Below are 70,550 nucleotides of genomic sequence, written 5' to 3' on the forward strand. Positions count from 1 at the left end.
ATCAAGAGAGATAAATCGAAAATATAATAGAATTATGTAGTTTGCGAATTAATAGAAAATCATTTTTAATCATGACGTACCCTTTCATAAACCTGAAAATTTTTCTCATAGCTAGGCTAGATCGGACGCAAAACTAACCAAACTCCGTTCAAAAAGCTTTTGGGTCGGATTAGGTCATGTCTATCTCTACGTAGATATATTAGTTGTACATATATTCACTGTAAGTTCATATGAAATTACTCCATTGCTTTTTACCACTCAATCTCGATAAGTTAACCCAAGTCAAGAAAACTAAATGAAAAATTTATTTTAAGAGAATGCTATTTACAATTGTTCTATTATATATTCCGTACCATCTTAATTAGTTTCATACCTTCATTCACGCCAGTGTAGATTTTATGACTTCATTCCATATATACAATTAAAAATAAATGACATGTTTTTAAAATCAAAATGACTAACCATTATATATCTTCAAACTCCATTATTCTTTAAAAACACTCCATTATATTAGTCCATACAAATTACAATCAAAATTAATAAATAATTAGATACAAAGTATGAAACTAAACTAACATCACATCTTCAAACATATATGCATCATATTGTGGACCATACCACAGCTACGTGAGATGTCTAAATGATCACTGTATTCCTACTCCTAAGCTAATTATTTTACTTAACACGTTTACACACTTCTTCTCATTTAAATTTCTACCTTTTTATTATTATTATTATCTCTCACTATTTATTATTTAATTAATTAACAAGAAAAATAAATGAGATTTCTTAAATTTCAATCCATAATTTCAACATAATTAAAAAAAAGCAGAGCATTTACTTGCGTAAAAACCACTTGATTGCATCACCCCCCTCTCTCTCTCTCTCTCTCTCTCTTACCCTTAACTTGAATTCTAAGTATGATTAATTTAAAATTTTTAAGAAAATATTAATTAGAAAGAATAATAATAATAAAGTAATAATATTTACTTTCTATTAATAGTGATTGATGATAAATATAGAAGTACTATATATGAGTTTGATCTCTTGCTAACTCACTACCGTACGAGCAGCAGCTAGCTTATCACTATCTCTATAACTTCCTCTTTCATCAAACATTTTTACTCTTAAAAAACCCAAACATTTCTATTAATTATTATTCACATAAATTTATATATTAAACACCCAAAAAGAAAAAAGAAAAAAAACACACACACAAAGTATGGGGCGCCATTCTTGTTGTGCTAAACAAAAGTTGAAGAAAGGGTTATGGTCTCCTGAAGAAGATGAGAAGCTTTACAATCACATTACTCGTTTCGGCGTCGGTTGCTGGAGTTCTGTCCCTAAGCTTGCTGGTACAAAAATATATCCTAAATCTGCGACAAATATTATCTGTCTATAATTTTTTTCTATCATCTCTATTCATCCCTTCTTTTTTTTTTTTTTTTTTTTTTTTTTGGGTGGGATTATAACATATGTATTTTTTTTATTTCAGGTTTACAAAGGTGTGGAAAGAGTTGTAGGTTGAGATGGATTAATTATTTGAGACCAGATCTTAAGAGAGGAATGTTTTCGCAAGAGGAAGAAGATCTTATTCTTAACCTTCATCAAATTCTAGGAAATAGGTATGTTTCTTTTTGTATAATTTTCCTTATTTTATCATGAAATTTTATCTACAAATTTCTTTTCTTTCTTTAAAAGGTATAGTAGGCATATTACTCCTTTAGTCCGTACTGAATTGTCGTGTTAACAGTGTAATCTGAACTACTCCGAAGAAAGATGGTACATTTTCCCACCTAAATAATTAAATTACATACATACATACTCCTTCCGTACAAGTTCAATTGTCACATTACTCTAGTCTAATTACATACACTATCAAAATGACAACTAATTGTGAACGAAGAAAGAGTGTGCAATAATTTTAAAAGTTGCAATAGATTATTGAGTATGAAATTATTGGACATCATGATTATTTTCATAACAAAATAAATGGGTATTCATTGATTCTAGTCATTAAGTAGTAAAAGAAACTCAAACTTATTTCATCAAACTAAATTGTGAAATTATTTGTTGATGAAATTATGAAATTGTTATACAGGTGGGCTCAAATAGCATCACAATTGCCTGGAAGAACAGACAATGAGATCAAAAACTTTTGGAACTCATGTCTAAAGAAGAAGCTAATGAAGCAAGGGATCGACCCACAAACACACGAGCCTCTTTCAACTCAAATGCAATCGAGTAACAACATGAGCACCAGCAGCAATGGCTTCAGAAACACAGCTGAAAACCAGAAAATCGCGCGAGCTGTCAAGATGGAACAATCCTACCCATTCTGCAACACTGCAGAAGTAACAAACACAAGTGCAACAGTTATCAGTAGTTCATTCTCCTCATCATTAAACTCCCAATTCAGTCTATTACAACCTGCAGCTTTTCTTGGTTCGTCGTCTCAGAGTTATCTGAGTCTGCTTAGGCCGATGATTGAGTCCCAGTTACAGTCACAGTCGCAGCAGCAGTATATGTTGCAGCAGAGCTGCTTCAATGAAAATCTGGAGACGGAGAATTTGGGGTCAGAATCTGTTGTATTCAATGAAGGAAAAGAGTGTTCGAGTAGCAGTTCAAATAATAACAATAATATCATGACTAATTCTGATAACAGTGCAAGATTTTCATGGGAAAACAGTACTAATGATCAGCAGAACAAGTTTGATCAGTCAGAAATTTTCCAGTTTCCTGTTAATTTTGGTGGGTTGATAAAAATGGAAGCAGTTAGTCATGATCAAACAAGTCCATGGGAGGAAGATCCACTCAAGTCGCTTTCGATGCCCGAAGATTTAGTGACAACAGCTGCAGGAAACCTTGATTATTTCTTACAGCAGATTTCATGAAAGTGAACTAATTAACTTACTGCTGCTACTAATGATCATTTCGTTTGTCATATCATGTCATTCTGTTACACTTGATCAGCCTTGCTTTCCGGTTATGCGCTTGGGCTGCCCATTTCAGTTCGACGGGGACTATATGGGCACACGCAAATGCGGTATGTTAGATCCCATGTCGACCTTAATGGGTCTTAACCTCTTATTTTTATTCGATCAATTGGTTTTGGGATGGAACCTCGCGCTACCTATAGCAGCATAGGTAAATAGAGCTTCAGTTGGTGTGCAACAAGTATACCACTTGTAGAATATACAGTACTCATAGAAAAATTAGGGATGGAAAAAAAAAAAGATTGTGATGATTTTTTATTTTTGTGTGGTTAATCATTTTGTTATTCTTTCTTTATTTCTTTGTCAGTTTGATGGGTCATTTTTAATTTTTTTGGATTTTGACATTTTTAATTAGTGGTAGTCTCAAGGTATTATTGTGATTGATTGATTAATTTCTGCATTCTTTTCAGTGGGAAATATGGTGAATATAACAGTGTTTTTTTATGATTTTTTTTTTTCTAATGTAAAAACTGATATTTTGAGTGAAAATAATTTTGTGGCCCATGTAAATATAATTCTTTGCCTCCCAAAAAAATGTGTAACAACTTAACAAGTCTTAAATTGAGTGTAACAACTTAACAAGCCATTTTGTGGTCCATATATGTCTCTGTCTCCCATTAATTAACTGTTGAGGAATTGGTGATTTTCAAATATCTAGTACTCATGTACTTTCACTTATTTTCTTTTTTAAGGATTAAAATATTTAACAACTTATTAAATATATATAGAATTTTCTTAAAAAAAAAAAAAAAGCTCTATCTTCTCGTCTATCATTGATTTTTATTCATTTCTAATAATCTTTAAGGTCGGTAATTGATGTTTTTGATATTAATTGACATAATTTTGTTTCTCACTTATATTATTAGTAATCACAACTTGTTTAAATAAAAAAAAGGCATATAAACACGATTAAGTGCTTAATAAGTGAGACACTTTTTCTTTTAAGACTCGTAATGGTAATAATGATTTATAAATAAGGTAATGCAAAAGTCAAATGATCTGACAACCTCAAAAAGATAATGAGTAATCAAAACCTTCTAAAAATCACCTTCGCCTAATCCCGGTGTAGGCGGAGTGGGGAATATAGAGGGGTTGTGTCATAGGGTTGATAAATAAAATCAACCCTAAAAGTGAAATTGAATTGATGGTGTAATTCTGTATATACAGTTAATGAAAAAAGGGATAGAAACTTTTTTTAAGAACTTTAATCCGTTGCTTGAAATTGGGTATACAAAAGTGAATATAGAGTGGTATATGTGCCTAGCTAAATTAAAGTTTGATTTTTTGTCCGCTGACCTGTTCTTAAGAATGTTATACAGTTTTTGATCTGGCTTAGCTTTTACTTTTGGTGTGCTTAATAAATTAATCCTTAATTAATTGCTGCCCTTTTTTTAATGATATTATTTAAATTGCTCTTAAAAAGTTGAACATATCGACGGAGTCGTTTGGCACCTCGATGTCGGTGTAAGTTTTTCATTTGAAATTGTACGTATGATATTATTTGGGAGTTTTTAATTTTGTGATTATTGAAATATTTTACGAAGTATGAACAATTAATCACCCGAAAATCTGAAATAGCCCTTCATTTATTCATGATACATACAATATAGTGAGTGCATAGGCCACGTAAAATAGTCAAGCTTAGACACGATTTCATAATAAAAACAATAATTAATAGTCCACGTAAAATGTCCACTTGACTTATATGTTCATTGTTTATTGTCATTATTTACAAAGTCGAAAAATTAGCCTGATTATGTGTAGATTATTCAATGCTCCCTCTCACATTGGCACATATATATTGGCTCACAAATACATCTTTTTCTAACAATCTACGCGGAAGGTTAGCAAAAAATTTAAAAAACTAGAAGTTTATAAGATTATATTCTAAAGTGTCATCTTTTTTGAATTGGTATCTTATCATCCAGAGTATTAATTTCAGCCGAAAAATCTTGTTTTTGAATGAAAGAAGTAATACTTATACAAAGTGTATCTACTATTCATCTACTACGAAGTATATAAATAAGAGTTTTATTTTTTTTCTAATGTTCAACACTTCAACCATAGCAATCCAAATCGCTAATCTTTTTAACTTGAGCATTTCTATTTTATCTATATATTTATTAGCTATAACCTTCAATTAAATAACTAATTGCCTACGAGTACTATTTAAAGAGTGTTAATAAAAACCTGCTCATATTACATTTATTTTTTAATAAATCAAATATTCATGAATTCATTGCAATGAGAATATATCCCGTACTTCAGCACGAGTGCATTCTAGTTCTAATAACTTCAAAGTCGTACTCATTGGCACCCCACTCGAAAAGTAATTAAGAATACATTCTTCTTTACAAGGATTAAGTGTAAATTATAATGCCAGCTTGGGTTGTGTACCCACTAGCTTGCTTCATTGGAGCAACGACCAATAATTGCTAGACTTTACAATGAAACTTGTATATGTAGCTTCATTTACACCACAAGAATAAGCCGAAAACAATATCATTAATTCTCATAATAATTGACTCATAATACTTCCTACACAATTAATTAGACAAGTATAAGAGAGTGAGGGATAGCTCAAGTGGTTCGAGCTTTCCTCCCGCAATCCTGGGATCGATTCTCACCCCCGCCATTATGGCTCTCTAAACACTAAAAAAAAAAAATTAGACAAGTATAAATTAGGAAGATTAAAAGGGCCAAAAAATTTATTGCGCACGCATTGACGGACACACAATAATAATGAATATTCATATTGTTTAACTAAAATTGTTAAATTGATGATTGATAATGATATCAAACCGGCATTTTTAAAGAAAGTTTTCTACAAAACCAATAAATTGCATAAATGATTTAACGAAAATAACTTATTCATATGTATTTCGAACTGTATTTAGACTTGACAATATCTAATCCAATGATCCAATCCATTCAATTTACATTCGGATAAAATTCACTCGTGTAAAGACCGTCAAATCAATGGTTTGAGGTGAGATACGCACATGGAGGACCAAAGAGATGCGTCCCAATCTCATAGTACTACAAATTATTACAAAGGTCCATTTTATGGAGCTCCTTGCAATCATGAACAACTAGACGACCTTAATTCTTTGGTCCCTTGGTATTTATTCAGAAAACAACAGCACGAGTGTGTGGTTCAAGTCTTGAAGATGCCAACTTCTTATTCAAGTCTTCAAAAAACTGCTTATGAACACAATTATTAATCCCCTTTATTAGTCCTTGTATTGGGTGTCAAATTGTCCTACGCACAAACATATAGTCAAGACTGCGTTATCTCTATATTTCTAGTTGATTCGACGTGGATACTCCATATACAGAATACTCCCTCCGTTTCCAAAATTTCTTCACGTAGCATCTTTAGGGAAGTAGGGGAATGCCCAAATTGAAAATTGTGAAGATATTTAGAAACGAAAGAAGTACGAGTATCATATATTCGTACCCATAGCAATAATTTCAATACTCCATATTCATAATTTCTATTGGATTATCCTAATTAAAACAAATAAATAAGGACAGATTTTATTTTTTCTTTAAAAAAAATTGTCATTCTATGTGACAGTATGACACAGCCTCCATAAGGAAAACACAGCAGAGGTCACTTTTCAGTTATCCCCACACAAAGGCACTGTAAGTTTCCTTACAGAGCTTAACCACATGATTCTGCCAATGAAGTTGAAATGGAGCAGTAAGTTTCAACTTCAGGTTACTGCCATAAAAATGCCTTGAAATAATAATAAAGCCAAACAGTTCATCAAGTCATATTCACCATTCACCAAAACTAAATACATGGGTCTACCATCAAATTTGCTGATGGCTACATTCCAAGTAGCACCTAGCTTAGACTACCCCTCTCTCCCACCAACCTAGTACCGCCTTTTCGACTAGTTGCTGGACCATTTTTCTAGCAAATATACATAGAGCATCATTATGTTACTTAAGGAAAAAAAAAGAAGATGCTATGAATTTGGCCTGGCTTTGAAAAAGATCCCAAGAAAAAATGTAGTACAAAATTCAAAGATGACTACTCAAGCAAATATTTTTTTTCCACTAAATGATTGATTGCCTTCTATTGCCTCGTCTTATAACCCTGTTAGTTAGGCAGCAACAGCTTTTCTGTACCAACAAACGTTTCAAAAGTTTGGTTAGCATTGGAGTTATGGCGGAATGCCAAAGACGAGTCGGACCTAACTGATGCAGTGAGTTACCTTGGGTGAAAGAGGCAGAGCTTACCATATCCATCGTACGAGATTTATAAAGATATCACGCCATTTGAATGTTTACTATATTCTGCTTCAGAATTCATTTACAACTTAATTACAGATCTCTTGCAGCTTATATGTCATTGTAACATGCTCTGGCCTGTCGGTCTGTTAAAATTACAATCATAAAATTGCGCAGTCTATTAAAGTGAAAATGAAAGCCTCTCAACTAGTTTCTCAACCAGTTTAGATAAGCAAGGGAGTAACATTCAATTATCTGGGGAAAACAATATAAAATCTTAAGCACGAGTACGACTAGCCATGCATTAGCTGCAAAATTACCATCCGAAGCTGACATGGAAAAAGGAATAATTACCATCTTACTCTGCACAATAGGAATGAAATGGATGAGATTAATGTTACACTATAACCCAGCAGCAGTTAAGATATTACTGTCTAGCTAACAGTTGTCACCACTTCCTAGAGTAGCTTCCAGCCAAAGGCACCCTCAAGTCCTCAACAACCACCCCTAAATTAACAAGTTGGATGTTTAATGCACATCTGAAGTGCAAACCAAAGTATAACTAACAAGAAAGCATCCCGCATCAGCATTCCAAATAGAATGAAAAATTGAAGGGGACATAAATCGATTTCATCTTCAGAATGCAACTCTGATATGGTTTTAATAACGGAAGATAGCCAAAAACAACACTGTCACGGATTTCTTTAAAACAAAGGGGATGCAAGTCCCCTGCCTTTCCCTTTCAAAAAATAAAGAATTGATGCGTCTCACCAAGAAACTTCTCCTCACACTGCTTTTATCGCAAACCATAAACATCAAGCAGTAATAGTCCATTAATTGGGATTAGCAGAAAGTTCCTTGTGCCAAGAAATAGTTAAATTGTAATCAATAAAAACTAAAGCACAATGCAAACTCTAAAAGCCTGGTTTTAATTAAAAAGTGTAATTAAAAATTAAGGTTTGTAAACGTCAGCCTCATGCAAACTCATTTCTTGCTCATTTGGGTAAAAGGACACATCATCTATCATCTATAAAAATTAATTAGAAGATACGTATCTTTTCAAAAATATCATCATTTAGATCCAATGCCAAATCCTCTGAATTATCCCTATTGGTGAAGGTTGCTTCTATTCATACCCAACAAAGCTGTACAAGATTCATAAGCAAATTTTAACTTTGGAATAAAAAAGTTAAATAAATTGTCTTATTAAACTGTCAGTCATTTTTTATCTACAGTTAAATACTAGTTGAATAGTCCTACTCCTTACAATTGAGCTGTATTTCAAGAATAGACAAGCCATTCTCCTTATTATGAACATAATTGGCCATAGATTCAAAACTGGCTTAGATATTCATGTATTTAAGGTGGCAAGCTGAAAATGAAATGCAGCCTCCTTCATTTAACACCAAATCTTAGATCTAAGGATATAAAAAGCACGATAAAGAGTAGGAACCAAAGCAAACCTCATACACTTTGAGCACAACGGCCTTGGAAGATCGCGGTATCATCATTCAATGTTGGATCCAAGCCTGCATGAAAAGACAAGTGATAGTGTTTGTTGCAGGGTACATACTGATGTAAGACAGGGAAATGAGGACATTACAAACCTAGTACTTCAAAAACTGTACAGAACAATTATGACCACTGACGGTGCTTTCGCACAGGGAAGCAATTATATGATGGGCTGAAATTTTATTATTAGATATAGAAACAAGGAAATAAATCATGCAATAAATAGAACAGTGAAACACACACAATCAATCAGTCATAAGCAGCAGATATTCACTCTAAGGTGATACAAGTAACCAAAAAACTAAGGATAGCCTTACATATGGTCTTTAGGCTCTTTACCTAACAATTCAGCATCAATTGAACTCACTGGTTTGTCTGCATGCATATATATTACTGTCAGTATCATGTAGCGCAGATAAGAAGCAACTTTGCAATCAGATTTTCCCAAATTGTGTAAGGCTTTTGCAATGAGATCTATAATTCAAAAGTGAAAGAAAACAATGAACAAGACAAAGATAACATAAAAACAAAATAAAAAATGAATCAAGCTCAGAGCAATTCCAATACTCCGTGATTGGTCACATATAACAACCAATCTAGCTGAAAACAGGGGTCCAGAATCGATTGCAACATTGCCAATCTCTCAATAATGAACAAAGAATGCACAAGGACATGAACGGTGGGGAAAACTTGGCAGATGAATTCATAGCTGGTTCCTTCAACTTTGTGTAGACAGCCTCCCAAGAGTCTAGCAAGAGAATATTTTATGTCAGTCAGACAATGGAAATAGCAAGTGCCAAAATGCTTGACGATGCTTTGCAAAGTTCCTGCTCAAAAAATATTGAAAAAGCCTTCTTCCCTATCTTCCAAGTTCCTATTTCAATTGGGTTGGACAGCAATGTCAAATATTTGTCCGTTAAACAGGATAATAGGTAGCCAGGAACAGAAACACACACCGCGAGGTGATCAAATAACAACTCACAAGATTAATATAACACGCTGCACACACCAAAGAATGCAAGTATCACGAACTTGAATTTACACAAAGGCTCCATTTGGTTTACAGAAAACATGTTCAATGAAAGATGATTTTCCATAATATATAGTTTATCAAGGGAATACAATATTACAAGCTAATTTTCCTTTGACAGGTTCCTTGCAAAAGTTGTACAATAAAGACAATTGAAAGTTGAATGGAGAGGATGGATGAGAGGAGAGAGCAAGGGAGGTTAAGGCATAGGAAGCAAAATGCAGCTTCCTTTCTTAATAAAGGAAGATGTTTTCCATCCTAGGGACCAGGGAGAACTATTCCCAACCCTTAACAAACCAAATAAAGAAAACGAGAAAACCATTCCCCGAAATAATGTTTTACACCCAAACAAACACTCTACAAGACAATGCCAATTCAGTACCAAGGAGAGAACCTTGAGCAGCAAATTCGGAAATGAAATCTAAGACTCCAATATACGACTAATGCAAGTGTATATAATGAAAAGAAAGGATATCTAGAAATCTAAGAAACGTAGACATCACTGATCAGCTCTAGGAAACTGTTAATAGATATTTGAGAACTAATTCTGGATTGAAAATTTAAATAACTCGTGTTAAAAGTAAATATAGTATTATTAACAACGAAAAAACTCATTTACATCTCTGAAGTCAAAGGCAAAACTGCATTAAGCTTCAACCCTTTGAGCACAAAACTGCAAACTCACTACAAGTTGCCATACAAGATTAAGCAAGCAGAATTTATACTACATTAATTTACCCTCTTGTTTCTGACAAATACAATGTACAAGTCAGGGCTTCAATCCAGCAATGACAAGCACGCAGGAGTCAATCATTAGCCCTTCACAATGATCATACCACCGCAAATGAATGGTGGTGAGGATGACTCCCATCTTGATACAACATGAGATGATGTACAGCTCGGGAAAACAAATCTCTTAACTCAGCATTTTGAGCCATCCCAGAGCGAACTGCAGTCTCAAGCGTTTTCAAAGCTCTAGCCTCAGCAAGTTCCTTGCTATTCCCAACATGCATGGACAAGTAGCAGAGCAGAACAAGTCCATGCTTCCTAGAGCGATCACTAACAGCCGACAATTTCATCAATAGAGGAACTCCATTGAACTCAATTATTGTTTTTGAGTGCGCAACACAGTTGTGGTTATCAGGGCAAGCAAATTTTGCCAACGCAATGGCAGCTTCAGTAGCCACATCAACATCCTTATTCCCAAGCTGACTAACCAATGAACTAACAATCCCTGTTTCCTTAGCAGAAAATATCCTCGCCAAACACCCAATTGCTCTAATAGCAGCAATTTTAATATCAGGGATACTCTCCTCCTTAATCACTCTAAGAAGCTGCTCCAAAACCGCTTTAGCAGGTGGAGAACTCGGCTTCCAAGACACTTTCCTAAGGTCGGCATTATCCTCAGCCACTTTCGCAACCTCCATAATGGTCATCAAACAATGGTATTGCAACTCCCCTTTCTCGGTTTCAATAATTTTCGACAAACAAAACAACCCTTTAGGCTCAGCAACCTTCTGACTATTCAAGACACTACCTTCACACAACCTCCACAATGCCAAAGCACACACAACCTTAAGCTTAAGCTTAACCTCAGGCGACTCATTCTCTTTCTCCTTCCTATTATAACTACTCCCCCCAACCCTTGAATCAAACGACGAACACGAATGCACCTTACCATAACTATAACTATTACTACCATTACCATGACTATGAACTCTATTATTATAATTTGGATAATTCTTAGCAGCTAATTCCTTTTGAACAATAGAATGAATACTATTCTTACCTCCTCCGCTATGATACCTCTTGTATTCCTCCATATCCACGTCCATGATCAAGCAAGAAATCAACTGCTTCAGCAAATTCTCCTTCCCAAACTCCTCCCTCGCAATCGAATCGATTTCCGCCACTCTTGCAACCAATTCCGCCACTGCTATCTGCACATTCATACACGATTCCGCAAACACTTGCACCATGATCGGGATCCCGCCTTCAGCAGCAACAATCCTAGTCCTCTCTACCTCATCTACCAACATATACAACGCCGTTGCAGCCGCAATCTGACCATCTGGAGAACCTCCTCCATCCTTCAATAGTCTCAACAATGGAGAAACTGCTCCTTCCTCCACAATCAACTTCCTGTACCTCTGATTATCCCCTGCTAACGAAGCCAAATGATTCGCCGATTCAATCCGATCCTTTACCTGGCGATTAACCTGCAACGACGCAATATAAGACCAAACCCAAGCAATAATCGGATCATTGCTCCCAATAGGAGGAATCGCAAGATTCGCACCACCTTCATCATCACTGTAAATCGATAGCAACCAGCTAAAATCCGCAATAGAAGATTGTAGAAGATTCGAAACCTTCTTGAAATCAGCAGCAGATGAAGTAATAGTCAAGAAAACATGGCGAAGAAGGCCAGTATGCTTGCATTTGCGAACTAGGGTTAACGCTCTTTCGAGATTCTTGGTGACATCAGCGGCGATGCGACGGATAGGGCGGTCGTAAATAGAGGAAGAAGACGACGGAGAGGAGACTAATCGGACGGCAGCACGGAGTTTGTGGGAGAGTTCGTCGGCTTGATGGGAGAGTTCGACGCAGTCGGAGCGAAGAGAAGACTCGGCTTCGCCGGCGGATTTGATGAGGCGGTCGGTGAGAAGGATGGGAAGAGCGAGTTGATCTTGGAGAGTTTTCTCGCGGTCGAGAGTGGAGAGAGTGGAATTTGCAGTGGAAGCCGCCATTATTGTTGGGGGGTTTCAGAGGGAGGAGAGAGAAAGATGATGGCGTAGATTATTTTTTATTTTTGGAAGGAATGTTTTTGTGTTTTGTGTATTAATATTTGGAAATAATCAAATAATGTTTGTTGAGTCTTGATAGTCCACATGACTACATGAGTACTGATTTTTCCATTTTATTTTGCTCTCATGTATCTATGTTTTATACTACAAATATAATAATAATAATAATAATTTCTTAAAAAAATTTAAATAACACTTCCTCCATTCATTTTTTACTTTGCTTGTTCTTTTATCATACTTATCAATGCACGCAAAAGTTTAACAATCAATAACTTTAATACTACCTCCGATTTTTTTAGTTGCAACTTTAGAATATTTTATATCTTATAAATAATACCCCAAAATTGCAACCAAAAAAAAAAAATCAATGTTAGTTTTAATTAAAATAACACTTTCTCCGTTCTTTTTTACATTGTTGGTTTCTTTTATTACGCTTGTCAATGCAAAACATTAACGATCAATAACTTTAATTCTCCACAAGTGAAATTATATATAAAAATGATATATTATAATAGTACTTATTGAGATAAATTTTAAAAAGATTTCACATGAATATATTTTTTCTTAAATATTAGTCACAAAAGACGGTTAAAGGAAGGGTGTGAATAATGTAAAAGTTATAATTGATCAAGTAAAAAAGAACAAAAAAAAGTAATAATTATGATTAAAAAATAAATAAAAACTATAAAATTTTTAAGGGACAATATATAAATTCTAAAGATTATAAGTAGATGCTTAGAAAGAGAAATTAGGTTAAATAAAACATTGATCATACTAATTGTTGCTTATACATGTCGTAATACTATAGAAGGATAAATTAGGTTGAATAAAACATTAACCATATACGGAGTGTAATTCATTTTCTTATAATTACAAACTCCACGCATGGCATCAAAGCTGAAATTTTATAGTAATCCATTCTAAGATGAAAGGTTATATGGTTTATAGTTACCATTTTAAGATGAAAGGAGTATATATTACGAAGTATCTTAATTACTGGATTTCCTTATTGATATTATAGTAATCCATACAAATATACAATAATCACTTCACCAAACAGTAAGAAGTTTGTTCTAGTATAATATATTACTGTCACATATATAGTCCTAATATCTTGCATTAATTTCATAATTATTGGGAAAACGTTAAGATAAGCTAGATTCTTTCATTATGTTATAATCACTTCCAATTTGAGGTCTATTCTATAACAATTTACAATTATAGCTAGAAGTTGAACTACCCTAAAAAAATAAATGGCTTTATAATTTTTGTGGTCAATAACGTTGGATTGATCACATATGACATACATTATATATTCACAAAAGTTCATAATATATAAACCTATAATAATGAACAACATTTGGCTTTGGACGTAACATCATTAAATGACAAAAAATTGATAAAATATGTATGTTTTTATCATCTAGGGCTATTTCTCGGCAATTTCGGAGTCTCCAAATAGAATATGTCTAAATCATTTTGATTACATGCAAAATCATTTTCATAGGTAAAAATTTTTTATGCATGGGAGTAAAGGGGGGAAAAAATCTAATGCCCGATTTGAAAATAATCTACTCCTTTCATCTTAAAATGATGATAACTTCTCATGTCTACTTTAGTACAGACCACTTCATATAAGCTAATGTTATTTACTACATTTTCAAAGATAAATCACTATCTCAATTTTAAAAGATTACATATTACTCTGCTCTATACGTCTTCTCGTTCACATGTTATCCATATAATTTAAACAATTTTTTATGATATCTCACATCAAATTTCAATAAAAATAGAGAAATAAATGTAAATCCGCGATTTAATAAGTAATTCGATAATTCTATGATCTGGAGAATGATCATTTATTTTCGGACATTCTAAAACAAAAACATGCATGGTTGAGAAGGAGGGTTATTATTAAATTATTATAAAGTGTTCTACAATACATTTTTACGTATCCCACTTAACATAAAATAATTTACTTTTAAAATTTATCAAGTTAAAATTTGAAGTCTCTCTTATTAGTAGTATTGTGTAGAACGGACTCACGTGAGTCCGGTCATACAAACAATAAAAAAAATAAAATTCTTAATAGTCAGAATTTAGATAATAATGGTCCGATATTAACTTATAAATATCAGATATTAGATTAAAAGTGTCAAGAATTAGATAAGTAGATAACAATGGTTGGATATGAGATTATAATTATCCTAGATTATATTATAAGTGTCAGATATTAGGTTTTAATTGTGAGAAATTAGATTATAATAGTCAGAAATTAGATTATAAATATCAGATACTAGATTGTAATTGTCAGAAATAAGATTATAATTATCAGATTTTAGATTAAAAGTGTCAGAAATCAGATTATTATAGTCAGGTATTAGACAAAATTGATCAGAATATTTGAAAGAGGGGAACTCAAAGATCGAACTCCACCAACTTCCCTTGATTATCTGATCCTTGTTTCTCTCACCTCTCTCTTACGGAGTATATGATTATCTGAGCTCTACAACAATGGCGATCAAGAGAGTCCACCAACAATCGCTGCTCAGCATAAGTACGTTCTCTATCATTCATTGTTCTTCATCAATGTAATCCTAAATTAATGAATTTGAGTAATTGAAATCCTAAATTAAAACTGGGTCCATCAATTTATGACAATGACGTCATTGCCGTCGTTGTCAAATATTTTAGCACCACCGGGGGAATATTGAGGTGGTGGTTTAAGGGGAAGAGGGACGGTGATGGGAGTGGGTAGGTCGAAAATGGCGGTATCATCGCCGGCGTGGAGGAAGGGTGGCTGATTTTGGGTTTTGCGTAGCCGCAGGTGTTGCGGTTTGTAATAAGGGGGCGTTATAAACTGGACTCATGTGAAACAGACTCACACAAAACCTTCTGTTAATCTTAATAATTAAAAAATAAATAAATTTCTTAATGAAGTACTTCAATAATGTCCAAAATTGTACTATCCTTTGTAATTTTAACTAAAAACCAAAAAAATGGGGATCCCGATCGATCAATCATGATTGAGCTGGCTAATCAATCCTACAAAAAAAGAGTTTGGCATATATTATTTACAGAAGAAGAAGAACATGCATATCCATTTATACACATAATTCTAAAATAATTTGGTCCTACGTTAGTTGCAATTATATTGGATTGCATCTAATTTTGTTGCACACTTACACTTGCAGTGTTGCACCTACCTATACGTGGACTGAGGAGGCACTTCTAAGTAGCAAACTTGGCCAACAAAATATATTTGTTTTATATTTTGTTCATTCTAAAGGTGTAACAATTCTAAACAATCACGGTATTGTATTGAATATATTACAATATAATGGTAGAGGACAATAGATTATTATATATATACAGAATTAGGGTGTGATTAATAAACTTTAATTTTAACATAAGAATAATATTTTTGTTGTAAGCTTATTTTATTCAATGTTATATTAAAAGTTTGTTGTATAAATCTTATTTGAACTCAACCAAAACTTATTTTTTTGTACTTGTATTGATTTAATAGAATTAATAATCTGAACATTTACTGAACTGAGCTGAACTGAACTGAAGTGATTGGAGCTAAACTGAACATAACTAAATGGAACTGAACTGAACTGAACTGAAATGAATATTTTATGAGAGGGGGAAATTAATTAGGAGTTGAACTGAACTAAACTGAACTGATTGGAGCTGAACTGAAATTAAGTAAATATGAACAGACTCTTACTCTAAACTTATCAAACTTATTAAAACTTAATTTTTTATTTGTAAATCAATGATCTTATTAGCTCTAGTTAGAACTAATTAACTTGTGAACTTTTATTTGACATTTTGGCACTCGATGTCTCGATCCGATCAAGTGGAAATTTAACAAATCAACCTCAGCTCGATGGAATGGACTAGGCCATGATGTATTCTTTAACTTCGAACAAACAATATTCAGAAAAAAGATTAATTTAATCGGTTAAATTCAATTTCATTCGTCAATGATAATCCTAATTAATTTTAACCAACAAAATAATTTCAATTCAGCAAAATACAGACGACGAAAATATGGCAGAACGAACACAAATGAATTGAAGAACCACAGGTATGACCGAGTTCATAGACTTTTCAGCATGGAAAAAAGTTTGTAAGAAGCCATCTAGTCAATCAAAAGATGAATGGGAACACGAAAAGCAAAAAAAAGAGAAAAGAAAAAGGGTTAGTTGTTGCTTAGAAATTACTACGTATAATACAATTCAAACATAGATCGTCAATAACAAAAGCAACAAATTGCATTATTAATACAGCTAATTCAATTAGACGTACCTTAGACCTTAGTTTTATGAGAAAATGACAGCTTTAATTTAACGAAGAAAAAGGATGATGACTGTCTTTAAAGTATTGCAAAATTATGATGAATTTGCGTGGACTTGACTTTGTTAAACCATAAATGTAACCTTTGACATCATATATATCACGTGCCTTGACTTTTCTTAGTGTTAATTTTACACCTCACAAAAATTAGGTGGAACTACGTCTAGGATGGGAGCAACAGGCCAACAGTTAGTGAAGATTGAAGAAATAAATATAAGCATATAATATAAAGTAATATATGGAGTACTTAAAATAATTGTAAGCTTGTAGCAAGACTAGCCACTAGCAACTTAGCAAGGTACTATAGTGTCATTAGTCAAGCTATTTCGCATAACTTATACAGTAACTTTATAAGCCTATAAGAGTATAAGGTACTCCGTAGTTTGGACAATAGAAGTAATTATAGCTTTTATAGGTACATCATACATTACACACCAAAAAAAAAAAAAAAAAAAAAAAAAAAAAAAAAAAAAAAAGATAAAAATAAATAAATATTCGAATCATTTGGAGGTCCGAATTAAAATTACAAGTTTGATCGGGCTTGGACTCAAATTTTTCAGATTCAGATCCGAGTTTAGGGTCCGTATACTAAATGAATCGAATTCATATTTAGCTGCATCCAATCCAAATCCGACGCATTATCATTCACATGAAGATTGAAGACATCAATTGAACAAACGTAGGTGTAAATCACAAGAACGAAATTACGAAACCAAAGCAAGTGGGGAACACCCTAAACATTGACTCCTTCAAATCCAGACTAGGTACTCTAATGAGTCTAATCTATATTCTATATCAAGAAAATTAAAAACTTGTACAAAGCATTACGTCCAACAGTAAACTTATTGATAAAATTTAAGTACTCCGTACAACAGTAAGAAGGCATCGTACATTTTTCATACAACACTTGGGTAGTTGGGTGACATGGTTCATGACTTCATGCACTCATTTTTGTTAAACTGGAAAATCGATTAAGAAAAAATTCAAAAGAAAGGGACAACAAATTAAATTGTGGCCTCAAAACTCAAATGTTAAAGGAAGAAATGAAGAATATTCAACTTTATGAACAAGTACTGCATTTATTTTCAACAGCATGCAATCACTTCTATTCACTAGATACCCATTTATGGGACTCACAAGAAGTCAACACCCATTTTTTCCACCAAAGTCAACTCATACAATACCAATTCAAGTTCTAGATCAGGATAATACATTCCTATCTTCTACGGAGTAGTTTATATTAATAGCTTAGCCGAGGATGAGTATTTGCTCTCATTTTGATAATTGTTTTTCATTAATCATCAAATGAAGAGTAAAACTAACAAATGTTAAGCTTGGCCACCTAAACCAGTAATAGAGCATATAAAGCAAATCTTATAAACGAAATTCAATCTCATATTTTAATTGTCACCTCAAAATTACTACTAACTAATTAATGTAAACAATGTTCAAACGTTTTATTTATCATTTGCGTATTGCCCACATAGAACTAACCACATATTTATCAGTTCGTTCAGCAGAAAAATATTTTAGAAAGCCATGCTTCCTTGTCCAAGCATTAGCTACATAGTCTACATTTATGCTTTATTACTGTAAACTGCTTTTCAGTTTACATGTATGTTTGTGAATACATTAACCACAATATTTTATATCAAGCTCCTGTAAAGAAACAAAATGAAAAGACATGAACTAAAAGAGACCCGAGGGACAACTCACTACACAAGAAAGAAATCATGAGCAAAGTACAAACAGCAACAGACACACAGCATAAAGTTTAACACGTATTCGTAGTAGTAGTAGTAGTAGTGTAAGCTGGAAAAAAATGGTGCGTTGGTATGTTTTTCATAGGATACAAATCGTGCATCAGATACACCATCAAACAGCTATAGCAAATCTTATTACCCCAAGAAATGCACTACAGTCACCACAGATAGGATAGCTTATGAGTTCAGAAATACATCGGAGCAAGCCCATTTAGTCAGCAAAAAACCAGTAACTTGGATAGTGTGAAATAAATAAGTGTGTACGAGTATTACATAAAGCTCCTACAACAATTTGAAGTATCTAGCTACCCTCTACATCACCGGATGACCCCAAAACTTTCTAATTGGAGAACATAGATGGAATAGATATCAGTATACATCAATCATTTTGTGTTTAAACTAGGGTATATGATACACACCGAAGGTGCTTTCCATCATATTGGCATCTACCCAATGGAAAAACGAGTTCGGGCCTCTCATATTGTCTGTAAATTGTATGTCCTCTCTCCAAGATAATCAAACTTCATCCAGTGCTTCAAACAACCGATGAAAGTTGATCCAAATTTGAGGGGGAGTTGACTTGTGAGGTACGATGATTTAGGCAAAAAAATCTTGCTCGTATTTTACTTGCTCCTCTACCATCTTCTGCCAACAGGAATAGTATTTGATCCAGAAATCTGTGACCTGTTACCGAAACCTCCACGACCCCTTGAGCGAAAATTGCCACCTAAAACATGATTTATCAACAGGCATACATTAGCTACATAATGCTTTGCTAGCTTATTTATCTTCAAAGGTGGATGGACAGCCATATCCTTTACAGTAATGATTCTTTGGATTACTTAGGCTTATCATTACTAGTAATGTAAGGGTAACTAGCTAAATTTAGTAAGTAGCTTAATATGCTCTGCTATACATTTATTCCATATGTACTTCATATTAACTTTCCTTCCAGCCACATCCGTTAAAAAGTCACAAATTAGAACATGCAACCGAGGTAGTTTTAGCATTTTTCAAGCACATACATTTTGAACAAAAGCACTTAACATTATTATAGATTTATAGAAGCAAATTAATAATAAACAAAACCACATAGATAAATAATCGAAAACGAATAATAGCATAAAATACATAAACATCATTATAAAAGCACACATAACATTTTAAAAACACATTATTAAAAGCACACTATAACATGACATAAGTAAAATACATTGTTGTTTTACCCAGTTTGCATGTAGATCTACATACAACCCAGGTGTAGCTTCTACCAATTGTCAAAATGTGAATATAAACTCTTCCACCACACTTCCTTTCTTTCCTTAATTCCATTGTGATACCAAACTCAGGGAAGTTAGTTATTTACTAGGTTCCCTTTCTTTTCTGCCCACTTCCTACCTAATAAGCTAAAGCTTTAAGAATACTTTTTGTATCCAGTTTCAAATTACTGTTATCATTTTTCGCATACTTGAAAGGAGAGGCATATAGTTTAGTGAAGGCCACCTCAAAATATTAGATGAAGATAGAAAGAAATGAAATTACCCCCAAAATTGGAGCCACCTGAGTGGGCCATTGCAGACAAAGCTGGAGGGACAGCCTGCCCTGCTTCTCTCAAGATCTTCATGAGTTCCCTGGTAAACTTGGCATTTGACTGAGTGAAAAATGTGTAGGCCATTCCCTTGGCCCCAGCACGACCAGTTCTCCCTATCCTGTGAATGTAATCTTCAAGACTTGTTGGAAAATCATAATTTATCACACATTTTATGTCCTTCACATCTACAAGCAAGGCAAAGAAAGAGCAAATGTCAGATTAAAATATTATGAGAAGGCTAGAAAAATGCCCCTTATCCCTGCACCTACATGATCTCATGGATCAAATTTAATGACAACACATTCATCATGAAAATGTGCCCACCTTTACCTAACAGGGATAAGGAGCAGCAGCATCAATGATTCAACACTCTCCTCAACTGAATAAGCTTGTCAAATAGTACCCGGCTGCCATGACAACCAGCTCCGTAACCGTGGATGGGCGGCAATGTCTACAACTAAGCTACTTAGACACTTGGTGAAAGGACCAAAGCCAACTCAGACATATCTATAGAATAACAACTCCCTAATGTTGGCCTCCTATATAACTCGATTCCAGATTTAAATACATACTAAAAATATTGGTCTGAATCCAAGACGCATCTGATAATTAACCAAGGACCAACATCACCAACCAAGGGATTCTATTGAGACTGAGATCTGACAGCGCCTGCCTTTGGAAGCAAAAAAAAACTGCACTGCATGTCAAAAGGCAGAAGAGCAACCAAGAATCAAATAACAAGCCCTTGCAAGTAGCAGCATTGCAATCTTACCTCCCACCCAAACCACACATATTTGACAGGAACTGGATAGCAGCCGGCTAACAAGCCTTAATTTTCAAAACGATAGCTAGAACCTAGAAGAAGGAAACAATCAAGACTCCTAGCACTCAATCATCCTACCAAGACCACGTGCAGCAACATCAGTAGCAGTCATCACAGGACTTCTGCCACTTTTAAACTCTGACAGGACCCAATCCCTTTCAGACTGGTCTTTATCACCATGGATGGCCAAAGCAGGCCACCCATCCATTCTCAACTGTCTAGTGACCTGGTCACATCCTTTTTTTGTTTCCACAAATATAAGGATTTTGCTCCCATCCATAATTTCCTTGAGCAGTGCAATTAACCTGAAATTAAATGTTGGGAGTCAGGGGGGAAAAGGCAGAAAAACCCACAAAATATTAAGTTGATAGGGTTATTTGCAAAAAACTATTGAACCTGTTGTACTTCTCTAAATCAGTCATGACTTCAATAACTTGTCGGATAGAATGATTAGCCTTCAGATCTTGAGATCCAATGACAACCTGACCACAGTATGAACAAAATGATACACAAAAACATACATCCAGAAATTTACACGATCAGAGATAATTTTATACTATTTTACAAAATGGGATGTAATTTAAAAACAGACCTTGTAAGCATTACGTAGGAATTGCCTTGCCAGGGTTTCTACCTCCCGCGGCCATGTAGCACTCCAATATAAAGTCTGTCTATCAGGCCGGATCTACATGTTGCAAAAGCATATAATATTAAGCACCTTACAGCTTGAAACAATAATTATTGCAAGTACTAAAACTCTTCCGTAAACTCTTAAAGACCAAGCAACTTCAAGGAACACCCAGCAATTGCAGCATAAACAACTGCATTACAGCTTAAATAACTAAGAAAATCTGGTAATACTAGATTATAAAAATACTAAGCATGGATTTTGCAATAAAACTGTAACAGAGAGCTCACACAGTAACGAAATATTAGAACTTCCACAGAGAGTTATTAAAGTTCTTCGCTTTGAGGCAAACTAAACAGCAGCCTAATCTACTTGTCACATAATAACTAATAAGTGTAACATGCTAATGGACAGCATGCTCGTGATCAGAAGAAACAATTCAACCAAAATCAAAGACAATGACTTTAAGTATGACGATGAAAATGATCTGAAGGAACTAGATTGGTACCAGTCAATATCAAGTGTTGCAACAAAATCGGGGCAGAGAAGCTGGTGAATCCCATTACCTCCACCCCAAAAAGATGGGGATTTGCTTCTAAAAGATGGGGATTTGCTTCTCATGGTGTACCTACTACCTAGCTGCTGGTACATCCCATTACCTCTTCACCCCCCACCCTAAAAAAAAAAAAAAAAAAAAAAAAAAAGGTGGCAGGGTTTGCTTCTCATGGTGCACCTAGTTGGGTATTTGGGGGAGGGTCTTGGTGAGCTAAACTGAAATAGGCCAGGGCAGGCCAAGCCTGGCCAGTGACGTACCTTTCCATGCTAAGGGGTGAGCTTCTTAAGAAAACATCAGGGTTTGGGGTGATAATGGTGTGATCCTAGTAAGTACAATACTACAATATATGTCTCTAAATTCAGCCACTAAATGAAAAAAAAATATATTGCATCTTTCTGTGAGACACGAAGTGTCAAGTGTGCCTATACTCATGTCAAAGTGTCTGAGTATCAGACGCCAGTAAGTGATGTGAAAGGAAGTAACCAGATATATAGGCAGTAGCACTGTACAAAAAGCAAAAGAATGCATAACAGAAAGTCTAATTCAGAGAGCTTTTACTTAACAGATTTTGCCATTTAAAAAGGTTTTTCTTTACAAAATTACACAGCAGAGCTACTCAAAAAACAGTGTGATGATATTAAAAGATACTCCCCTAGTAATACAATGTTGGACAGCCGCACTCACAGGAGGCCAGTAATGGCAGACTAAAAAAGTTTATAAACTAACATACCTGGGAGACAATATTCCTGATCTGAGGTTCAAACCCCATATCTAACATACGATCAGCCTCATCCAACACCAAATATGTAACTCTTTTCAAGTTGGTGTGTTGAGCTTCCAACATATCTATCAATCGACCAGGTGTAGCAATCACGATCTCAACACCTGACAAAGATGCAATCATAAGCATCAACCTTTTGAATCACACTGTTTACTGGGGATTCAAAATGTGACAACAAAAATTCTATCAGAAGAGAAGTCTACCTCTTTTAAGATCTCGGATTTGTGGTCCTTTGGGAGCCCCTCCATAAATGCAAGTACTCCTAACATTAGCACGAGACCCAAATTTCAGAGCTTCCTCTTGTATTTGCACAGCCAATTCTCGAGTGGGAGCTAATACTAGAACAATTGGACCATCACCATATTCTGGAGAATCCTAAACAAATCAGTAAATCTAAAGCAAGCACAGATAACCTATCTTAGAGCCTGTATAGACTATATATACTGACCCAGTTTCGGCTGAGCAGTAACGTGAACAAGGGCAGGCAGCAAATAAGCCAAAGTCTTCCCAGATCCAGTCTCAGCAATGCCAATCAAGTCTCTACCTTTCAAAGCCATAGGCCATCCTTGAGACTGAATTGGTGTAGGCTCGGTAAAACCCAATTTCGCAATGACATCAAGACAATAACCTACACAGCAAATTAAACACATTTGTGAATTACCCAACAATGACCACAACACAAACAAGAATTAAATATTGTTCACAATTTAGACAGAATTTTTACCAGGGAATCCAGCTTCAGGAAACCACCGAATTGGCCTAGGAACATCGGCCCCTTCCACAGTAATATCACGCTTAGCTCGATACACCATCACCTCTTGCTCAGACATAGCTCTCACTGATGGACTCTCAATATAGAAATCCTTCTTAAATGGAACCATATTTCTAAAGTCTTGTTTAGGAAGTGAAAGGAAATCCAAATCAGTACCTCGGCCTCTTCCCCCTCCTCGCCCACCACCAAACCCTCCTCCTCTACCCCCACTACTAAACCCTCTCCCGCCACCTCGATTCCCATCGAAACTCCTCCCTCCTCCACCTCCTCCTCTACCGCCGCCTCTTCGTGAATCAAACCCTCTATCACCACCATTAGAATGATGATAATCACTTCTCCTACCCCCTAAATCACTACTCCTACTCCCCCCACCAACACTACCTCTACCTCTAGGAGCTGGCCCTCTACTATCACGACCAACATCGAAGTTCCGACTAGCCGGAGGCTCAAAAGGGGGATACCCATTTAAACCCCCGGATCCCGGCAAATGGGGTGCACTAGAACCACCATAAGGTGGTGCGTATGGAGCTGGGCCGCTTGACCCAGAACCCACATACGGTGGTGGTGCATAGGGTGGTTGAGCCCCGCCCACCGGGCCACCAACATGGGCCGGTGGAGGCCCAATAAAATCACTGCATTCAATTTCAATTGATAAACAAAAAGGCATATTTCACAAAAATTCACAAATTCACAAAATCAAACACTAAATTACAATACAAACTACAGAGATCTTGATATAATTGAACTCAACTAGGAGAGAGATTGAGAGTTACCTGCGGCGTTCGCGGTAAGATGATGGGTCGGTGTAGCGGTTATCGTAGTGATTGTTGTAACTCATGTTTCTGGGTATAGAAATTGAATTAGGGTTTATGGAGATTGAAGATGAGAAAGAAAGAGGGAAATAGAATGCAGAAATTGATTTGGTGTTGGGTTTTCCGGGAATCAAATGCAATTTTGCTTAGAAAAGGGGGGTTTAACTCTATACTACTGTAGAACAAAGGAGAAAGTAGGAAGACGAAATAGATGCAGAAAATACAAAAAGAGAAGAGGTCGCAGATATTTTGCGAATTGCGGTTTAGTGTGCGTATCTTATGCAATATGGAAAAGGCCCAAAGGCCAATAGGTCGGTTAAGTTGGTCAGATAAAGGGCATGTTGACACCACCTTTTGATTTACGAAATCACGGTTGATATTTTTAATACAGAGTAACACTTTGTTGACTACTTGATTGTAACGTATCCGTTAGCTAACACTTTCTAGTTACTACCATAGTTACTCCGTTGAATAGGGCCTAAATTATTAACTCTATCGAATTTTAGGTGAAAGGTATAGCTTTGATATGCAATCTTTAGGTGGAAACTATGTCAACTTCCAGGTGGGGATTATAGACTTTTAATCTTAGACACTCGGCACAGGGTCGTAAAGTTGATATTATAAGCATTGAGTCGTTGATTTTTCAATAATGTTGCATTTTAATTACTTATGGAGTTATGGAGGATTATCTTATTTGATATTATTTGAATAAAATTTGCTTTACATAATGTCGTGCTCTTCATCGTAGGTCACTCACTTAATATAATATCTTTTTGTGGATGATATAAATTTTAATCCTAAATAAAAACAAAAGTTTTTGGGTTATATTGTAATTTTTTTTTAATTTTTTAAATTTTTTTTTGTAAACTTGTGATAATATTACTTTGTTATACATTACATTTAAAGAGACCATGTGTTTGGTTGAATTAAGTTATGTAAGAGGTCATACACCTTTGAATTTTAAATTGTTACATGTTTGAACAATATGATTGGGTTCACAGTTTGGAGTAGCCGCTTAAAAGTTGTTAATGTAAAAGTATTAAATATGGATTATGATTTATGAACAACATAAAAGTAATTAATACCTCCTCTGTTTTTTTTTTTTTTTTAAGTTGACACCTTTCTATTATCACACTTGCTAACGCATGTATTTTTTTAGATAACACATGTTTTTTGTAGCCAAAGGGGTTAGCAAACTTCAAACAAAACAAGGTAAAATTAAATTTCATATATACAATATACCTCATAAAAATCATGATCATAAGATCCATAACAAGTAAAATATCACTCATAATTCTAATGACTAGTGAATGTTATTCATACATGTGATGCCAAAAACTTTTTAGCCGAACTTAACCGGTAAACACGTACATTCCTTGTGACTCCCTTTGTATTTTTGTCGAGTTACTTTGGTTTGTTTGTCATTTGAGGCTACGAAGGGAGATGATATGTGATGTACCTTTCCTCGATAATCCACGCTCGTCTTTCCAATATAAATAAGGGAGACTTTACAGTAATTCGGGGCGCTTTTTTGGATTAATGCTCCTTTATTTGATCCTTTTATCAATCGTCTGTAAAAAGATTAATTTATTATCAACACGCCATGAGAAAGTTTATCAATGGTTAAATTTATAGTAATAAGGAAAGACATATACAAGGAGATTGGTGCTTCAATGATTAAAATACCTTGCAAGGTTTTGATGCTTCGTGCCCATAAAAAGAGAAGTCATGTTGAGAACTGGAATAAGATCCAAAATCGCCTTTGTTGTTTCACTTGACTCAATAAGTATGGTATCCACATTTACCTGAAATGTTATGACGGCATTGCAATGTGAAATTCTTGTATTTATATTTATATGTATTTTTCAAGTAAGTAAAATATTACACTTGATTACAAGCATTATACATATCACTTTATATGCCAAGCTAAATAGAACACTCAATAATTAAACATTCAAAAAGTCATTATTTTCTCTTGCAACCCTATTTTTTTTTAATTAAAACCCAAACATAACATTAATTGTATGAATAACGCAAGTTAAACCACTTTTAAGAATTTTAAAATGAATCGTTTAAAAGATCTTTGCAGAATCTCTATTGCCTAAGATTGATCTTTTTTTAATTTTTTCGATACAGTTCCTCCACCACCTTGAACCTCCTTACGATGATCATTTAGTTTACTCCCACCACCAAATATTGCTACATATGAAGTAATTATATACGAAGTAATTATATTGATTTACAATTCAAAATGAAATCACATGTTTTTCGCTTACTTATCCTCAATTCTCACAATTAATTAATATTATTATAATTTTTCAACACAAGAATTATTCACAATTTTTGGTGGCTACATAATTAATAAATTAATTTTGTAAAATGTACCTTGTTGTCAAGACAAAGGCGAATGTATTTGTTCAATAAATTCTTCCTCTTGTTGTGCTCTTCAATTGCAAAAATCTTGCTTTGCTCGGGACTCAATTGACCAATCCACAACCTTCCAACTGAAAACGGCATCGTATTAACAACTAGTTAGCAACACGCAATTCAGCTGTTTATTTGTCGCAAATTGACATATTCTCACATCTTCTTCGATCAGACGATCACTCAACATGATATATCATTATCCCTCTTTATTTTTTTACCGTTTCTTTTCCTCCTTAATCTAAAATGACAACAAATTTTTTTGAAAAAAAAACTTTCTTAAATTATCTTGACAAATTATAAAGCAAAAAATCTAGAGTTAATTCTACAGTCCTACACTCGTTAGTGCAGAATTAAAAAGACATGTAACATAGCTTAGCTATGTAATACGTACCTTTTTTAACGAAAAGAACTCGAAATTAAAGTCGCCACATCTAATACTTACGCAAACTTATCATATCTAAAAGACTTAACTTAGTATGATCCAAACTGTTTAAACACTCTTCTTCACTAACTCAAAGAAAAGGATCTAATCATCATCAAAAAAAAAAAAAAAAAAAAAAAAAAAAAAAAAAAAATAAAGATCATCGGGTGCACTAAAATGATGACCTATTTATACATTATATACTTCATAAAAGTATTAAAGAGGTATTTGGGAGAAGATGATAAGATATGACACGACAAAATATGCTAAAATCAATGCAGTTTTGCTTAGGCACGCAAGTCCGGCACGATGACACATGGGTCTGGGCTGTGCACGGACCAACTTTTTGAAAACTTCGGCCCAACACGAAACTAGTGGGCCGAGCCTAGCTAACCCCAAAGCACGTGGGTCTGACACGAGGCACGACCTGGCATGGTGCAGAGCCATCTTCAGAGGTGAGTATCACATCCCCTAATTTTATTGTTAGAACCTATGTTATGCATGGAATGCTTAATATGCTACTAGCCTAAACCAAGAGGTCGTGCAAGTAAATCACTCGTACTCATACATATAACATACTACCTCCATTATATATTATTTGCAACGATTTGACATAAAACAGAGAGGAAAAATATCTAATCGTTGCAAATAATATGTAACGGAGGTAATACAAAAAAACTAGCTGAGAGTATAAAAATTACCGGGGGTTGAAATGGACGAAATTGGATGAGACACATGGATGAGATTAACACGAGCTCCGGGCACAACAGCATGAGCAAGAACCCATTTAAGTACATGTACATCATCTTTACCAACTGCAACATAAACATCTTCATTCTTATTATCATTTACTTTGCTTCCACAATTTACTCCTTTATATTCATCATTTTCCTCTTCAATCTCTACAATCTCAGCCACAACCTTACTCTCCTTGTTACATGAAGGCTGAAATTCTAGTATTTCAACTTCATCATCATAATATGCTTCTTTTTCCATTATATATATTTATGTAGTTCTTTTTTGTTCCTAGTAGGTATATTTCCACTAGAAATAATATGTAATATGACTTATATAAAAGAAAAAAAAAATCTTGTCTAGTTACTTGGTGGAGATGTAAATAATTTATTAAATAAAGATGCAATAATTTATGATGAAGAAGGGAGAGGACGTGGTAGAGGAAAGAAAGTTGGGGAAAGTTTAATGTGTTAGAGGCCACATATTGTTCCTAGGATGTAGACATGCATATATAAGTCATGCGTTAGACATCAATTAGGAGAGAAATTCTCAAAAAAAGGCATGTGTTTCAACTTCTATTTGAGTATAGTTTGTCCCATTGTATTAAAATAAGGTAGGTTCTAATGTTCTATCTACTAGTTTGGAACATGTCTCATTTTTTAGTTCATCAATAACTTCATGATATAATTCATGTTTATTAGGATTACAATTATGAAATATATGTATTAGTGTATTACTCCCTTTATTAGTCAAAATTTAATTTTACACGGTTATTATATAGCTACAGAAATCAAGAAATATGAGAAATGGGAACTATACATACATGTCCCTATTTTTGTTTCAAAGAGTAGATAAATAGTGTAAGAGATTTATTTAATATAATTGGATTTCACAAAGTGGAGTACTTATAGATGATGGGAATTATCGGATTATATATGTCACTACCTACTGATCTTATTACTTACTCTGTATATGAGACCTGACATAGCGGTTTGTAAGGAGTAGATTATCGATTATTAATCATGATTTTGTCATTCTTTTCTAACCATTTGGTTACACTCACATCTTATTCCAAGCCCATTTTTTTCTTGCCTATTTGAGTATTTGGCACAATCAAGAAAGAAAATTCAAGTTTCTTCAAGGGGTAAATTTGTAATATTACAATTTTACCCTAAAATCGCTAGCAAATAACATACAAAGCTTTTTAATTACTTTAAGAGAGGTGGGGTGAATTTGAACATATGGAAAAATGGAATGACTTAAAGACTATAGTAGAGGATAGAAAGGAGCTTGTATATCGTCCACATACTGTGGTAGATAACAAGTATATTGTCAGAATTTAATCTTTATGTGATTATCATTTCGATATATTGGTCCTTCAATAGTGGAGGGGGTGGTGGGGTGGATAATGACTTCCATTTGCTACTATGAGGGCCAAGGTTTTTGTTCCAAGCTAACCGGATACATTGTGTCCAAGTACATATATATCATGACATATCTGTAGGTTTTATGTTGTGGCATTTTGAGTCGTATCTTAGGGTATGATCTAATTTGATTGTCTGATTTGAATAAACTTTTATATTATTATCTTTATCTTTAAATGTTATTCTCTTAACAAAGAATCGAATGTCAAACCTTTATAATTTGAGGTAAGAAAACGAGTCAAGTCTTATTTGACAGTTTTCCTCTTCTAAAAGCTTTTAAAGATTGTGTTATTTTAAATTAAGAAATTGTACTCTAGTAAATATTTTAGGAGAAAACGCGGCACATCAATACATAATCCCACAAGACTCACAAAGTCTTTGCACATCGATCCAACACAGCATGAAAGCAATAAACATACCCTTCCAATTTCAAACAATTAGGTTGGGATTTATTACTAAGATTTCCCTACTTTCACGTCGAAGCAAGTTTGTAGAAAATGCTCGATAATTGTCCGGTTGTTCCCATTTGATTTTTGTTTTCAAATCTAATACCTTTGACAATGAAGTGTTTTTTTTTTTTTCTTAGCACTATTTAAAATGGATATTCATTTGACAATTTTACTACGTGTATAATGATTGTTGACTACTTTAGAGTGAATGAAGTAAAATTATGTAATGAGACCTATTTTATTGTAGGATATCATTAGACAAGTTACTACGGAGTAATTAACTACGAGTACTATCACAGTATCACATTTATGCAACTATCTTATTTACATATTTTCAATGCAATATTTCCATTTATAAAAATATTTATCGACTTTCAATGTAAATATTCCTATGCTCAATGTTAATTTGATGTTTGTTTTTCACCATCTTATTTTGCTTATTGATTGTGAAAAACCACCAAAAGTAACCTTCTTTTGAAAACAGAGAGAGTAATATGTTTTATAATTTTTATAAATATGCATAATTAATGTAGTAATTACCATAAAGTTTAACATTGACAAACGTAAAAAGATACTATAATAAAAATGAGTACAAATTTGGGGGTGTTATTAAATATTTATAAAGTGGTGTAGATTGTCGGGCCCTGTATCCTTGGATGCAAAACTCTTTGGGTGTAAGGCTATTCTTGAACCCATTAAAAGAAAAGTGGACTAACATTGCAAATTGGCCCAATAATCTTTCAATAAATTTTCATCTCGTCTAACGGAATAATACTGCCATATGCCCCAAATGCAATCCATTAGCTGAAATGAGTAAAGTACATTTTAATGGTCCGCTTTGTTTTGTCGAAGAAGAAAAATATTTTCAATGAAAATTGATCATGAAAAACGTTATTATAAACTATTTCCTTTTATTTGTTTCCTTAAAATGAAATCAACAACACGTCTTGTGGGTGGCTAACCATACCGTGTGATCGCTTATAAAAGATAAAAATAATCCTATAACACTAATCGAGTAACCTCTGTTATACTGACCAAATAGCTTCTGTAATACTCACAACGCAACTCCTATAACACTAACAAAGTAACTCCTATGATTATTGGTCGGACGGTGTGGCCAACCATATATAAGAATGTGTGTAAAACTAATACAATAGTCTAATAGAGAACCATTTGTACAAACACTAAAAAGGAAATGCTGAAATAGGGTTAGAATGGTGGGAAAATTTAACTTCCCTTCAAAAGAACTTATTCTCATCCTTAGGAGAGCTATTTTTCACTATTAAGGAAATCATCTTTCACCCCATAAAATACTAAATGCGAGAATATAGATGAATAATTTTCTCGTTAACTATTTTACACCTAACCAAACACTGTAATCCTAACTAATAGAAATTTATTTTATTTTATATTATATTTTTTTGGTGTTGCTATCTTAGTATCTCCTCTTAACTTCTTAAGCGGCTAATAATAATAATAATAATAATAATAATAATAATATAGTTTAGTTCAGCTCAACGCCTTAGGGCCTGTTTACTTTAGTTTAATTTCAGTTAAGTTCAGCTCTTAATTTCCTTCTCTCATAAAATATGTATTTCAGCTTTATTCAGTTTAGTTCAGCTTAGTTCATAAACGACCCTTAGCCAACTTTTGTTAGTCCAAATCAACTCCAAAAACAGGGCCTTACACTTTTAAAATCTCATATTTGCATATACTTGTATTAATATGATTGAATATAAACATGCAAAGTAATGAACTAATTCTAGAACGAGCAATGACCCATCACTAGTCAGTAGTCACAACTTTAAAATTGGTCCACCACCAATATTAGTACTATATAGTCTATATACAGATATTATTGCTATGATCCAAATATCCAAGCTTATGATTAATTATTTAATTATGCTATGTCTATCATTAATTTTTATCAAGTGACTGTTAATAGAAATATCTGACCGAGAGCAACGACCTTGTATGCCCAAATTAAAGCAAAAAAGCATTTCCAAGAAGAGGATGTGACATTTATACAATAACATCACTACTTATCTCATGTAGTCAACAGTTGATCAGTGGTCCAAAAACATAAAAAGATGAGATTATAGAGAAACAATTTTTTTTTATTTTTTTATTTTTTTTTATGAGGATCTCATAACTAATCTCAGGATCACTAAGAAAGTCCAATTTCATATTTTCATATGTATCAATGTATGCGGTCATGTAGGATCGTGTTAGATAGGATGATTGGATAAACGCAACAAAGCTTTGCATTTTTGCAAGATCCAATTTACATCAAAGAGGAGATAATCAACTAAGGTATTTATTTCATTTGCTTACTAATACAATTATTATACAAGATAGACAGATAGTGGGAGTGTAAAATTGCTAATTCCACTTTCAGAAGCTAGTAATGTGCACACGTAGAATCTCACTCTTTCTAATGTCTATTTGTTAATTTTTTCAGGATTCTATATAATCCAATCTTTTAATCAAGATTATGTGTGGTATAACCTCAAAAGTTAGAAGAAAAAATGGCCAAAATTGTACTCTTAGCTCTACTAAGAACACTGCTGATTTTGATATTTTTTGTGTGGATTATTCTTTGGTTCCTCAAACCCACCAAAAGTTGGACCAAGAATTGGAAAAAGGTTGAAGATGGTATGCAGACAACAATTTTCAAGTATAATGGTATGAAAATTTAGTACTATATTATATTTATCGGAAATATACTTCTTGGTTCATGTAGTCGACCCCATCTTTTTGAGGTTAATGCTTCGGTATTACTGTTTGTTACTGTTGCTAAGCACAATGTATCTGAATTTGATGCAGGTGTTGATTTTGTGGTATATACATTTCCCATTATATTACTAGCTATGATTGGATTGGTATACATGTGTATGCAACCAATGAGATCAATTAAAAGGTAATTATATACTAAAATTATGCTTTAATGGATATTACGGGGTGAAATATTGTTAACTAAAAGACTTGGGTTTTGAATGCAGAGGAGTAAGAAGATATATAACAGCTTTGTATAATCCAATCATAGTAAAAACTCCTATTGGTATGTTAACTGGCATTGATGTTATTGCCATGACTTTTGTTTTAACTCTTTTAGTTTGGACATTCTATGCTAGAATTTCCAATGACTTCAAGAAGTTAGTACCAGCAAAACACATGAAACTGAACATGTGAGTGTTCTTGGCAATGTAATTTAATAATGATTATGAACTAGGTAGTAGGACTGATATTCGACGATTTATGGTTGGAATAACTGACTGAATTGAAAATTGGTGTTTTCAGTTGGCAGCTAAAGTTCTTGAGGATTTCGACTAGGTTTGGTCTGTTGGCGGAAATTTGTCTTGGATTTCTCCTTTTCCCTATCCTTAGAGGGCTGTCGATATTTAGGTTGCTTGGTGTACAATTTGAAGCTTCTGTAAGGTATCATATTTGGCTAGGGATGACGTTGACATTCTTTGCTATCCTGCATGGAGCAGGCACTCTTTTCATCTGGGGCATTAATCATCAGATACAAAATCAGGTTTATATATGAATCAGTTCAGTTTAGTATGGTAAAACTGTTTGTGAAAGTACATGAATTTTTAGCTAACAGAAACCTGAGAGTTTGATTCTGTATTTATCATTACAAGAAAAGTGTGTTCTTGTGTTTTTGTGCTCTGAACTTGATTTATATTGATTAAACTGATTTTTACTTCTTAAAACTGAATTTTGATGATTTACGAGTGTCTTGCATATGCAGTCACCAACATTCATCAAATCTGATTTTACTGATTTTAAATTGGTTCATGTAAGTTAAGTAGAATAAGGACTAACATAAAAAGGTCATGTTTATAACATAATTTCTGTCAACAATGTAACTTCAGATATGGAGTTGGCAGAAAGAAGGCCGAATATACTTGGCAGGGGGAATCGCTCTCATTACCTTGCTGATTATTTGGATCTCATCACTTCCCTTAGTAAGGAGGAGGAAGTTTGATGTATTCTTCTATATGCACCATCTGTATGTAGTCTTTCTTTTGTTGTTCTTGTTTCATGCTGGTGACAAGCATTTCTTCATGGTATTCGCGGGAGTTTTCCTCTTTGCAATGGACAAGTTGCTTCGAGTTATCCAATCAAGTCCAGAATCTCGTATTGTTTCTGTAAGAATCTTCCCTAGCAAGATCATAGAGCTAACATTTCCGAAAGACCCAAGTAAGCACCAAAGAAACACTCCTATTGCATCAAAAAATGGAGAGATGGCAGTAAAATGATTCATATTATGTACAATGTGTTTGTTTTCCTATATTGTGCAGGACTGAACTACACACCAACCAGTATAATATTTGTAAAGATACCGATGATTTCCAAATTTCACTGGCACCCATTTAGCATTACTTCAAGCTGTACTGTCAACGATCAGACAATGTCAGTTATGATCAAATCTGAAGGGTGTTGGACAAATTCTTTGTACGACATTTTGTGTCAGGAAGTCGAGTCAAAGAGCCAAACAAAATGTGTGTCTGTTGCAATAGAAGGCCCTTATGGACCGCCTTCATTTGATTTTGTCAGGTTTGTATGCTGTACTGCATTCTTAGTCTCCTATAACCAACTAGAAAATATGATTTGTTTTGTTAAGATAACTTCAGTAAACTCTCTGAATTTCTCCTGCAGATATGACAATCTGCTGTTAATCGCGGGTGGAATTGGGATAACACCCATGTTAAGCATACTGCAGGAATTAGCCTATGCAAAGGGTGATCTCAGAAACAGATGCCCCTCACAAATACAACTTATATATGTTACTAAGAACTCCCAAGACATTTCACTTTTGAATCCAATTTCTCATGTTGTCTTAAATCAAACCTCTGAATTCTGTCATCTGAAGCTAAAAGTTTTTGTAACCCAAGAAAATAAGTCTAATTCGAGCCTTAAAGACTTTCTGAGTTCAGTCTCTGCAGCGCGGACTATTTTCTTTGACATGAAGAACTCGAATCATTCATTTGGAAGAGTACTTATCAATCCTCTTTGGATGGGTGCTATCACTGGCTTTTCCTCTGCTATATTTCTTCTGTCCCTTTGTTTCTTCAACCAGTTTCTGTTTTCACCTAAAATGAAATCGTCCAAGCCAAAAAGTCCATCATCAGTAGTAGATCTTTTTCTCTTGTGCTCTTTCCTGATAGCTGTAGCATGTAGTGCTGTAATTGCAATGGTGTTGAAATGGAGAAATTCAAAGACAGAACGCAAGATGCTAGCAACAACTTGGGACAATGAAGGTGAGATGAAATTAAGCGCGATGGAAGGAGCAAGTACAAATACTCTGGAGGAACAACACGAAATCCATTTTGGAGCTAGGCCTATCTTCAAAGGTTGTTTATATATTTGAAAGGCGGTTACAAAATTCATGTGAATATATTACATTACATTACAACTAACAGCCTTTATTAACTTGATGATTTAACAGATTTACTGCAAAAAATGGAAAGTGAATTCAAGGGATCAAATGTAGGCGTGGTGGTGTGTGGACCTGAGTCAATGAAGGATTCCGTGGCATCAGCTTGCCAACAAAAATGTCGTCGAGCATTTAAGTTCAATTCAAAGGAACAGCAGCAACCACAACAGCCTTTCTTTGTTTTCCATTCTCTCAACTTCAGCCTTTAGGGATGGAGCTAAGTCGTACATTGTATGATGCTCCTCTGTATGAGTAGTGAACCCGTTTAATTTGTATGTAGTATGATGCTCCTCCAAATCCAGGGTACTACTTATCCTGGTCACGGTATAGTTACAAGTATAAAACATAAGATCTTGTGCCTAAATTTCTAATTTTGAACTTGCTTAGTAACACTACTAACTCCACCTTTAGAATATAACAAAATAGCTTTATTATTTGATTCTCAATCTAAGCTATACTGGTAACTTGCTAAACTATGTATGCAGAAGCTCTGAAGTTGATTAGTTGATTACATGTTTACATTATGGTTTGATATGATCCTAGGCTTCATTTATTCACCTGGTAAAAACTACAAACTAGTTGTGACTACGAAATAATATATCGTTTAGGACATGTCATATACTTCGTATCTATTAGAGTACAGTATATATTCCTCTCTGTATATCTATTAGAGTACAGTATTACTCTTTGTACTCGTACATGCTAACTTAAGAAAACTTGATGTTTTAAAATTATGGAAACTATATTAATTGCTCGTATCCATCTTATCTTAAATTGGTTATTCTCCATCATTTAATGTGAGACAATAGTCACAACTCACATGTAAGTTCGCGTTACATATTAACGGTTAAAATACAACCACAAAACTTGTACAGAAAACAAAACAACTGCTGAGTAGCAAACCTCACCAACGAGCAACATAATAATGGAAAGAAGCAAATGGATCATCAAATGATACAATACACCATCACATGCACTTTAATTTAGTCAGCAGATTCAGTCTAATTCAAGTTATATGCATGCAGTAGCAACCACCTGTTTGGTATTGGACCTTTATGTCAGCTCACATTCACCTCACAAATAATACAATTCAAATAAATAAATAATTATTAAATACCTTGCCTAATATATTTTCAATTTGAATTTTGCAATTATTTAGAATCATATAAATAAGATTTTTATAAGTTATTCTTTTTTAGACTCATAAAACATGGTTGAGACACGTATTTGAAATCTCTGGTATGACCAAGTCACTATTTATATGATACAATAATTATAGTCTGTAGCATTATTTATTATGCTAAATATGCCAAATATATACTCTGTTGTTCACTATCATTTATTAATCATAGTCTAATGTGTCGACAATGTATCAAATGTTGGTTTATGTCGGGTTTATGTCAATTTTTTATGTTTATGAAGCGATAATGGAATTTTAATACAATATTATTAGTCCTATTATAAGTTAATAACAAAACTTTAGCTTAAATTCATGCACCATGCCAATAATATTGCCTTTTTTCGGTCCCTTATCCCTAGCTAACCGGCTGAAACGAACTAAACCATTTAAAATGTTGGCTGATTGATTAGCTAATTTTGGGGTCAACTCTTCTAATATTTTTGGTGCAAACTCTTCTAAATAAAATATGAAGATTTTTGATGCAGTCTCGAAGAATTTCAAGATCGTTTGTTGAAGATTTGAGCGGAGTTGCTCAATCTAGATTGGTGGTCAATACTTTGACTTATATTATTAGTACTACCAATTTAAAAGAAATTAAAGTCATTAGAATAAGGCTAATTTATTTTTGTTTTTTGTCTTTTGTTTTAATTTTCAATTTTCATTAAAAAAAAAAATTAAAAATCTATTTTTGTGTTCTATGTTCTACGGAGTATTATTTTTTCTTCACTTACATCTCATATGAAAATTTAATAGTAATAATAAAAAAAAAAAAAAAAAAAAAAAACTACCTATTTAAATTATTACTAGTAGATAATCAAATTTGTACTAAAACCAATTGGCAATAGTAGGAGTAACTCCTCTACCTTATAAAGTGGAACCACCTCTCCTCTTTCTCCAATGTGGGACACTCACAAGTGGGTTACAATGGGTTTCAACAGTATGTGGCGCACTACACACTGATAATATAAGTTTGGCTATATATCAATACAATACACGCACTCTAGATTATTACAATTACAACATTTTGTAAAAATGGTGAAAAGGAGGGAGCCTAGAACATCCTACCCACATAGAAATATAGAATATGACATGAGATATACAAGATACTCCGTAATTCAGAGTAATATAGTACTACGAGAGCTCTAGGAATATTTGGAACAAAATAAATAAGTGAGAAGTGTAACTTAGCGAAGGAGTTGATACAAATTGAAGGTACTAACGTTTGCCAAAAGTTGCAAAGAGAGTACTAACGTTTTAAACGTTGTAAAGAGGGTACTGAACCCACTATTCCAGGTTAACAATCCGGTTGCAATTGCTTATAACCGGTTACTTCCTATTTCCCTTTAAAAAAAAAAAAAAAAAAAAAAAAACTTAGGGTTCGTTTGGCATCGCTCTGGTTTTTTGTTTTTTGGTTTTTTGTTTTTTAAAAGTGTATTATATATGTCACATAATGAATCAAAAAATATATAGACTTATTAAAATCTTGATAATTTTGAAAACTGACAACAGAAAAGTGGTAACACCTTTTTCTTGTTTCCAATTTTTGGTTTTTGGTTTTCAAAAAAACAGAAAACTGAAAACCAAAAATGATGTCAAACAAGCCCTTAATTGTCCACTCAGCTGTACTTTGGGAAGTGAAAAGCCATCATTACACTGACAATGGCGCGATTTTTGGAAGGTATATTCCCTTTTTTTGTCTTCACCTTCTTAATTTCGCCATTAATGGTGTTGTATGCTTGTTCTGTTTTTTTTTTATTTGGGCAAATTTTGTTTGAAAGTGATTTTTCTTGTTTTAGTTATCATGATCTTGTATTTTGTTTGCGTAATTCTGTTGTTGTGGGTGATTATCAAAATTGAATTGTGTTATTGTTGGGTAAAATTTCTTGAGAATTATGTCTAGGGTTTTGGCTTACTGAAACAGAGTAGGTTTTTCCATGGAAAATACCTTGTCTAACTCCATTAATTTACCTAGGTATGAACGCTCTTTCCGTTGCTCACCCAATTTTCAGCAACCCCGATTTGCTTGTGGTCCATGTCTTCTCCAAGCTGGACTGGGGTAGTCGGGATAATGTGAAGAAGGTCTGCAGGAAATGGCGTCTGTGGTGGAAGACCCGCCACCTAGCCCGACTCCAACCCTTTTTCGGTCCCAGGGCCTCTGCCAACGAGTGGATCCTCAACGACCTCATCTACAATGATGGCCGTGACTTTCATGCCTGGATCAACAATGACATGACAATCTATTTTGATGGCTTCCCTCTGCTCTTCAAGGAGGATGTCTAGGCTGTTGTTGTTAGGTTGGGTGGGGGGTATGTGCAGCTAGATGGTTTTTGTGGTTATGAGCTGCTAGATTTAAGCTTGTTCTTATTATTTTTTTTTTTTTAAGTTTTAAGATGTGAATTGTAGGAGTGCATTGTCATGGTTAAGTAGGTTTTTGTTGTTAATGTGACAAATCATTTATAATCTTTTGGGATTTGTCACTACCATGACAATGCTTAGGTTGAAATGGATGGCTTGGCTTGTATAGCCATTTTGTAATGGAACAAATGTATATGTATGAATGAAGCCACTTCTCTTTGCTGTGTTGTTATTATTATGCACTTATTTTATCATGAATCAAATGCTATGATATGCTTATTAAGAGAGTGCTTATTGTGGCAGAAAATATGGATGAATTAAGACCATGTTTAGTTGTACATGAATTAAGGAGAAGACATGAATTAAGACCACTTTATATTTCCTGTAATTTTTGTAATTGCTTCTTCTGATTTTTTTTTTCAATAGATGCAAGCTGGAGAAGATGGCTATGGAGATGAGTACATATGGAAGTCAGTTTTTTTGGAGTTGTACCAGCTATAATTTAACTGATAGATTTCTTGAACAATGGCAAACTTTAGTCCCCTCTTTATTAATGTCAGAATTTTAATTTTTTTTTTGTTTGGTTAACCTGTTGTAGAAGGTCAATTATATGGTGAGTACTCTATCTGCAACATTTGAAACGTTAGTACTCTCTTTGCAACTTTTGGCAAACGTTAGTACCTTCAATTTGTATTAACTCCTTAGCGAAGTACATACGTGGGTGGTTGGTAATGCCTTGGCCACATTTGATGCAAACTTTGAACTAACACCCAATCATGTGATTTGTTATGGTTGGATCGAATTTATCAAAATCATCAATGTCCTTATTTTATTACACAGAATAATTACAGATGATAGCTTAGTAACCTTAACATATATCATGCATGCAATCGCTTTTTGTCATTTCATTTAGGGACAAACTTGTGTCTTCTTGTGAATCAGAGTTTCATAGTGGTTTAGATCAACATGATCGACCCATGTTGTAGTTATTCATTGTCTCCACCACTTTATAATTGTAGGGAACTTTATTTTCCCTTGGTCTACAACTTTTGGTAGAATAAGTCATCATAGTTGAGCTATGTGGCACATAATATACAGAGAAACTAAGCTAGTTAGTATATATTATACAAATAAAAAACCTAACGACTTATAATTTTCAACCAAAAAACGGTTATAGAATTACAAAATTACTTTATACCACTATTTTTGAAATTCATCATTTTAATAACACAAAAGTCTTATATGTGGCTGACCACACCGTGTGACAGGGGATACTTTGTTAGTATAATAGAGGTTACTTGGTTAGCGTTAAAAGGGTTACTTAGGGTCTGTTCTCATTGATTGAACTCAGCTGAACTGAACTGAAATGAATATTTTATACGAGAAGGAAATTAGGAACTGAAATTAACTGAATTTATTAGAGCTGAAATTGAACTGAACTGAACTGAACTGAAAATAATCGTATGAGAACAGACCCTTAGTCAGTGTTATAGGGTTACTCATCGGTTAGTGTTATAGGGCCAATAGGGGTTATTTAGTTAGTATTACAGGAATTACTTGGTCAGTTTTATATAAATTACTTTGTTCTTTTATAAGTGGTCATACGGTGTGGCTGACCACACACAAGCTAAGACAGATTGTTTCAATAATATTTGGGCTATGAAAATAATTAAAAAGAATAGAGAAAAGAATTGCAAAAATCCTTAAACCTGTCTTACTTTTAAGGCTAACGTAAAAGTTAGTTTGTGAGAGTGTATCACCCCGTAAGAGTTGCTCTAAACAAAATCCATGATTTGCATTGGATTTGTCGTTGTTCTTTTGTTACGTCAACTAATTTTATACGCTGCTTAATTTCAACTTCATGCTTAGTTTATTTGAATTGAATGTTCTCTTGTTCATTTATGAGTTCTTTTCAAATCTTTTGACAAAGTATGTAAGTCCAATAAAATGCTGGATTATATAAGTGAATACAATCCCTACTCTTAAGAAACAAAGCTAAAATATCTTGCTTGTTCAACGGAGATACAGATTGAAGCATTATATATTTGTATGTACATAATTACATATATGGTGCATGCATTTACCACATAATAATAATGTTAGCACGATTGATAAAATAAAATTATACTCCGTATCAAGGTTACTAAATCCTTTTAGAGAATATATAGGTCGTTGTAGACGTGTACGACTCAAATATTATACTGATGTGCAGTGTTTGGTTCATTAAATTAAGGTAATTAAGGAAATGAGTTTTAAAAAATAAAAAAGGAAGAAAATAGAATGTAACTCTTGTTGTTATAAATATTTTTTAGTGACAAAACTTTACATAATTACACAATACAAAAAATGTACGTAAAAAGTTTACATAATCTCTATTAGCTTCCTTCATCAATAGTATTTTTTTACAGTAGGTTTTATTTGTAAATCAAAGGGCGTAATTTGACTTTTGAGTTATACGATATTTTTTACAGTAGTACTTAATGATATTTATTGGAGGTGTATAAAAGGATTTTTTTAGCGTTGTTAGAATGATTAAAGATGGTTGATATTGATATACTGAGTATTAATTCTATCTTTTGGGACACATGTAACTAATGGGCCATTAATAGTCGTGTCTTCACATCATTGTTGCTTGTAAGTTGCGGCATTTGCTCGCTTAGATGATTAAACATCTAACTACAGAGTAGTAAGGCGTATCTAGCCAAGAATTCAGTATTACTATATTAGTTGTATCATCTATGTATTACGTCTAAATGGACCTAGAGAAGCAAGTTGTATGTAGTTCTAATGCATGTCATAAAAAGTTGATTGTGGGATGCTCTGGAAAAGAGCATATATGGTGATTGACTGAGGTGAAGAGAGAGCAGAAGGACTACTAGGTGTTGATAAGGGGCGTTCGGAAAATCGTGTGTGGCAGCCGGCTGGCAGAAGCACAGTCTAGGTGGACCGTCGAGGTGGTTGATGATGGGGTGGTGTCCGTGGTGGTGATAATTTGTTGGACTATACTTGGAAGTAGGGAGTGTGATTTGTGTGTCCCTTAAGTTATTGGACAATACTATTACTTATATTTTAAATTGATTATTATTCCTTTGAATTGGTCTCAAATTGACAAATTGGTGTTTCATTTAGATTTCGATTTAATGTACAATGATTATTACTATTTTTGACCGTGTCTAATTAAATATGAAATAAAATTTTACAGTTGAAACATATACTTTATATGAAATTTAACAAGATTTTATAAAGTGAGAACTAAAAAATATACTATATTCATGATATCATAAATTATATACAGTATATTAAGTTGATTATGTTTCAAAATAATAATATAAAAGTTTATTAATTATATCAGGAGACAACATTTGTCATTACAGTTTTTCCAATTTTTCTATTTCATAAGGTTGCAAGCATAACTGCATTAACACGTTACATTTAAAGACACACAAATCGAATTTGTTACATTTCGTCAAGAAAAAAAAGTGCAAACTTAAGTTAAGTAAATTTGAAGATTCAATTGTAACAGACATTAATCGAATACTCCATAGTTAGCAAAAATTTGACGATTATTAGAAAATATTCACGAGAAACTTCGATGCCCGTTAGGTTTAAGAATATCATGTCGAATAAAGTTCGATGCGACGATGGCCGTTAGGTTTAAGAATATCATGTGCAGTAAACTTGACACACACATACATTCATACATACATTACACACGACTTTTCTTTATTCTTATTCGTTAATTTTCTTGATTCTCCAGCAACTGAACAAAGATCACGGCCCAATTTCCATACTTGGTCCATCTTAAAATTAAAACAGAATATCCGAATATTTCTCATATTTTTCCAACCTCTTTCCATATTTTTTTTCAAACTTCAAGGAACCGCTCTCTTCTTTTTCTTTCCATAATTTAATTAACTTCCTAAATTAAAAAAAAATAAAAATAAAAATAAATAATTAATTTCATGTGGGCCACGGCCCACCCTCTCGTATTAACCTTCCGCTATAAATAAACCTTCCATCTTTGAGCCTCAGCGGTTTGAAGCAACCACTAGACTTCAAAACCTCCTATTTTCTCTCTCCTCTCTCTTACCTCTTCTTCTCCATCAATGGCGGTCCAACAGAAAACCCTAATTAATTCTACCTCAAATTCAATCAAATTTCTATGTAGTTATGGCGGCAAAATTCTTCCTCGACCTTCCGATGGTAGACTTCGTTACGTCGGCGGCCTCACTCGTGTTGTCTCCGTTCATCGCAACATCTCCTTCTCTGGTGAGCAACTTTTTCGTAGTTTTTATTCATTTTGTGTTGATTCGAAGCTTCTAGAAGTGGTGGATTGAGCTTGTTGTTGTTGTTGTTCTTCGAATTACAGAATTAATGGCGAAACTCGAGAATCTATGTGGTTATTCAGTGAATCTACGATGTCAGCTACCTAACGAAGATCTCGACGTTCTCGTCTCGATCAAATCCGACGACGATCTCACAAATGTCATCGAAGAATACAACAAAGCGTCGTTGATTTCTGGTAAAGAGTTGAAGATCAGAGCAATTCTCTCTCCTCCGAAATCATCGTTGTTATCATCATCATCTTCGTCATCGCTGTTAGTTTCTCCAGCTTCATCACCTTCATCGTCGTGTTCCGGCGCTGATTACTCTCCAACAAACAGCGATCGCCGGAGAATCGTCAATTCTAAGCCGCCGATTCCGGCAACTGTTCGTTCATCACCGCCGGCGAGAAGAAGTCAATACGGCGTCGTTCGAGATTGTTACTACTACTATCCTTGCCATTTCCTAGCCAATTTTCGGCCTCCTTCATACTTCATCCAACATTCAAATCGCTTGCATTAATTTTTCTAAAAATAAAAAAAAATATTTTCGTCCAATTAAACAGATATATAGAATTATAATTTTCGTATACAAAGTAAAATTTGGATAAATTGAACAAAAAAAAAAAAAAAAAAAAAAAAAAAAAACAAGGAAATCGGCCTTTATAGTTTTTGAATGGGGTCAATGTCAATGTAATTACGAGTAGTTGTGTAAAATTACTGGTTCTGTGTGTACTACTGAGAATCCGGAGTTGTTGAAATCTGATTGTTCAAATTCCTATAATCTTCCGGTGATTCTCAGATTCTAATGCCTATTTTTTTGGCCTTGGATTTTTGGACCTTCAATTTAGCTCTTAGTTTTTTTTTTTTTTTAATTTTAAATGGTTGAGCGCATTTACCGCTAATTTAACCAATACATTAACACGTATAACCTGGATTTTTTGGAAGGTATACTACGTTTCTTTTTTTTTTTTTTCTAATTTGCGAAATTTCTATTTCTATATTTTTCGTAATTTTTAGTGGTTCAATCATTTATTTTCTTATGTTAAACAATTTTATTTTCCAAATTCTTGTGTGTGATGTTTGTATGTGTATTGTGACTTGTAATTTAATTTATGTTGAATTTGGTTTGTTAGCTCATTTGTTTTGTGTTTATTTAAAGTTAATATTTTTATATGTTTGTAATCATTAAAGTGCATACTAATTTCTGGGTTATTTCCATGATTTTTGCAGGTCAAAAAGGGCAGAAGAAATTAAAAAAAAAAAAAAAAAAAAAAAAAAGACGACATTATTCTAAACAGCTAAAATGTTGGTGGACTACACTAAACTAAATGACGTAACCCGATAATTATTCAATTTAAGAAAACTTGATAATGAGCATATGGACAAATATTTGATAGAAAAAAATGGAAAAAAGCAAATGACTGAATAAATAAGGAAAAGAAAAGGCGGGCAAGTGGTATGGGCCTGGGCTTTGGTGGACCTAATAAGTCGGAGATAAGGATAATATACGGAATTATGACGTGAACTTTGGGGCCCGTTAGGCCTTATAAATGAATGGAATGGTTGAACATTTGGATGAAAAGGTTAAATTTATGCGGCTAGAATGTGAACGTGTCAACCATATTGTGGGACCCACACATTTTATAGTATAGTATACGATTGATTTGATTTGAATACTACTTGTATATTATGAGTATAAAGATAAGAATGGGGCATAATTTAAAATTATGGGACCATTGCCGGCTTCTGGTGATTGTTAGAGGCAAAGAGAGAGAAAGTACAATGCCAAATCCTTAATAAAGAGAGGCATTTATGTGTAATGTGTTAGGATTTTGCGTGTGATTTTAGTTAAGAATATAGTATTACTATTTATTAGTGTTTAATGATTTTGGAGAAGAATAATGTTAAAGAATATATTCGAATAAAGTCTGAGGTACTAAGGTAAGAGTGTTTACTAAGAATTCACGTCGGCTCCCGCGTACTAGGAGAGGTCGATAGGATAGGAAGTGAAATATTATTATATTTATGAAGATATTTATATGAAATGACCATTGGTGTAGGATGGTCTTATGGGTGAGACTTACATGTTCATACGTTGTTACATATTACGGTTAGTGAGTTGTGTTATACTCATCTGTTAATTTAGTCCTTTTAAGTCGTAAGATCTTTAATGTTCAACTTGCGGATAAGAAAGAGAAACTAACTAAAATCATAAGTTTTAAGATTCACTTTATGAGCAACCAATTCGTACTATGTTTTGAGCGCTAGTGAAACATGAAATTAGTACTCGTAGCAATTTGCTATGATGCCTTTGTCATATATTCCCCCCGTTTTTAAATATTTGCTCCACTTTTTTTTTTCGGCCGTTTTGAAATACTTACTCCATTTCCTTTTATAGAAAGCTTTTACAATATTTAATTCATTTCTCACAATTAGTGGACCTAACATAATACTCTCTCTCCTCCTATTCTTCCACTACTTTTGCTTTTTACAATTTTTTATTTTCTCAACTACCCTACTACCTCTATATTTTATTACTTTCTTCAATTTCTCCTAAAACTCCGCGCATGGAGAAATGGAGCAAGTATTTAAAAACGGAGGGAATACTTCGTATCAAATAGATATTTGTTTTATAGATTGACACTAAGTCTTACAAGTATTTGATAATTGGAGCTAGAACACCATAACTAAACTTGAACCAATTTGAGTCATTTGACATCTTTGGAAAATTTTTAAACTCGATTAATCCAAATTTTGGTTGCTTGCTTGTCATTTGCTTAATAATTAGTACATCAACCAACACGGAAATGAAACTTGTAAGAAATCACCTAACCAAAAGGATAACTAACCTAGTTACTATCACTGTACGCATAAAAATATAGAATTCTAGTGGTAAAATGTGCAAAAATAGCATAACTTGGGACAAATGATTTGTAGGATGCAACTCATGCAAGTGTGAACAGAGTTGAGTATACTTCAAGTTCTAATGCCTCAATACAGTCAATAGAGAGATCATTCCCCAAAAATTGATCTTCATTGAGTAAATGCGATGATTGTGATTCTTACCACCACCACACAAGGAACTTGTGATCACAGACAAGTTTCATGAGTTGAATTACCACTAGGAGACTTTAGACATTTACAGGTAGCCGCAATACAAACAAACTACTCTCACAACTAACAGATACTTCCATAACCAACAACCGCTACAAAAACTAGTATTGTAGAACATTTCCCAAATATACAAGTGTGCTACTTCTAGAAGACATTAAAGAGAGTATAAAAAGATATTTGATGAACTTTGTTCTGAGGCAAAGTCTTGTACAAAACACTTTCCAAAACACTTGAACTTTTCGGGCCAATTATAGCAAGGAGCAATATGGTGATCTGGTTCAAATTTTGAGTATGCTCTCAGTCTTCTCACTAATCACCTATAAACACAAGATTTTCGCTACAAGGACACTAAAGAGGACACTTAACCAAACCATCATGTGGAAATGGAACTCAATCCACAAGTACTTAGCTGTTTCTACTACAAGCTCTTCCGAACTAGAAAATAAAGTGAGAGACATTTGCAACATAGAAATTGAATTCAGTCCACCAGAATGACTAGGCAGTTTCCTGTTCGAACTCGCCTTCTGATTCTTCAGCATTGTCTGCTTCATCATCGTCTTCAGCGTCATTGTCAATGTCTTCTTTATCATTATCCACCTTTGTTTTCCCGATCACAACAACATTGCAATTCAACTTTTTAATTTCATTACACTACAAAAATTGGAAGTAAAAAGAAACAATATCATCAGCTATATAAACATTTCCATAAAATACTGGTCTGTTTGGTTGCATTAGAAATGTAAAAAGAAAGCTTGACCTATGAAGCCAGATACAACAATATTATATCCATCTATATCAATTCTCAAATAAGTAAAGCTAAAGCAACCTAACAGAAAACTCAGAGCACAACCTCCGCACAGATTTCCAGAATGAAGGCTGACTCTCAAGTTTCGGCAAAAAAACTAAAAATTCATCCATAACAAAGTGAATGTCTCCGTTTTACTTTGGATACCCTAAAGTGCTGGCCTGCTTACTTCAAAACAATACTGTAGCTTGCATTTCATCAGAGGTTTCATATAAGCTAGATCACAAGTATGCACATAGCCAATACATCTAAAAGTATATTTTCATCCATTATCTCAGAGGAGTCAATTAGTAACACAAATGGAATTCAATAGCCAATTAGTCATGAAAAATGACATTGTGACATGAAATAATGAAAACAATGACAAATCAAGTTTTAGCACATCTACACCAAGCTGTCTATCCATTCCTAATCAAGAGATAATTTCAAAACAATGATGTGCCACTAGTTTCAAAAAAATCTTCAAACTCTCAGCTTTGCAATACAAGTGTATTATCTAATCAAGAAAGCATATCCCCTTTCTAAAAAGGAGACCTAGGTTCAGGTCTAAAGATAAATCGAACCTCCATGTTAGTTATGTTGGCGTGAATACAAACGATGGTTTTAATAAAAATAAAATGTAGGTTATCTTACTCAAATAAAAAAAATTCACCAAAACTATATAGAATTTATCAGCTTACTTACACAGTAAAATAGGTACACTAATTAATAAATTCTTAAGCCATATATGCTTCCTATAACTCCCATTACATAGGCTAAAGTTTTAACAAAAAAAAGATCTTGATAATTCTCACAGGCACTCTGTTATAAAGATTGCACCTAAACCACGCAAGTGTGCTCAACCATCCACAAATACAAAATGGTCAATCATCAATCCATTCAATCCAGAAAGTGATAAATGTTAATGAATAAAGTAATCCTTATGTATAAACCAACTCCAATTACAAACCTTAATTTACATCTACCTAAATACAACTCAACAGCTAATCAGTCATGCAAAATGATATTTGACATGAAATGATTAAAAATATTAACAAATCAAGTTTTGGCACATCTAGACCAAATCGTCCATTAATAAATAGGGAAAGGTTCATCAATCAAGAATATGAAGAATAATGTTGTCAACCATTTCATACTAGACAAAACTTGCTTGTATAATTGTTCTGAGATATTATGAATGATGTAATCAACATGTATAAATCAACTCCCATTACAAATCCTAATTTTCAAGCCAAAATAACCTTGCATGTAGAGCCCATCACATCAAATTCTAATCAATCAATCAATGCAAGAGTGGGTGAATGCAAGTTGCACAAATGTAAAACCAACTAATAACGCGAAATCTAACCTCGAAGGGAAATTTCCACTAGGGCATCCACCAGCATAAAGGGTTTTGATAGGGGATCAAACACAAACAAAGGCAATGGTCACGCTTAATCAATACCACACTATTCCTTAGAACATAAGTTTTAAAAAAAACAAAGTAAAAAATCCATAAGATCCACACATCAATTCTCTTCGTCTTCCAGCTCCATATATGAATTCTTATAGTACATAGAACTTAGCAATATAAAGATTAGTTTTAGTTTAGTCTTTCAAGTACAATGAATTGATCTTCCTTAATTTTACCAGCCAAGACCACAACAAAAGCTACAACACCAAGAAGACCCTAAATTAAAATTTTGACGAATTCAGCAAAACTATCCAATTCAACCACGAAACAACACGAACTCTGATTAAAACCACTAAAAACTCAGAAATCCAACACCCCACAAATTTAACAAACTCCAAAACATTTTCTAATGGCTAAAAGATCATTCCAAAGCAATATATGCAGTGTTCCAAGGCAATAGTAGTTGGATGCAAAAGATTGTTCTTCAATAATTGCCTTGATTGGCAGTTGCACACAATGCCTTAATAAATTACCCAACCTTTCAATTTCTTCCTAACAAAATCCCTAATTCTCAAAATAAACAACTCAATTCCTAGGGTTTGCTCATGACCAGAGTGATCAAACTTAAAATTAGGCAAAATACATAATGAAAATAACTAATTATAAAATTAAGAAGAATTAATACAGAGCAAAATTGCAGCAATTGCAAACGAAATGTAAAAAAATAAAAAATGAAGGAGGTTAGAAATTGAAGGACCTTGTCGAGAAATTCAGATTCTTCCAAAGCTAAGAGTTCGTCTTCGTTTTGGGCATTAGCTAATTGATGTTGGAGAAGAAGTGACGCCGGAATCATCCGCTCCGACGACGGAAATTGGGTCATAAACGCCGGAAACTGCAGCATTTTCTCCCGCCTTCAGTTACGTGTTGTTTGCAAAAGTCCTAAATCAACGGTTTGGAGGCTCCTACAATGAAAATGTTTACTACTCGTAAGAGTTAGCTTAACAAGGCCTTAATAATTCCAAATTAGTAAAAATAATACTCCTAATTTAATAAATAAAAATAATTTCAATTCAGAAAAATGAGATGGAGTGAATAAAGTACAATTAAAAACGAAAATCTATTGTAATACTTCCTCCTTTCTATTAATATTGCAACAAGGAGGACATAACGCATCCAAAACACATTTTATATGCTAAATATCTATAGTTGTGTAAGAGTAAAAATTATAAAAAGTTGATATTGTGAAAGTATTATATGAGACGAATCCAACAAAATCCCACTTGACTATATTCTGCTTAACGTATAACTCATATTATATGGTCAAACAAGAGTGATGAATAGTGCAAAAAGTCCATTGTTGCAATATTAATAGAACGGAGGAAGTATCAAACGTATCCGAAAATTTGAAATAATACTTCTACTATCATTTTATAATTGCAAATTTTCTCTTTTTACATTTGCCGATACAGTATTTGAATCGTTAGTACTACATCCGTTCCTAAAAGTTTGACTCAACTTACTATTTATGTGGTCAAAATAAAATAACTTTCACCACATATTATGATTTATACAATCAAAATATATTAACAAATTTGATCTTACTAGATTCTCCTAATGATAAAATATTCAAATATTAAAATTTTTAAAATTTGAATTATATATAGCTGAAGTTATTAATGGTCAAAGATGTTTATTGAAAATCGTGCAAATGCTAAGTGGGTCAAACTTTCACGAACGGAGGGGTATATTTAATTACAAATATGTAAAAATAAACATATACTCCGTAGTATTACTCCGCAAAATAGAATTAATTGAACAAATCTAACAAAATCTTACATAATTTTTTGTTTTTGCTAACAAGCATCTTATATGCGGATGACGGTTTGTAAAGGAACAAAGTAATCTATATAATGCTAATCAAGTAACTCCAGTAACACTGACCTCCACTAATGAAGTAATTTTATACTGATCACCGCCAAAAACATATATATATATATTTTTTTATGCTAATGAGGAATACACCAAATAAAAGAAAAACACAAAAATAAAAAACAACCAAATAACCAATCAAGAAGGCACAAATCGTGGGAAAGCCACTCCTTGCACATCCTCACTAAGGATCCTACGAAGCTCCATGGGAGCATTACCTAGAATAATAAGGTTATCAGATTGAGCCACTCCACGGTTGGCAAGCCAGTCAGCAGCACGATTGCCCTCACGGAACACATGGACCACCTTGACTTCCCAGTCGTCTTTATTAAGAAGAGTGTGGCAGTAATTAATCAAGTGAGCACACTCACCGCTTCCTTGTTCTCCTGATGTAATAGCTTGTACACAAGCTTGGTTGTCAAGCTGAATTAAGAGCTGGCGTATTTGCAGATTCCTAGCTAGCTCGAGCCCTCGTACAAGAGCCATAACTTCAGCTTTGAAAGCGTTGCATCTACCATATTTAGCAGCAAAACCTGAAATGTATTGGCCTTCATGGTTGCGAATTATAGCTCCGCCTACAGCTTCACCAGGAGACCCTTTGGCAGCCCCGTCAGTGTTTAACGCATACCATCCATGACTAGGCTTGAGCCAAGATATATGCTTCTCTACTCTTCTTGTTGCAGAAGTCTGATTGTTATCTAAGGGAGCAGCATTAAGGGCACACCAAGTTTCTTCAAATCGGACTTTGAGAAACGCACCTACATCAACTGGAATGTCTTTGCTGTTAGCAAACACACGGCTATTTCTCCACCTCCATAGCCACCAAAGTGTTAGACCAAAATAAGTTGTCCATCCTTTCTCTTCATCAGCTTCATTAAATTCCAGATTTTTTGTGAGCCATTCTTTCAACCCTCCTTGATAAAAAGGCTGGAAATTGCTTCGACCACCCAACCTTCGCCATACACTCTTAGCAGCAGGGCAGTATCTGAGTATATGCAGGGTAGATTCAATCGACTCACCACAAGTGAAGCAAGCAGGGGAGTTGGTGAGATTGCGCTTGAACCTGTTTTCATTTCCCATAAGCCTATCATGGCAAGCTAGCCACATAAAGGCTCTAATTCGCTGCTGAACTGGAGATTGCCAAATTAGATCCCAAACATCATCTTCAAGGCTTGAATTCTCTTTTCGAATGACGTCAATTGCAGACTTGATGGAGAATTTTCCCTTAGTTGAATTTTTCCAGTAAAGCAGATCTTCAACATCTGGTTTTTCATTGACTTCATGGGCTTGAATTAGCTTAAGCGTGTCTTGGTCAAGTAAATGCCCAAATACATCCCATTTCCATCCAAATCCATGCTCCCACATTTCATCAACTGTTGCTCCCAGAATTTCTTGAGGAACAAGATTGTAGACTGACAGGGTAAAGTCGTATCCCCTAATCAAAAGTAAATACCTAAGTCCTCTAACTAAAGCAGATAGGGAAGTAGGGTCGATCTCCATTGGGAAACAAGTCTTTTTACTCCTAATTAATTATTATAGTCTAAATTATCTAAGTAACCAATATTTATATTCGAATAAGAAACTAAACTACTAAGATTGAGAATAGAGAGAAAACAATAAATAATACTCCAGGGTAAAACATAGTAATCAATCATTGACATTGCATAAATAACATGATTAACAGGCTCTCGCAATTTATTAATCAACATAGATCTAACAGGCTCTCGCAATTTACTAGATCTAAGTTCTTATTGAAAATGGCCTTTAATATCAAATTAACATCTGCTCGATTCATCAATTCAATATTGCTATACTTTTACAAGCCGCAATTGTAAAGCGTTAAAACAATTCAATAAGAAATTATCATGCAATATCAATAATCAATAATAGTCAATCATCAATGCATCAATTAACCAGATTGTAAAGGGCTTTCGCTACGTATTACAATCACAGAAATAATCTACCGGTATTAAATCTCATCTCTCGAATCTCGACTTAACCATTTATAAATTAATCTGCCTATTGAAACTAGACCTAAACATCAATTCTCATCTCTCGAATCTTGAATCAATATTGTCAAACTCATGCATAAAAGATAGGCCTAATCTAGTCACAGAGCATTAAATCAATCAATAGGAAATTAATCTAGCATTGATAATTAACAACAACAATTTACCCCTTCATACTATTTATGGATCCCCATAAACCCTAGAAATAGAACTACTCACACATATTAAAAACTAAACAAATCAAAGTAATAGAGTAAATCATGATGAAAGGAATAAAATAAACAACTAAGATTAAGGGAAGAGAAATCGTTACCAAAATAAATCTGGAATTAAGAGTAAAATTAAGAACAAAGGTTTAAGAGAAAAGAAATCTAAGAGAATAATTAAGAGAGTAAAGAGAGAGTAAAAAGAGAGAAGAAGAGATCCTAAAATCGTACTACGGAGGAGTATTTATACTCCGTACAAAAATCCTAAACTAAAACAAATTAAAACGACGTTAAACATCTCCTAAGAAATACACGCGCCTGATCGGGTGAGGCACCGCCCGATCGGGCGCGCCTTTTTAGCCCTACAACTAATCTCGCGCCCGGCCGGGCGCGTCACCGGGCGCCAGCCAAAGGTTCTTCCGCCCGGCCGGGCGCGCCTCCGAGCGCCAGCCTTTTTGGCCGGGTGGCTCATGGCCACTATTTGGACTTCGATTGGGCTCCAACTCTTCGGGCCAATCTGGATTTCCTCTTCCGGTCTTGAATACTCGATCCAAATGCTCTGGTATCACCTATACCGAGCCCTTAATCACCGGTTCGATGGCTCTAACCGGCCCTGGGCTATAAACTCTGGTCGTGCTTCTCCAATGCTCGTGATTGCTCCAAAATAACTCGGGGAAAATACTCCAAAAGCACAAATCCCTGCAAAAGTCAACCAAATCTACGAAAACACTAGAAAACACCAATTAGTAATAAAAGTGGCTCTAAAGAGCCAAAAACACTACTAATTATGACCAAGGGATGGGGGTAAAATACTATATAAAATAGACACATCATAGACACCTAAAAATGTCTCCCCAAAACCAAACCCGATGATGAACAACCTTTCACCGCCACTATTGGTCGGGTTCAGTATTTAATCCCGAGAGTGCTTAAAAAATCGTATTTGATTAAATTCATATTTTTGAACAGTCCATGGATTAGTCTTGATGTTTGGTAAAAGCATAGCTTTAATTTCAGCCCAAATTTATTATTTAATTTTAGCCCAAACCTTTTTTATTTATTGTTTTATTATTTATTTTGGCCCAAACCTTTTATTTATTTTATTTAATTATTTTCTTATTTTAGCCCAAATAATAATAAATCAGAAAAAGGCCCGAAGTTATCAATCGGCACTTAAAATGCTGAACGAAATTAGGGTTAAAAATGTATTTAGACGGAAAAACGGGCTGGAAATTCCCACGCCACGGCAGGTACCCACCGTGTCACGGGAATCATTCCCGTCTGACGGTGGGATTTCCCGGGACATGGGAAGTCTGCCGTGACACGGGAATTTCCGTGTTTTTTCCGCGTAAACCCTTAACGCGTTTTCTTCCCCGTTTACTGAAAATTTCCCGCGTCACACTAAAAATGCACCGTGTCACGGGAATGTTTCCCGTCTGACGGTGGGATTTCCCGTGTCACGGTACAGTTTTCCGTGTCGCGGGATACTTTTTTAGGGTTTTTATCATTTTAGGGTTCCGTGTGCTCCCTCAGCACATTTTCTCTATAAATACCCCCTCATTTCTAATGTACGGGGCATCAATCAATTAATTCTCTAATTTTCTCTCTTTTATGCTTTAGCCTAAATACTAGCCTAACCTTCTTATTTCAAAGTTCCTTCTTCAAGTACTCCAAGGAGTCCATACTTTACTCGTGGTTCTGTCCTTAAGCCAAGACGTGAAAGGTAGAACTGTTTGAGGGTTTGACCCCAAATCAACTCTACTTCATTTAATTTAATTTAATTGTTGTTTTATTATTATTTCCTTGAAGTTACTAACTCGTTTATTATTTTGTAGTTGCAAACAAACAGAATCAAAGTAAGAATTATGTTCCTCTTATTTTTATTATTTTTCTAACGATTTTATATTGTTGGAATTATTGTTAAATTGCTTCCAATATTAATGTTAATTCTATTATTATTTATTGATCACCAACATTGCATATTAAAGGGAATATGTAATTGAAAATCACGCCTAATAAGATAATTTGGACGACCGGTTTAGGTTCCTTTTTAATCTTGTTGTTTAATCAAGTGGTCACGATATTTTAGAATTATATGTTGCATTAATATTTAACCAATTTAGCTTAATAATAGTTTGGAGCGAATTGAATCTCTGTTTGTATGCCTTTGAGATTACAGGAATGCTTTTCATTATAAGAATCGAGTAGAGGCCAATACGGGCGAATGTGACTCCATGACTCACTTCGTACCATCATCCCCGATCCTCCTTTCGTGGTTCCGAACCATATGGAGTTAGTAATCTCATGGATTATGAATGGGGTGTAACCTTCACGGGTCAATCGTTGTTGCCTTCGTTGTCCCTTTATCGTGGTTGCCTTTTATGATCCGTGAACGGTTTACAAGTTCCTTAAAAACTTGTTGGCGGCTCCCTACTTTATTTGTCCCTAATTGTATATGTCAATTCCCACTTCCTATGAGTGCCAAGCATATTCACACATGCTTTTAACGTAGGCACACTTCGAGCGACGCCTACAAGGATGTGTTACCAAGTCGATCAGAGGAGTAAAAGTTACCCAACGATGATCCCAGAATAACGTTCTAGTTCCATTACCCACGGCTACCCTTATACCTTCGCATAAGTGCTTTGCATTCTCAGATATACCTTTCCACACATTCGACATACCTTGTCGTGGTTCGAACATATCTGAGTCGCATCTGCCTTTACAGTATTTTGCACGTAGAACGCGAGACCAAAGTGCATCTGGATTGGTGAGCATCCTCCACTCCAATTTAGCAAGGAACGCAGCATTAGCTTGATGGGCAGACCTGATTCCTATACCACCCTGAGGTCGTGGTTTTTGCAAAGTTTCCCACGCTACAAGGTGAATTTTTTTTCCTTCATCACTTCCACCCCAAATAAATTTGCGAGTTTTCTTATCAATGTCCTCGCATATTGATTTGGGGATTTTGGCAGTCTGCATAGAGTAGTAAGCTAGTGAGGAAATGGTGGATTTGGCTAAAGTAATTCTTCCTGCTAAAGATAAGTACTTAGTTTTCCAACCCGCCAACCTTCTATCGATTTTCTCACAAAGATGACTAAAGGTTTCCCTTGTAACTCTGCTTGAAATGTTGGCATGCCTAAGTACATACCAAGGTCATTTGTCGCTTCCATACCTAAAGCTGAAGAGATGTCGTTCTGTGCAACAAGGTCTATATTATTTGAGAAATAGACACGGGATTTGGTAAGACTTACTTTCTGGACGGAAGCTTTGCAAAAACGAGTGAGGCAATCTGTTATAACCAAAGCTTGTTCAACAGTGGCTTCGGCAAACAAAATGATGTCATCCGCAAAAAAGAGATTGGAAAGAAGAGGACCATTTCTACTAGCTCGGATTGGTTTCCAACGCTCAGCAATAATAGCTTCTTCAATAGTTTGGTATAGTCTCTCCATACACATTACAAAGAGATAAGGTGATAATGGGTCACCTTGTCTAATACCACGACTTGGAGTGAATCTAGAGGTCGGTTCACCATTCCACAAGACTTTCAAAGAAGCCGATGACACACATTCCATTATCACTTGTACCAAGAGATAAGGGAGATTCATTTGCATCAAAGTATCACGAATAAAACTCCAACGCAATCTATCATATGCCTTATCAAAGTCGATCTTGATTGCCATAAGCCCTTTCCCACCTTGTTTCTTTTTCATGGTATGAATGACTTCTTGAACAATTACAATATTGTCCGTAATTTGCCTTCCTGGTACAAAGCTTCCTTGTGTGTTTGAGATGAGTTTCGGGAGAAGTGGCTTGATGCGATTCACAAGGACCTTAGTGACTATTTTATAAGTCACATTGCATAGACCAATTGGTCTAAATTGAGTAGGATTTTCTGGTGTATATACCTTTGGAAGAAGGACAATGTGAGTGTCATTCAAACTTTCTGGCATACCACGACCCTCAAGTACGTCCAATACTAATTTGTACACCTTACCTTTGACTGTCTCCCAATTTTTCTGAAAGAAAAGGGCTTGAAACCCGACAGGCCCTGGTGCTTTTAATGACCCCATATTCTTTATTACTTCATCAATCTCAATTGGAGTAAAAGATCTCGATAGGAAAGACCAATCTTGTACGGCCAGAGGGGGGAAAACATCACTTGGGATATTAAAATCGTCCTACTCACCATCATCAGTAAATAATTGAGAAAAATAATTGACTATTTTTCTTTTGATATCATCAGCATTATGTATCCAATTACCCTCCTCATCTTTCAAAGCAACAACCTTATTTTTCCAACGTCGAATCACAGTACTAAGATGAAAAAAGGTTGTGTTTCGGTCCCCATTCTTAATCCATTCAACTCGGGCTTTTTGGTACCAATAAAGCTCTTCTTCATCCAATACCTCATCAAGTTCCCTCCGCAATGAAGCTTCCAATTTAAGAAGTCCACGGTGAGGATTTGAAGACATAGCTTTCTGAGTTCCAGCAATGCGGGCAAGTAAGGAGCGTTTTTTACGGAAGATATTGTGATACACCTCCGTATTCCATTTTTGCAGTTCCACTGCAAGGTTTGGTAAGGTTGGGAGCAGGGGATCAGGTTTAGACCATTGTTCCTGAAGAAAATCTTGAAAGAGCTCATGAGATAACCAAGTAGCTTGGAATCTAAATGGTTTATTCAAATATTGCAACTGGACGAACCCATTTGGACTAATTAAGAGCGGGCTGTGATCTGAAGCAATGGCAGGGAGATGCTTCACATTTGCAGCCTCGAATGTTAGTCCCCACTCAGCATTACATAGTGCTCTGTCTAATCTAGCAGATTGCCATGTTTCAGGGCTTAAACCTCTAGCCCAAGTATGCGAAGCACCCGCAAATTCAATTTCGAGTAGCTTCATCTCATTAATCCAATCATTGAATCGAGCTGATCTTCTATTTGTTTTAGAGCATGAACGGTTTCTTTCAATAGGGAATCTAGTGTCATTAAAATCTCCAGCAATCATCCAAGGCTTATTGTGTGTCGAAGCAAAATTCTTCAAGTCGTTCCACAAGTCCTGTCTTTTTACGGGGTCAGGGCTAGCATAAACAGCCGAGAAGTACCATGGTTGTCCACCTATTCTCTTGATATCCATGGTGATATGCTGCTCATGTTTGATGATGGGATCAACCGAGAGTAACTCCGGTTTCCAAAAGATCCAAATTCCCCCACTAAAACCTTGCGCATCAACACGAGTGTGACCTCGATAGGCCAGAATATTGGAAATTTTCTGAGCTTGTTCTCCTCCCATGTGGGTTTCTACTAGAGCAAGAACATTGGGTTGGTTAATTCGAACCAACTCTTTAAGAGACGTGATGAAAGAGCGGTTGCCCGCCCCTTGTACATTCCACACCATAAACTAATTGGTGATGAGTTTGCTGCCAAAAAATCAAGATTATCTTCCATTAAAGAAACAGAATTTGGGTGTGCAGAGGCAAATGCTTGATGGATTAATCTTAGAACTCTAGTGATTTCATTGGGCAGAGACAATGTTATCACTAACTCCGGTGGCTCCAGGCTCGGTTCGTAATGAGTGTCCATCCTGACTTCCAAGATGTGGGTCAGGGGGGTCGCTGTGACCATGTATGGTCCTTCCATTGGTCTTCCCATACATAGGGTCTTGTCCGTCGGGACCTTCAATGCTATTGCTTCGGGGATCAACCATTGTGACATCTCTGTCTCTAGGTTGAGCAGGTTCATGTGGAGAGTAATTTTGGAGCTGAGAGACTGGCGTTTCTAGAACAAAGGTGCTGGCTTGAGAGACGTCTTCAAAATTTTCCTTTCCTTGCTTAGTGTTAGCTTGGAGGGGCTTCACAGAATCCTTTGCAATATTTGTGTTGACTTCTTTCAAAGCTTGTGTGGACTTATGTGGCTTTTATTATAAACGTTTTAAGACGCGTCTTAAAGATCGCGCATGTCAAATGGGGCACAAAAAAAACAGGAAGAAAATATTTATTTATTTATTTTTTTAATACGGAGTACTTCCTCAGTTAACTATTATTTGCAACATATACTATAAATGGATGCTAACTATTATGTGCAACAAATGTTTTTTGTTTCCTTTTTAGGTTATCATTTCTCTGTATCCCTCTCCTCATCATATGCACTCAATTTTTCACTCTCCATTTTACACTCACAAACAAATTTTACGAGTCTGCAAACACCCCCTTTGTTACAAATAATACTTAACAGAGGAAGTATATAAAACCCAGAAAAGAAAAAGGAGGATCAAACCACTAGAACAAAAATTTAATTACGGAGTAACAAAAAATACAGAAGAGCCCGCTTCTCCATTTCGCCGCCGTTTGCTCGTCTGTGTCTTCAAACGACGACGAAAACCCCCTGTTAGAAAGCGCTTTATCGGCCGTCGCTTCTGCTCCGCTTGGGCTGTTATTCTCTCTCCTCAACTCGCCGGTAACTTCTTCCCCTCACGCCAATCTCATCTTTTAAGCTTCTCTTACAATTCCTTAATTTATTCTGCTACTTTACAGTCTTCCCTTTAAAATTCACTGAATTTCGTTTATTTATTCTAGGAACTTTGTTCTTTTATAATATATGATGCCCTTAATTTTGTGATATACTGTACTTGCTTGATCTTGGTGGTTTTAATATTAGATAGTTTCATTGTTTGACCGGAATTAATTGATTGATTGATTGAAAGTTGTATTGAATTGGGGTTGAATTCTTGTGTCAATTGAATAGGTTATAGGGGTATTGCTGCCTTCAGTGGGATTATTGGAACCTCGTCGTTTTCGGCTTTTCGGGTATAATGGGAAGAGGGAGGAAGAATTTGAAGAGGGAGGTGGAAGAGGACGACTTCACTCTTCAACAAGGTCAAAGTATTATGCAAGTTGTGTCCCTTCGAGGTTCCAATCTTATTGAGGTACTGAGTTACTGACTGACTGTTGCTTTCCTAATCAATGTAATAATGCTGTGGAGCTTATTAATCTTTGAGAGGTGCTTATTTGTGATTTTGAATTCATCTTTTTGAAATGATTTTCTATATTGAGATCGTGTAGAATTTTTAGTTTTATCTGAGAAATTTCTTAATAAATAGTCATATGGCATTGAATTAGTGTACACATTTGTCGGGTTTCAGTAATGGTATGGTGGATATGTGATGGATGATTCCCTATATTGTTCTCCTTTACACTTTGGCTTCTGAGGAGTTGTTTTTTTCTCAAATCAACCGATAGCATGACCAAAGGTTGTTAATTTTCTATTGTGTAGAAGTTGGGGTGTTTTCCAATTTCAAGTTTCTTAGAAAGGCGATTGACCCTCCTGACGTTGGGTATAGATTAGATCAGAGGTTTAATCCAGAGGAAGTTAAGACTCTAATGTAGCCGCGCTGCCTTCACTAGTCTACTCCTTTACGAGGAAGGGTTACGGAGTCAAGGGTTCTGAAGACAGTTGTAGGGTGGAAGTGTGGAACACATGGACTTGCAAGATTTGGATGTGTGGATAGTAACTAACTGAGCATTTGGTTTTGTATGTTTTTCAGGTAACAGATGGAAAAGGTGAGAAGTCCTTGGCTCTTTTTCCCGCCAAATTTCAGAAAAGCATGTGGATAAAGAATGGTTAGTTATCGGAAACATTACGAAAATTATACTAAAACTTCTACTATATTAATGAAGTATCACTTTCTCAATGCATAGGGAGCTTTGTTGTTGTCGATGACAGTGGTAAAGAGGAGGCTCTTGAGTCAGGTAGTAAGGTGGGATGCATCGTATCCCAAGTTCTCTTCCATGATAAAGTTAGGCGTCTTCAAAAAAGCTCTGATTGGTAAGCTCTTACTTAATCAGATCTCCTTCAGAATCTGTTTTAGGCTGGTAGTTTCTACTGCTGAGAGCATCTTGGTTTGTTTCTCTATTTTTCCATTATATAGTCAGATACTCAGATGACTCAGATCAGCTTAATATATTTTGTAATTTGAAGTCCTATGATGTTCTTTATTTAGTTTTATGAAGTCTCTTTATCTTGATCTAATTTTTTGAAGCTTCATCAAATTTGTATAGCGCGATATCCACGCATTGAGTGACATCATTGTAGTCAGCCTGACCTAGAGGTCTCTACTTTTAATAATGTGTATTGTCTGACTGTCAAATATGGGCAATGTAAGGTGTATGCATCTCCAGAAGCATTGTCTCCTACTCCCCTAACTCTTTTATGTTAGACCTTTTAAACATTTTCTAACTTTTACGATGGTAAGCTGCTACACGCCTACACCACCTCAGGTGATCCTTGTTTACTAGGAGCCTAGGAGGTACAGTGTATATTATAATTACATGGCTGTTTTCAGGAACTCAGCCGAAAAATTTGATGGAAATTTTTGTCACGGACAAGTTAATTGATTTATAATTTCTTCACTATCTGCAAGTCTGCAAAGATGGATTGCTTATATCATGTTAATTTAAGTTATTACTGATTTTTTTTTTGTAACATAGCTCATCTTCCCTGTTGTCAAATACATAATGCAACTTCTCCTTAATCTGATTGGCTCCTCCTTAGTCTTTATTGCTTTTCATGTGATTGGACAAGGTTTTGCTAGTAGATTTACAGCATGGGGATTTTAGGCTAGAAGACTCCATGGAAGGAGACTTACCTCCTATTCTAAGTGTGGAAAACAAAAATTTGGACTAGGTCTATTATATGCTGATTTACTGCTTAGGTCCTTGACCTCTTCGTTGATCTCTTTACCTGACATTTGGTGAATCTTGGCCCCTTGGGTAATTGCTTTGATGCTGGCTGCTCAGCTCAAACGTGCATGCCTTATGAAGATGTAGTTTCAAGCAAGCTTCCTGCCTTTCTGGTGTATGTGGTTAGAGTGATAAATGTTACATTGATTATGTGATTGTCAGGATTTCGAAGTATCATCTGTATAAATAATACTTTTTGATTCTTTGGAGCTTGGACAATTACTAGTGTAGCCTTTGTATTTCTTTTTATTTTGGGAGCTATTCTGTCTCAATAGATATGTATCTTGCAATTTCCTTGCAGTGTTTCAATTTCATTACTGGAGGAATGAGTGGCCTGCCTGAATAATTATGTTTTCCGTTCTCATGGATTTCTGTCCTAATTTAGGTAACACAAGATTTTATATTAGGGGTTCTTCCTTTGGTATACATAGAAAGTTGAAAGACTTGAAAGAGTTGAAACAACTATATCCTTTCTCAGTAACCTTTAAAAAGCATGACTGCTTTGGAGAACTGCAATTTAGGAATCTCTCTTTCTCTTATTATTTTTTTTATGTATGAAATGTCTTTTCCCTTTCTTATCTCTATTTAGTGGACTCTGTCTGATGCTAATGTGGAATAAACTATGTAATTCTTCACTGGTGTGTGTGGCAAGGTCATGTATTTTTACGCTGGAGTCAAGAGGCGCATAGGTCATTTAACTGTGAATGGACTGCTCTCATTATTATGATTTTATGAGACAAGCCACTATGAAAAGTTTATATGTAGATTTCATATGTTACTCTGCATCATTTATCACCATTACTCATTGATGATTGCTTCTTACCTCTTCAGGCCAGAAGCCTTCAAGTCACAAGCTATTGACAGCTCCACTAGAAATTCCCCAAGACCTGTTTCTGAACAGGAAGCAGAAGATTCAGGCTCAAGTGATGATGATGGACTTCCACCACTTGAAACGAACATGAATAGAAGGAGGCCGTATGACTTGCATTCAGGATCAGCATCAAATTCTGATGCAGATAGCGACACTAATGAAGAGTCTTAGACATGTAATTCTGGTAATTTCTTTGTAGCTTTTAGATGTTATAGTCAGGCACTTGCACGAACAATTATCACTACTCTATATTCTCTCTCAAATCGTGCGCAGAAATGCTTCTAAGCAATTTTTGTAGTCTCATCTATGTAATATTGAATAGATCCAGGTGGTACATGTTATTCAGAATTTCAGATAACTGTAAAGTGAACTCCAGTGCTACTGATAGTTGAGTTTATTTTGCTATTAGTGTTCTGTTATTTTCACGTCTTGCTCAGTTGCTCTTCTGTTGGCCTTACGACTAATTCTGAGCTGTATGCATACACTGACCTGCGACATGACTAGATGGATTTGTGAAGGTTACGTAGAGTTGTATTTCATGAAATCATTTGGTATAGAAAATTTTACTAGTCCATTGTGATTGAACGATATCCGTTTGCAAATGTCAAAAAATGACAAATAAGTCATCTGCATAAGCTTTGCCAACGTGGCATGTTTGTTCTAAGGTCCAAAGTACAGTATAAAGATCGTTATCAGAGAATATTTAGCACTCTCCCAAGTTATTTTCACTCCATTCATGAAGAAATTAAAATCCAATTTGGTTTGTGTAGTTTCACTCCTTTTTCTTCCCAATATGCCCTATATTGGTCTATGATCAAGATAAATCCTATTTCAAGCTATATTACTTATAATTATAAATTTGGGAGGATGCTAAAAACAATGGTGTTTCCGACTTTCAGCATTGCTGTGTTGTGATTAGGATGAACTAGCAAAGACACTAAGGCGCATGAGATGTCAATGAATAAACACTCCATCAAAAATATACTTGTACGGTGTAAAATAATATATCAACATCCCGTCTTCAAAATTCTTTTTTTTTCCGAAACCTTATCACATGATAAGCTGAATAGCATATTACGTACAAATTTTGTATTGTTGGCCCACCATGCCACCAAACTGGTAAAAGTGTGGAGTGCTATACGGATAAGGGAAGTTCCTTCACGTTCTCTCAACTTTGGCAGGGTAGCACTCACCAAGTCACACCAAATAGCGAGTTATTAATTACAGCATCAATTACTTAGCGTTGTATGATATTCTTTTCCTTCTGACAAATTGAAGAAATTAAAGTTGTTAAGTGAACTACTGCATCTAAAACTACCGGTCAATATTTTCCAACACAAGCAAAGTTAACTTTAATCAGTGCCCTTTTCTCCCTCTTGTTATCATAATGATCATATTTCATTTTCCCATTGCTTAGATTCCTTCCCCTTTTTCTTTAAAGTACATTTGAAGAATATTTAACGTATTTCTAACATTTTATTCCGAATGCATTAGAATAAAGTACTGGGTTACGAAGAAGAAGTGTTACATAGGGTAATATCTAAACCATCACTAATTACATGACCAACATTAACAATTCAATACGCTACTCGATTTGCTTCTTTGCAAATTTGTTAGATTTCTTAATGATCAAACTTTCATAAGAGCAATTGGATGGCTAGACATCGGAAAATACGTTGATCACTAGACGATTGTCCACTTCGAATGTTTTTTATTTCTTGTTCAATGGCTAGGGGAATGTTAATATGAAAAGTTGTAGCCTATGCAATAACGAATTAAGTGATGTCAAGGATGAAAGTGTGTGTATCAGTGTATGAAATACTCCGTGGTTATGTGGTATATAGGTTCAAAAGTAAAAATACAATGTACCAATGGGTACACACTAAGATTTAAAAGATTGAGCGTTTTTAATAAGCATATTTTACAAAGATAAACATTGCCAATTTTTTTTTATTTAGACACTATTTAGGAAAAATTGTCCGGAATAATCCCACCTTTGGACCGTCCGCCCAAAATAATCTGACCTTTATAGCTAATCCGCTCTCAATGGTCCCAAGTGACCTGTAACCGGTTGAGTAAGTAATTTTTATTTTTTTTTTTAAGTTTTATTTAAACGTGTCACAACGTGATTAATCAAAAAATAAGTTTTAATTTTAACTTTGATTTTAAGAATTGATTAATAATTAACATTTAATTAACATTAATTAACAATTTAAAATAAAAAAATTTTAAAAAAAATTAAACCAGCCATCACATCGCCTCACAGCGACCCTAGCCACCACAGCCACCTCGCCGCCCCTACCAGACGAGGCCCGGAGAAGCCAGCCACACCGAAGACCCCCGCGCGCCGTTCTCCGACCCTCCCTACCCCTTTCCATCGCCACTAATCCGCCACAACCATAAATCGAGGCGTGGGAAGGGGATGATGGTCGAAATTGGGGCGTGGGGAAGGGAGGTAGCCGGAAAAGGGCAAAGGGGCTGAGATCGAGGGTTTTAAAGAGTTTGCAAGGTGTTGGGTTTGGAGTCGGTGCTGGGGTTGGAGTCGCGCTGGAGTGGGTTGGTGGTTCGGGGGAGGGGGAAGGAGGTCGTCAGCGCTGCGGTAGGATTGGAGTCGTGCTGGGGTTGGGTTTGGGTTGGGGCTGGAGTCGGGGGTTGGAGCCGCGCTGGAGTGGGTTGGGGTTGGACCCCGATGCCGGCGCTGGGGTGGGTTCTGGTGATCGGAGCCCAAAGGTGGGGACTCAGGCGGTGCTGGGGTGGTTTTTTTTTTTTTTTTGAATTTTTTCTATAAAAAATATTAATTTTTTTATTAAAAATTTATTTTATTTTATTTTTTAGACCAATCACAGGCCGCCACGTGTCAAATAACTTGATATAACAGGTTACATGACCGGTTGGGACCATTTATAGCGGAGTAGGTATAAAGGTGGGATTATTTAAAAATAATCCATAGGTGAGATTATTTTCAGCGGACGGCCAAAAGATCGGATTATTGCGGGCAATTATTCCCACTATTTATGATACTCTGTATAATTTATCGTCAAAACTCTCACTTTTAATTCGGGTTAACGGTTCGATTCCGGGGTCACAAAAGTCTATCTTAGAGATGGGTGTACAGGAAAAGTCGTTACTTATTATAGACAAACTCACATTTCAATAAGATTTGTTTCAAATAAAATCATTCCATAAACAGAGCATGACATTTCCCTCTTCTTCTCCTCTTTTCCCTTCGTGTCACTTTCTTTCCTATTCCACGTTTTGCATGGCTTCCCCTTCAAATAACTTTCTCTCTCCTCTCTTTCCTCACAATACCCACCTCTCTTTCTCTCTCTAAAACTCAATCCCCCCATTTTTTCTCATCAATATAAAAAACCCATTAATAAAAAACCGCCATTAATATGAGATTATATGCGTATGTATTAGAAGCTAAAGATTTACCAGTAAAAAACAGTAGCTATGTGAAGCTTCAAGTGGGTAAATTCAAGTCCAAAACCCGAATTGTTTCCGGGTCTGACCCGGTTTGGAATGAGGAATTTGTATTCCGGGTTCATGATTTGGAAGATGAACTTGTTTTGTCGATTTATCATCATGATGAAGATGATTCTTATGCCCGGTTCTTTAATGTTTCCGGGTTTTTGGTGGGTCGGGTTCGGGTTCCGGTTTGGACCGTCGTCGGCGAAGAGAGTGAATGTTTACCCCCTACTTGGTTTTCCCTTCAGAATCCTAAAGCTGGGAAGCGCATGAAAAAAAATTGTGGTTTGTATCTCTTTTTCTTGTTCTTTAATTTGTTGAGTTTTACGTTGTAATTTGTATTGTTTAACTTTTATATATGAATTTTAATGTGTTTTGGATTTGATTGAGTATTTGCACTGTGCGAATTAATTGTTCACGTTGATGGTGTAATTTGAATTGGTAATGTGACAACTTAATCTGGTCGGAGAGGTAGTATCTGTTTCGGGAGCGTAGAACAATGTGATAATTATTTGCGAATTTTTGTTACGTTGATGGTGTAATTTGAACTAGTAATGTGACGACTCAATCTGGACGGAGATAGTATATGTTTCGGAAGCGTAGAACAATGTGATTATTATTTGTGGCTGTGAGAAGTGGCTTTCTTGTTGTTTTGTTGGAACGTCATTGTAAATTGGGGTGTTTCTTTCTGTGATTCTATTATTCTACTTCTTGTTTTGTGATCCTACTAGGCTACCACTGCATATCACCATGTCCTGTCATTTGTTGGTGTTGGGATGTATAGACATGTAATATAATGCCTTACTGTTTGCAAAATGTAGAGTTATAGTCTTCCCTTTTGCTGTGGCAGGCATTGCCCTTGAATGCGGTTAGTAAAGTAGTGGACTGAAAACTAAGACAAAATTAGTAGGTTGAATTGCTTATCTTGCCTTGAACCTTAAAACAAGAATGTAAAATATTGGAAGATTTGGCCTACTCTTTTCTATTTTGTTAGAAGAGGTTATCATAGGATGTATTTGTATTTTGCTCTCAAGTAAGCAATGAACTAACTATGGGAAAGATTTCAGGATTTTTAGTTAAGTGAGACTTAAGGAAGTTTCCTTTTTGAGTAACAGTTTATTGGCGGTCTCTCTAGCTTGGCTATTACAAGTAATATATATCTCATTATGCTATGCATCTAAATAAATCACCCTACATGTGTAGGAAAAATTCTGTTGACTCTCACTCTGCACGGAAGAGGAGATGTTGCAAATGCGGAACTCTCCTTGTCTGAACAATCATGTACCAGAACATCTAATGGTAAAGAAGAGGATTTCCCAGATCATGGATCTGTGAATTCCTCTTCTCCTAAAGCTCCTCCTTTGAAGGTTCCACATGGGAAAAAAATGATGAAAGCTGTAACTAAACGTTTGGATAAGCTTCTGCATAAGAATGGGGAACCCTCAAAAAGTGATGAATCTTCAGACTTTAGTGTTAGTCCTTCTGAGTATGAAGCTTGTGTGCAGGACGAATCACTGCCATCTAGTAGTTTTGAAGAATCTTTGGATATGATGCAGTCTAGAGATGAGGAGTTAGAAATGCCTGAGAATCTGCAAGGCGGGATTCTTCTTGATCAGACATATGTGGTTACATCGAAAGATCTTAATGCCTTTCTGTTTGCTCCAGATTCACAGTTTAGGAGAGAACTTTCAGAGTTACAGGGAACAACTGATATACAAGAGAGCCCTTGGACTTGTAAATCAGGTGATTCAACACGTTTATCACGATTGGTCACGTACATCAATCCTGCAAGCAAGTTATGTAAGGCTGTTAAAGCCACTGAGGAGCAGACTTATGTCAAAGCTGATGGTGCTGAGTTTGCTGTTTTCGTAAGTATAGCTACACCAGATGTTCCATATGGGAATACATTCAAGGTTGAGTTGCTCTACAAAATCATGCCTGGTCCAGAATTATCTTCAGGCGAGGAATCCTCCCGTCTTCTGATTTCTTGGGGCATAAATTTTTCACAGAGTACCTTAATGAAAGGTATGATTGAGAATGGAGCAAAGCAAGGGCTGAAGGAGAGCTTTGACCATTTTAGTAGATTGCTGGCTCAGAAGTTCAAAGTTTTGGATAGTGAGGATTCCTCAGAAAAGGATCATGTCTTGGAAGCTCTTGAAAGGGAACATCAGTCAGATTGGGAGTTGGCTACTGAGTATTTTGGGAACCTTACCGTAGTTGCCGCCATCTTTCTTACATTATATGTAGTTGTACATATCCTAATATCTGTGCCCCATGAGCCTCAGGGACTTGAGATTAATGGCCTTATTTTGCCTGACAGTTTTGGACAGCTCATCACTTGTGGGGTTTTAGTGCTTCTTTTAGAGCGTGTATATAACATGGTTTCTCTCTTTGTACAAGCCAGACTACGTGTAGGTAATAACCATTTTTATAACTACATCCTAATGTTTAAGATTTGAAGTCTACTTACTATGTGCATATTCTTGATGTCGTACTCTATATTTGCAGGAAACGATCATGGGATTAAATCTCAGGGTGATGGTTGGAAAGTTACAGTAGCTTTGGTTGAAGCTGTCAACTTACCGTCACTGGACACAGCAGAACCTTCTGATCCCTTTGTGGTCTTTACCTGTAATGGAAAAACTAGGACAAGCTCCGTACAGCTTCAAACTTGTGATCCACAATGGAACGGTTTGGCCTTTTGCTTAATGTGTACCCTGTGCAATTATTACTCCATTTTATTACTTTTTCTTATGTCCATCTATGAATTTATGCAGAGATACTTGAGTTTGATGCTTCAGAGGAGCTACCTTCAGTCCTTGATGTTGAAGTATTTGATTTTGGTGGCCCATTTGACCAGACAGCCTCGCTTGGGCACACAGAGATCAATTTTCTGAAGCACTCAGCAGCAGAACTGGCTGATATGTGGGTTCCTCTTGAAGGGAAGGCTGTTTCCTCTCAGGCGAAATTGCATTTAAGAATCTTTGTGGAGAACAAAAAGGGAGTTGAAACAGTCAAAGGGTACCTCAACAAAATGGGAAAAGAAGATGGAAAGAAGGTAGAGGGCTATTGATTATTATGTTGTTTAGCTAGTCTGTCAAAATATTTCTGTCCTTGGTTTTTTTTTTTTTTTTTTTTTTTTTTTTTTTTTGGCAAGGAATTGCACATCTTGTATATTGTGTGAGAGAGAGGATGTAACATGTTTATTTGACAGCTGAATCTTCGGTCTCCCCACAAGAACTCCTCGTTTCAGAAGCTGTTTGGCTTGCCACCAGAAGAATTTTTGATCAAGGATTACTCGTGTTCTTTGAGGAGAAAGATGCCTTTACAGGTAAATCTATATGGGTAAAGCATTTCACTGTGCAATGGTTTTGAAAGAACAGGATTTTGTCATTAATGATTAGAAGCATGATGCAACTCAATATCTGCATTCATTTGTTTATAATCATCTTTTTAAGTGCTCTTAATTGGAATTAGTAATACTGATAGACAGTAGTTAGATAGTGATTGATGAAGAAAGCCGTTGGAATTCTCTTGAGTTGGAGTGAATGCCTTTATGTGGAAAATATGAATTAATCAAAGAAGAGCTCATTTGGTTCAGCTGTTAAGGGACCTTCTAAAATTTGTTTGAAATTGATGGGAGATTTACTCAAGTCTGCATGAGGGTGGAGCGAGTCTCATTCCATATTTGAGGGCACGCATGGAATGATGGAAATTAAATAGGAGGTAAATAGTATTCTGAAACTAATGTGGAAAGTAAACTATTGTTAAGAGTAGTCAGGAGGGTAATTACCCCCTTCACCCCCCTTTTCCTCTTTTCTATCTCCTCCGTATCCTAATAACCCAGTGCCCCTTATTGATTTTGTATACCATATAATTCATTCCCTCATTCCAAGCATGATTTGAGTGGGAAAATGGGACAATAGTGCTGACATTACTTACATTTTTATCAACTTAGTGCTACCTAAAAGTTGTGAATTTTGCAGGGTCGTCTCTTTTTATCAGCAAGAATAGTTGGATTCTACAGTAATTTCTTCGGACACAAGACCAAATTTTTCTTTTTATGGGAGGACATTGAAGATATTGAAGTGCAGGATCCCACCATGTCATCATTTGGTAGTCCTACTCTTATCATAATCTTGCGGAAAGGGAGAGGCATAGATGCAAGGCATGGTGCCAGGACTCAGGATGAAGAGGGCAGGCTTAAGTTCTATTTCCAATCATTTATTCCATTTGAAGTTGCCAGCAAGTAAATTCTGCTACTTATATGGAGCTTTATTTTCATTATTGTCTGGATTTTATGAGGGGGCGCTGTTTGAACTACTTTGAAAACATTCCCTTTTTTTACGAGTGACAGGACAATCACGGCCTTATGGAGATCAAGGACAGCTGCTCTGGAGAGGAAGGCCCTGGGCACAGAAGAAGACCAGGGGAATCAAGAAAGTCTGTTGGTTCCACTTGAAAATGACAATCATTTCCATGTTGAAGAGTCAAATATGTTGAAGATTTATTCCTCTACTCTTCCTGTCGATGTAAGTAATTGATGAATTTGCACATTCTAGAGTTTAGACTTCATGTC

The 70,550-nt window shown here is 35.1% G+C and overlaps 10 protein-coding genes across 11 annotated transcripts in view; 5 read left to right on the forward strand and 5 right to left on the reverse strand.

Moving 5' to 3' along the window:
* The first annotated feature begins 857 nt into the window (after positions 1-857).
* LOC145589849 (uncharacterized) lies at positions 858-3,291 on the forward strand. Its single transcript, XM_081646538.1, has 3 exons — positions 858-1,355; positions 1,496-1,625; positions 2,102-3,291. The coding sequence occupies exons 1-3, from the start codon at positions 1,223-1,225 to the stop codon at positions 2,892-2,894; spliced, it is 1,056 nt and encodes a 351-aa protein (XP_081502664.1). The 5' UTR covers positions 858-1,222; the 3' UTR covers positions 2,895-3,291.
* Positions 3,292-10,610: 7,319 nt separating this feature from the next.
* LOC145577636 (uncharacterized) lies at positions 10,611-12,530 on the reverse strand. The gene has a single exon (XM_081635116.1). It carries the CDS (start codon positions 12,528-12,530, stop codon positions 10,611-10,613), a length of 1,920 nt encoding a protein of 639 aa, XP_081491242.1.
* A 6,395-nt stretch (positions 12,531-18,925) lies between these two features.
* LOC145603501 (DEAD-box ATP-dependent RNA helicase 20-like) lies at positions 18,926-24,949 on the reverse strand. The gene is made up of 10 exons (XM_081659420.1): positions 24,640-24,949; positions 23,819-24,498; positions 23,543-23,722; positions 23,298-23,459; positions 23,044-23,198; positions 21,722-21,814; positions 21,526-21,611; positions 21,208-21,434; positions 20,258-20,491; positions 18,926-19,442 (listed from the first exon to the last, which is right to left on the reverse strand). The coding sequence occupies exons 1-10, from the start codon at positions 24,702-24,704 to the stop codon at positions 19,351-19,353; spliced, it is 1,974 nt and encodes a 657-aa protein (XP_081515546.1). The 5' UTR covers positions 24,705-24,949; the 3' UTR covers positions 18,926-19,350.
* Positions 24,950-25,883: 934 nt separating this feature from the next.
* Positions 25,884-28,748, reverse strand: LOC145603512 (U-box domain-containing protein 33-like). Its single transcript, XM_081659431.1, has 4 exons — positions 28,228-28,748; positions 27,064-27,182; positions 26,365-26,483; positions 25,884-26,249 (listed from the first exon to the last, which is right to left on the reverse strand). The coding sequence occupies exons 1-4, from the start codon at positions 28,520-28,522 to the stop codon at positions 26,021-26,023; spliced, it is 762 nt and encodes a 253-aa protein (XP_081515557.1). The 5' UTR covers positions 28,523-28,748; the 3' UTR covers positions 25,884-26,020.
* Positions 28,749-32,215: 3,467 nt separating this feature from the next.
* On the forward strand, positions 32,216-36,019 carry LOC145589859 (ferric reduction oxidase 8, mitochondrial-like). 2 transcript variants are annotated; one of them, XM_081646550.1, is made up of 9 exons: positions 32,216-32,447; positions 32,596-32,819; positions 32,961-33,054; positions 33,137-33,322; positions 33,435-33,672; positions 34,016-34,343; positions 34,445-34,700; positions 34,803-35,497; positions 35,593-36,019. In XM_081646550.1, exons 2-9 carry the CDS (start codon positions 32,663-32,665, stop codon positions 35,787-35,789), a joined length of 2,151 nt encoding a protein of 716 aa, XP_081502676.1. In that variant the 5' UTR covers positions 32,216-32,447; positions 32,596-32,662; the 3' UTR covers positions 35,790-36,019. The 2 variants fall into 2 exon arrangements, with proteins under 2 accessions (XP_081502676.1, XP_081502685.1); XM_081646559.1 differs by lacking the exon at positions 33,137-33,322.
* Positions 36,020-43,160: 7,141 nt separating this feature from the next.
* On the forward strand, positions 43,161-45,267 carry LOC145603521 (protein PAL OF QUIRKY-like). The gene is made up of 2 exons (XM_081659442.1): positions 43,161-43,384; positions 43,485-45,267. Exons 1-2 carry the CDS (start codon positions 43,222-43,224, stop codon positions 43,958-43,960), a joined length of 639 nt encoding a protein of 212 aa, XP_081515568.1. The 5' UTR covers positions 43,161-43,221; the 3' UTR covers positions 43,961-45,267.
* Positions 45,268-46,714: 1,447 nt separating this feature from the next.
* Positions 46,715-49,733, reverse strand: LOC145589870 (uncharacterized). Its single transcript, XM_081646566.1, has 2 exons — positions 49,510-49,733; positions 46,715-47,205 (listed from the first exon to the last, which is right to left on the reverse strand). The coding sequence occupies exons 1-2, from the start codon at positions 49,651-49,653 to the stop codon at positions 47,050-47,052; spliced, it is 300 nt and encodes a 99-aa protein (XP_081502692.1). The 5' UTR covers positions 49,654-49,733; the 3' UTR covers positions 46,715-47,049.
* A 7,344-nt stretch (positions 49,734-57,077) lies between these two features.
* LOC145577650 (uncharacterized) lies at positions 57,078-58,292 on the reverse strand. The gene has a single exon (XM_081635131.1). The coding sequence runs from the start codon at positions 58,290-58,292 to the stop codon at positions 57,078-57,080; it is 1,215 nt and encodes a 404-aa protein (XP_081491257.1).
* An 887-nt stretch (positions 58,293-59,179) lies between these two features.
* Positions 59,180-62,926, forward strand: LOC145589877 (uncharacterized). The gene is made up of 5 exons (XM_081646578.1): positions 59,180-59,350; positions 59,639-59,819; positions 60,438-60,513; positions 60,592-60,718; positions 62,464-62,926. Exons 2-5 carry the CDS (start codon positions 59,706-59,708, stop codon positions 62,672-62,674), a joined length of 528 nt encoding a protein of 175 aa, XP_081502704.1. The 5' UTR covers positions 59,180-59,350; positions 59,639-59,705; the 3' UTR covers positions 62,675-62,926.
* Positions 62,927-65,612: 2,686 nt separating this feature from the next.
* LOC145589886 (C2 and GRAM domain-containing protein At5g50170-like) overlaps positions 65,613-70,550 on the forward strand; it is a 6,141-nt gene continuing 1,203 nt past the window's right edge. The window contains exons 1-7 of the mRNA XM_081646587.1: positions 65,613-66,256; positions 67,175-68,386; positions 68,480-68,662; positions 68,749-69,029; positions 69,186-69,302; positions 69,958-70,220; positions 70,329-70,503. Of these exons, the coding sequence (XP_081502713.1) occupies positions 65,899-66,256; positions 67,175-68,386; positions 68,480-68,662; positions 68,749-69,029; positions 69,186-69,302; positions 69,958-70,220; positions 70,329-70,503 (2,589 nt within the window). The 5' untranslated portion in view covers positions 65,613-65,898. The remainder of the gene's footprint in view (positions 66,257-67,174; positions 68,387-68,479; positions 68,663-68,748; positions 69,030-69,185; positions 69,303-69,957; positions 70,221-70,328; positions 70,504-70,550) is intronic.

The sequence above is a fragment of the Chenopodium album genome, chromosome 2, assembly GCF_948465745.1.
Source record: "Chenopodium album chromosome 2, dcCheAlbu1.1, whole genome shotgun sequence".
NCBI classification, from domain to species: domain Eukaryota; kingdom Viridiplantae; phylum Streptophyta; class Magnoliopsida; order Caryophyllales; family Amaranthaceae; genus Chenopodium; species Chenopodium album.

Excerpts from the sequence above, each read along its gene's own strand:
- LOC145589859 (XM_081646550.1), top strand. The coding sequence starts at position 32,663 with ATGGCCAAAATTGTACTCTTAGCTCTACTAAGAACACTGCTGATTTTG. Across the intron at positions 32,820-32,960 it reads AACAATTTTCAAGTATAATG|GTGTTGATTTTGTGGTATAT; the intron begins GTATGAAAATTT and ends AATTTGATGCAG. Across the intron at positions 34,701-34,802 it reads CCTTCATTTGATTTTGTCAG|ATATGACAATCTGCTGTTAA; the intron begins GTTTGTATGCTG and ends TTTCTCCTGCAG.
- LOC145589849 (XM_081646538.1), top strand. The coding sequence starts at position 1,223 with ATGGGGCGCCATTCTTGTTGTGCTAAACAAAAGTTGAAGAAAGGGTTA. Across the intron at positions 1,356-1,495 it reads TTCTGTCCCTAAGCTTGCTG|GTTTACAAAGGTGTGGAAAG; the intron begins GTACAAAAATAT and ends TTTTTATTTCAG. Across the intron at positions 1,626-2,101 it reads CATCAAATTCTAGGAAATAG|GTGGGCTCAAATAGCATCAC; the intron begins GTATGTTTCTTT and ends ATTGTTATACAG.
- LOC145603512 (XM_081659431.1), bottom strand. The coding sequence starts at position 28,522 with ATGGAAAAAGAAGCATATTATGATGATGAAGTTGAAATACTAGAATTT. Across the intron at positions 27,183-28,227 it reads TTCGTCCATTTCAACCCCCG|TTGGAAGGTTGTGGATTGGT; the intron begins GTAATTTTTATA and ends TGCCGTTTTCAG. Across the intron at positions 26,250-26,364 it reads AAGCATCAAAACCTTGCAAG|ACGATTGATAAAAGGATCAA; the intron begins GTATTTTAATCA and ends ATCTTTTTACAG.
- LOC145589870 (XM_081646566.1), bottom strand. The coding sequence starts at position 49,653 with ATGCTGCAGTTTCCGGCGTTTATGACCCAATTTCCGTCGTCGGAGCGG. Across the intron at positions 47,206-49,509 it reads AATCTGAATTTCTCGACAAG|TGTAATGAAATTAAAAAGTT; the intron begins GTCCTTCAATTT and ends CAATTTTTGTAG.
- LOC145603501 (XM_081659420.1), bottom strand. The coding sequence starts at position 24,704 with ATGAGTTACAACAATCACTACGATAACCGCTACACCGACCCATCATCT. Across the intron at positions 24,499-24,639 it reads TCTTACCGCGAACGCCGCAG|TGATTTTATTGGGCCTCCAC; the intron begins GTAACTCTCAAT and ends AATTGAATGCAG. Across the intron at positions 23,460-23,542 it reads TACTGCTCAGCCGAAACTGG|AATATGGTGATGGTCCAATT; the intron begins GTCAGTATATAT and ends AGGATTCTCCAG.
- LOC145577636 (XM_081635116.1), bottom strand. The coding sequence starts at position 12,530 with ATGGCGGCTTCCACTGCAAATTCCACTCTCTCCACTCTCGACCGCGAG.
- LOC145603521 (XM_081659442.1), top strand. The coding sequence starts at position 43,222 with ATGGCGGTCCAACAGAAAACCCTAATTAATTCTACCTCAAATTCAATC. Across the intron at positions 43,385-43,484 it reads TCGCAACATCTCCTTCTCTG|AATTAATGGCGAAACTCGAG; the intron begins GTGAGCAACTTT and ends TTCGAATTACAG.
- LOC145577650 (XM_081635131.1), bottom strand. The coding sequence starts at position 58,292 with ATGGTGTGGAATGTACAAGGGGCGGGCAACCGCTCTTTCATCACGTCT.
- LOC145589877 (XM_081646578.1), top strand. The coding sequence starts at position 59,706 with ATGGGAAGAGGGAGGAAGAATTTGAAGAGGGAGGTGGAAGAGGACGAC. Across the intron at positions 60,514-60,591 it reads AAGCATGTGGATAAAGAATG|GGAGCTTTGTTGTTGTCGAT; the intron begins GTTAGTTATCGG and ends CTCAATGCATAG. Across the intron at positions 60,719-62,463 it reads CTTCAAAAAAGCTCTGATTG|GCCAGAAGCCTTCAAGTCAC; the intron begins GTAAGCTCTTAC and ends TTACCTCTTCAG.